This window comes from Euprymna scolopes, chromosome 10 (genome assembly GCF_053919585.1).
Source record: "Euprymna scolopes isolate OS-2025 chromosome 10, ASM5391958v1, whole genome shotgun sequence".
Lineage (NCBI taxonomy): Eukaryota > Metazoa > Mollusca > Cephalopoda > Sepiida > Sepiolidae > Euprymna > Euprymna scolopes.
In genome coordinates this window covers 133,975,514-134,047,602 of record NC_136491.1, presented here as the reverse complement: position 1 = coordinate 134,047,602, position 72,089 = coordinate 133,975,514, and the positions used below count along the sequence as shown (strand labels likewise).

The 72,089-nt window shown below is 34.1% G+C and overlaps 1 pseudogene; it reads left to right on the top strand.

The window, feature by feature from the left end:
- The first annotated feature begins 20,990 nt into the window (after positions 1-20,990).
- Positions 20,991-58,800, top strand: LOC145286549 (histone-lysine N-methyltransferase SETMAR-like; annotated as a pseudogene).
- The last annotated feature ends 13,289 nt before the right edge of the window (positions 58,801-72,089 follow it).

Sequence of the window (72,089 nt, the reverse complement as noted above, 5' to 3'; positions counted from 1 at the left end):
GCCTGTAACCGTTTTGGATATTTATCAACAAGGTTTTTACAATCATCAACACTGATTTTTGACCATTCTTCAATGCAGTAGTTCTCTTAACCCTCAAATTTCTAGGTTTCCGCTTTTTAACCTCAGTTTTCAATATGTGCCAGAGGATTTCGATAGGGTTCAGGTCAGGACTCTGGCTAGGCCATTCCAAAACATTAATGTGATTATCCTCAAACCATTTCTTGACTATTTTGGCAGTATGGTTTGGATCATTATCCTGTTGAAGGACCCAGTTTGGTCCTAAATGGAGCTTCTCCGCATCCTGTCTAATGTTTTTCTGGAGTATCTCCAAATATTGCTCCTTCTTCATGGTTCCATCTATCTTGACCAAACTACCTGGACAACTAGCCGAAAAGGAGCCCCAAAACATTAGGCTACCACCACCATGTTTCACCGTGGGTATGGTGTTCTTTGGGTTGTAAGCTTCTCCTTTCTTCCTCCAAACGTAAGAAGCATCCATATGGCCAAACAATTCAATTTTTGTTTCGTCAGTCCACAAAATACTTGAGAAAACGGACTCTGGAGAATTCACATGGGTCCTAGCAAACTTTAGACGTGCTGCAAGGCGTTTTCCGGTGTGCAATGGAGTCCTTCTTGGTCTTCTTCCTTTCAGACCATTTTCATGCAGAGTCCTTTGCAATGTTTGCCTTGATATTTTAATGCCAGAAGACTCCAGATTTTCTAAAATGTCCTTAGTAGTGATGGTTGGATTTGCATTAACACTTCTTACAATATTCCTGGTGGCTCTAGCAGACAGTTTCCTTTTCCTTCCTCTACCAATCAAGTTGTTTGTTGTGTGGTGGCTCTGGAATTTTTTGATGATGCTCTGTACTGTTGCTGTAGGGACCTCAAATTTCTTGGAAATTGACTTGTAACCTAAACCATCCTTATGTGAATTCACAATTTTAGTCATAAGATCATTACTAAGCTCTTTTTTCTTCCCCATTCTAATAATTTTTATTCTTTTTTTGGTTTTCAGTTGATATCATTTTAATTTCTGAAAAATGCAAAAAACGAAATGAAATTAATCAAAGGTTGTATAAAAGCATTCAAAATAAGAATCAAACAGGAAACAAACAGTCAGAAACTCGATTAATACTGAAAAAGTAAGGGGGTATGATTATTTTTGAACATTGCAGATTTTATAAATAGCTGTATATTTCTTTTATTACAAGTATCCCGAGATTTTAAAATGACGAAAATGATCAGAAGAGGTTTATTAAGAATATGTATCAATATGGACGTAAACAATAAATTCTTACAAAGTTACACCTAATAAACTCAATTTTCAAGAGGGGGTATGAATAATATCGGGCACAAGTGTATATATATATATATATATATATATATATATATATATATATATATATATATATATATACACCGTGTCTCAACAATGTACACACACTTTGTGTGTTCTATTTTTTTTATTGGCAGAATTTCACTGTGCATGTATGATTCGGGAATGGTTCTGAATTCTTGCACCGAGCCACCATGTCGTTCTACAATGTATATTTCTATTTTTATTTGGTAGTTACTGCTTATCAAGTGTCGGACGTTCATCTTGAATAAGCGTTAATGAATTTTAGGTAGATAGTGAGAAACACCATGATGATCAGTAATGGTGGATCTTCGGTATGCTTTTATTATTTAAAAGGATGGTTCAATGAGAAATTATTTACATTAGACTACAAAACGAATGTTATAGTCAACTGTGAATCAGCTCCACGATATTGTTTTCCAAGGACGGCCAGTTCTAGAAAACAAACTCTGCTCATTGAATTTTCATTTAGTTTTAGGCACAGAAATGAGGGAATTTTTGACAGTTGTTGTAGCTAAATGAGTACTTTTTGCGAAGGTTTTACAATGGCGGATGATGATAGCCTGTTCGCAAAATAAATCTTCTCCCACAAAGAAATGTTTATTTATTTATTATTTATTTATTTTTTTTTGCTGAAAATTTCATAAAATGTACCTTTTATCTATTTGACTATAATGATGTTGTATTGACATGAAGGAAACCAGCGTGCCAATGCAAATATGCCGAAATTAAGCAACGTTAATCCTGGTCAGTACTAAAATGGGTAACCATTCTGGAATTCTACGTACTGCATTTACTCCCCGCTTATCTCGGTGTTATTTCCATTCGTCTCGAACCTTTTCTTGTTATGGAATCAAGCAGCGCAGATTCAGAAGAGGTGCGGTTAGTGATTGCGCAAGCTTACTTCACAATTACATGCACAACTACCCTTACGGGAAGTATCCGTTGTCTCTTGAGTCTAAGCGCATTCATCAATGTTATATTAGCAATAATATTGATATTGCACCACTCAAACTACGCGTGTTGAACTGGCTTCCTCTAAAGGAGGAAGTTTCATGGGAGTACAAAATTCAATAGCGATCCTCAGGGGGAGATAACGACGTTAGGTTTTTGCAGCTCTTGCAAGGAGTTGTCAACGTTCTACACACACTATCTACTTTCCTAAATGGTTATACATGTGGTACTGGCCAGGCTCAACGTTGCTTAACGTCGATGGCCCAACGTGATTGTGACGTATATATAATATTGATATAATATATACTTATTGCGTACGTTCGTTATCGATCTTGTGAAGCACATATTTCTGTATTATGATGACGGTGCGGGGGAAATAAGTCAGATGCTAAAGTCTTTAAAAATTTTTCAAAAGCACGTTCATAAGAGTAGGTTCATTTGGTATCTTTCTTAAGTATTTTGTTAGGTGGAGGTTGTAAGGTTAATATTTTGAGAATAAAACTGTTGTAGCGATTTGAAAATCCCCCGAAAAATTTTTAATCTCGAAAAACTTGTTCTGGTAGGACATCTTTGCTGCTGAAGACGTGGTTGACTTTGGCTTAAGAGTTTTTTTTGTTTCCCCCATCAATTGTGTTTAATTATTGCTGTATATATCATGCATCGACAAATTCACATTTGTCGATACGTGATTTTAGGTAATTTACTACTTCTTTATTGAATACTAAGATCTTATATTATCCATGTTTTTTTTGCAATTGATTCCCCTTCATTTAAAATATCTTCGATAAGCGATAGGCGAGTGAAGAAGATGAGTCAGCTCCTAGTAATAGTCATGTTAAATTGTGTTTATTTGAAATGAGCCATTCTATAATTTAACATCTATCTATCTATCTATCTATATCTATATATATATATATATATATATATATATATATATATGTGTGTAACTACTTCATTTACTCACATAAAATTAATATACAAAAGTATGAATTTATGCGTAAACTTTAAGTATTTACTTCAAAAGTGCTCAATATGTAGGTAGAGCTAGTTAGTAATTTATAAAATATATATGGCGATTAAGCCACACTGAATATTCCGCGTTTCATCCACTATAGGATTCTTCAGGCTTATGCGCATAAGTGGATGAAACGCGGAATATTCAGTGTAGCTTAATCGCCATATATATTTCATAAATTACTAATATATATATATATATATATATATATATATATATATATATATATATATATATATATATATATAGTGGCCCCCTACACCAAAGTGGCAATTTGCCTTGTTCGGGGTGAAAATGTAATAATATATATATATATATATATATATATATATATATATATATATATATTCTGTCTATCTATCCATCTACTAGGAATATTGTCTGTGAGTTCGTTCTCTATAGACTCTAAAACGACGGCCGATTTTTATGAAATTCCACTCAAATGTACTTTATGTGTCTAGCAGGGTTTGTAAATAGGTTTTATATCAGAGAGTCTTAAATAAAGATCGATAATCGAAATAATCTCAGGAAAGAATGAACAGACGATTTTGACTAAAGTTAACATCTTATACAGCCTAAGATCACTCGTGCATTTGAGAAGTTTTATTATGACAGAAGCAGAAAGGTCCGGCAGATAAAATCAACAGTAGGTTCTTATATATGACAGGGGCACGTTTGAAATGAATGTTTCTGTTTAGAGCACAATAAACTTTATGTGACTTTTGTATTTTAAACTTTAATTCAATCCATTACAACCACACAGGTATAAAAGCCCGGCATATAAAATCAATAGTAGAGTCTTTGGTATGACAAGGGTGCGTTAGGAATGAATGTCTCTGATTAGAGCACAATAAAACCATAGTGCTTGACTTTATATTTTAAACTTTAATTCAAGCCCTTATATGTAATAATATTTTTATAACATCAACAGTAGGTTCTCTATATTGCGATGTAGACTATACGGTATTTTGAACTAAGTGACTTGCGAAGCATGTGAAGCTTCTTCTCGATGCAATTCAGTGAGTCCCAACACAGAGCGGGCAATCAATTGATTTAATTGAAAACGAGCGATTTCATCGATGTCGATTACAATAAAATATGGGAGTGTGAAACATTCGTTGATCATCATTAAATCTCATGGCAACGTCGGGTCTCACTGCAATTACTGCTAATAAATAAAGAGATAATATATATATATATATATATATATATATATATAATTTATGTTACCATTTATTTTTTTATATAAATTTCTACCTCTGTACATGTTCTTTAATTTTCTACTGTCTATCTTTAGTTTTTACTATCTATTCAGTTTCGTATAGATGCCTCCGTTCAGTCTCAAGAGACAATAGATACCCCCTGTAGTTGCACGTGTAATTGTGAGGCATGGGTTGCGTAATCTCCAACTACGCATCTTCTCAATCGGCACTACTTTAGTTCAATGTAAAGGAGAGGTCCAGGACAACTGAAAATAATGCCAAGATAAGCGGAGAGCACATGCTGCACCTGGAATTCCCAAATGGTCACTCATTTTAGTTTAGGTTCAACGTTGCTTAACTGCGGTGATCTAACGGGAACCGATTTGCCAAAGTGATTATGCCGTACCAGTAATCGTATACTTTCAGTATATTTTAAAAAAAATTAGTAATATTCACACCACAGGGTTTTTTGGGTTTTTTTTTTTTGCATCATTGCTGTTCGTTTTCTTCTGATGCAAAGCATTAAACGATGATCTAACGAGTTTTCTTTACATGTTTATGTTTTTTCTTTATTGATTTGAGTGTTAATTTAAGTTTATTTAAATTTGAATTGTCATCAATTATTTTCTCATAGTTAACGATTCTTTACACCTAAGTCCAATTGTAAAGTTAAAAGAATATTTTTTCGCATTTAATTTTGAAAATGTATCTTCACGTATAGATAATAGGTAATTGTCAGATTTTAAGACATCGTTTTCTCCAGACACAAACCTCAAATGTGTTAGTTTTAACATGAACTATCGAATTTCCTGTGTTACTTATAACAACAATTTTTAAATTTATGTTATTTTTCAATTATTTCCTGATCTACAAAAGTACATGATTTCTTCTTTAAAAAAAATGACTACATAAAAGAGGTGTTTTTTTGGGGCTATGACCATGCAGTTTTGTGTGGGAACACTGTGAACACAAGCAAATAAAATAATGACAATATTAAATGAATTTTAATAATTTTAAATTATAAAATGTTTTTATCAACATAATGTGTTACACAAGATGGTTATAAAATTTTAAAATTTTCGAGATAAATCTATTTGTCAAGGGAGAAAAAGTAATAGAATTGTGTTACAAATTCAGCATCATCATCATGTAGCCCGTCAGTGCTTTATCCTTCGGTGCTGGTATAGTATTCTTTCTGTGTGAAACATCCGGTCACAGGCACTGCATATGTGGGTGCCAGGGTTGTGTCGTCTATAGTGTCTCAGCTCTAAGGCTTCTCCAATCTTTCTCTCTATTTCTTTCTTTCCTTTGTGGAAACTGTTCCGCCAGATACTCCTTTCTTTGGTTTGTTCCTCCCAACTCTCAACATTGATGTTCATTGCCTTCAGGTGCCGCTTTGTTACATCTTTGTAGAGAAGCTTCTGACCTTGCGGATTCTATTTTCCAGTTCCCCGTAGAAGATCATCTTTTGAATTCGATTGTCTTCCATTCTAGTCTGCGAACAGTAGTTCTGTTATCAGCCCCTTCATTGTCTTGGATTTAGCCCTCAGTCTTGCAAGGTTGAACAATTTCCCCATTTATTTGTTTGTCCCTTTATCCACTTCTATGAACTTTACTCCCCTATCTTTATTCTTTGCCTTATATTCCGCACGCACCTCTTTACACCTAACTACAACGCATCCCCAGGATTATCATTACATATCATCCACCATATGTTATCCTCTGAAAATTATCAGTATACTCTTACAAATTCCCACCCAGACCCACCTCATGACTTACCCCTTTAATTCACTTTTGGACCTTCCCCTTCCCTACTAAATTAAAACCCTCGGACACTCCCCATGTAATCCACAATCTAACGTACATCAATCTCATAACATCACGATACAGACATATTGCCATTATAAGAAATGTTATGATATAACTAACTTTGATTAATCCTGCTTATACACCACCGCATTAATTCTTCATCATAATATTACGCCTAAAATCATACACCGTCTCTACATATTGTTAGTGTCTCGGTTACTGCTGTCGATAAAAAAACCTTTAGCGTAAATCCCATGCATAGACACTATACATCTTGCATAGGGACAAAATAGAACCACAACCCAACTACCCCTACACCTCCCCCCGAATCTTAAACACATAAACTACTTACATTATTTAAAACTATCATAGAAACCCTGTACTCCTTTTTACACTAGACTTTATATAATACGCGCCTCTTTTACCTTAGAATTCAATATACTTCCCCCTAACAAAATCAATAATTTTATTAATTTATTTCGTTCCTGATGATTTCCTCGCTAGACGTGGTATAAAGAGTCCCCTTTATCCCCAAACTAAATGTATGTATATCCTTATTAAATAAATGACTCATTCAATATTTTCCAATGTATAGTATTTGTGAATTCATTTTCCACTCCCATTGTCTCCTATATAAGCTCCATTGAAATTTGTTGAGCTTTATATTATCCCGATAAGTCTTCTTTTATAGAAGTGAATTTACACTCATTCTACCTTCGTTATATATCTATATATCTTTAAAAGTGAAAGTGTCTGTCTGTCTGTGTGTGTACATTTCCCTACGAAATAACTCTGTCAATTTTTAGTCTACAGACTCGAAATTTGATATACAGAGTACTGAGATTTTGAAAAATCGATGTGATCGGTTTTTAGCCAGAAATTTGGCGATTAAGGGGTCAGAGTTCAACGATTTGACCTTTAAGAATTTTACCAAACTCCTCCGACAATTTTGGGTCTAAAACCTTGAAATTTTAGATATAGGTTCCTTGGACATGGATCTAACTTAATAACTTGATTTGAGCTAAAAACAATAAATTTTAAGCGGTCATAATAAGGGTCAAATTTTAAACAAATGTTCCGTTTTTTTTTTCGTTTTTTTTTTTTTTTTTTTGCTCAACATACACCTCTAAATATTCGGGCAACGCCCGGCACAAATGCTAGTATATATATATATATATATATATATATATATATATATATATATATATATATATATATATATTTAGAGAGAGAGAGAGATGGATAGATAGATAGATATATAGATAGATATTAATTTTATAGTAATTTATTTATATTTAGAATGACCCATTTATTTCAAGAATGACCCATTTATTTCAGGAATTACCTATTTATTTCAGGAATTACCTATTTATTTCAAGAATTACCCATCTATTTTTAGAATGACCCATATATATAGATTACTATAGATGTATAGAATTACTCATTTTTTAGAATTAAACGTTTATTTTCATAATTACCCATATATTTATAGAATTATCCATTTACTTTTAGAATTACCCATTAATTTTTAGGATTACCTATTAATTTTTAGAATTACCCATTCATTTTTAGAATTACCCATTCATTTTTAGAATTACCCATTCATTTTTAGAATTACCCATTCATTTTTAGAATTACCTATTTTTAGAATTTCTTATTCATATTTATAGTTAACCATTCACTTTTAGAATTATTCATTTATTTTTAATTACCAATTTATTTTTTAGAATTATCCATTTATTTTTAGAATTACCTATTTATTTTTATAATTACCCATTTATTTTTTAATTACCAATTTATTTTAAAATTACTTATTTATTTTATAATAACCCATTTATTTTTATAATCACTATTTATTTTTATAATTACACATTTATTTTTATAGTTATCCATTTATTTTTATAGTTACACATTTATTTTTAGAATTATTAATTTATTCTTCTAATCACCTAGTTGTTTTTTTTTGTTTTTTTTTACATTTTCACCCCAAACAAGGTACATTGCCATTTTGGTGTAGGGGGCTACTATCAGGGGAAACAACTACTGGGGTACTATGTAGGGATTTGGGCAGCAAGATGTCTGTTCACGTTGCACTTGAACTTCTGCACGTCAGTACAGTTGGGGAAGCAGGGACCTGGAATGGAATTCCAAAGTCTAGCGGTTCTGGGGAAGAAACTACTGTAGTAGAAAGATCTTTTACATTTAGGGATCTCTACAGTGTGGGGGTGGGATTTTGCAGCCTGTCAGGTATGTCGATGGTGTTCACGTCGTGGGGGCACGAGTGCTTACAGTTCGTTAGAGCATTCACCATTAAAATACTTGTAGAACAGGCAGAGGGATGCAACATTTCGTCGATGGGACAGTGGCTGAAGCTTAGATGCCAGTCCAGGGCCTATCAGATTTGCGACTCTCTTTTGAACCTTGTCAAGGAGCGAGAGACTAGTAGCCGATGCACGAGCCCAAATATGACAGCAATACTCCATACATGGGCGAATGGTTGCCTTATAGAGGTACATGATACTTTCTGGTGTTAGTAGTTTTCTAGCACGGTAGTGAGAGCCTACATTCTTTGCAGCAGCCTTGGTAATGCCTTCAATGTAATTGTTCCAACTCATGTTTCCTGTGAACGTTAGGCCAAGTAGCTTGAAAGACGTACTCTCAGATAAAGAGTCGTTGGCCATTGCTATAGGTGGTAGAGAGGTTTCTTGTAACTATTGAATGAAACTAGTTTAGTCTTGGTGGCATTGAACGTTGGTCAGTCAGAAGTTTAGCATCTGTAAGGTGATTGACTAGAGCATTGTTAATTAAGGTCTCAAATATTTTGGCAAAATGTGGGAATAATGGGGCGATAATTTAATGGGTCAGTTCTTTCGCCAGAATTTTTGAATACTGGTACCACAGAAGCAGTTTACCAACAGCTCGGAAAGCAAGCTTCATTATGGCATTTGTTGTAGAGTTTGGAGAGAACTGGAGCTACTTCGGCTGAGCACTTTTTAATAGCACAGCTGGGATGAGATCGGGCCCACATGCCTTTGAAGCGTCAAGGTTTTTTTATTTTATTAATTTTGGAATTACTCTTTTATTTTTATAATTACCCAATTTTGTTCTATTGCAGGAGATATGTCTTCTGGTCTTGTGGAGTTGACCGTATTTTTAATTTTAATATTCCTGGTGTTATTATTATATAAACCGATGCTTTCTGTATTTTTATTTGTTTTTCTCTCGGGTCTGCAAATTATGCCTGCTAATGCCACAATTATGACAGGTTTTATTTATAAATGAAGAGTTAGTATCTAAATCTATTCAGAACAAAGATTGTAATATTTTATTTATATTTTTCTTTCTGAAATATCAATATGTGTAATGTAATGGCGAAGATTTATTATTAATTTATATTCGTCTTCTATATTTTGTAACGTTTATGCAAAAGATTTTCTAGTATTAAAAGTTGACTTGATACATTTTTGCGTTAATCGGAGAAACAAGATCCTGTATAATTATTACATATTTAAATATATTTTAATATTTTGCTTAGTTATTTTACTTTATTTATTTATCCCCCAACAAAATGAGGGTGAACCTGTAAATTCACCCTTGTCCGTTCGTCCGTTTGTCCGTTCGTCCATTCATCAGTTCGTCTATCCGCACTTTTCTCAATAACTACGTCTTGGAATTTTTTGGAAATTTTGCACAAACATTTATAATAATAATAATAATAATAATAATAATAATAATAATAATAATAATAATAATAATAATAATAATAAAGCACTAACCAGACCTTAACTGGATAAGTGCGAAGAGAACTGGGACCTTGGGTAAGCTGATTGACTCCCAAATTCTAGTGAAGACCAATGGTCACTATCAACGACAAATCAATAATGAACTGCTGTTGCGATAACACAAACGTATTTACAAAGGATATCGAAAGAGGTGGAGAGTACTGGAAATCTTAGGAAACTTGTGGTCACTCATACTCCAGAGAATATCACAGGTTGTTCTTAAAAAGAAATATTTGATGGCCTGAGTGGAAACTCCCAGTGAATAATAATAATAATAATAATAATAATAATAATAATAATAATAATAATAATAATAGAGAATAACAACTTGAAATGATAAGTCAGCAGCGTGATTTATAAAAACATGTGACTTTCTTCCTTTAATATAGAAATAAATAAAAAAAAACATAACGCGATTGCCCCTTTCCCCCATTAAAATGTACTAACAAATCACATATACATTATCCAAGCACTTGCATTAGCACACACACACCTACACACTCACATAATAGCCCCAAGCAAACATACGTACACTCATACGCTAAGCCATATATATATATATATATATATATATATGGTTGTGTGTCTGCGTGTTTGTTGGTGTGTTTCTATACATATCTACATGTGTCAATCGAGACACGTATTTGTATAAAGGAATTATCGTCGGTCGACATAGAAAAGAAAAGGCAAATACAGAAATGAAAATTACTGACATTATTATTCGGCTTTAACAATGAGAAACAAAACAATGACAAAAACTCATGGTACAAGAAAAAGAAAAAATAGAAAAGTAAAAGAAAAAAACATCAAGAAAAAAAGGTAAGCAAAAAAGAAAATAAACCGAACTGAGTCGCCTTTGCGTCTTTATATAAAAAAAAAAAACCTGTGGATTTGTGCAGCTTGTCTGTCGGTGTCAACCGGAACAACCCAATCCTTCACCCTCTGGACAAACCTTGATTGAGCTTCAGTTTTGATCTATTCGTTTCGGGACCTCTAAGGGATTTCTATCTTTCTCTCTCTACAACTAATAAGATTAGCATTTCTGAAATGGTTCTTCTTCTTCTTCTTCTTCTTCTCTTATTTCCGAGTATATATATATATATATATATATATATATATATATATATATATATATATATATATATATATACTAGCAAAAGTACCCGTCGTTGACTGGGTTCAAAAACAGCCTACAGAAATTGGACTCTGATTTATGAAAGTATGAAACGTTATAAGGAAGGGTTGTAAAGAGATAGCTTCGAATTTGGGGGTATCAAAAACAAATCAAAATATGATGAAAGTAAAAATAAAATAGATAAACCCTACAATTTATTATACCATACCTGTTCACACTGAAACACTTATCACAATATTCTGTGGATCTATATTAAAAATCCTTGTTAAACTTTGTGACATATTTCCATTCTATGGAGGTCAGGTGCGAACGAACACCCCATAATTTTAATATACCATATTTCTTCAAACTGAAACATAATTATCAAAGTATACTTACGCAGATAGATATGAAAAGTCTTTATTAAAGTCTGTGCCTATTTCCATTCTATGGAGGCCAGGCGCGAACGCAGACCCCACAATTTTATTATACCATCCGTATTTAAGTTAAAACATACTTATCAAAGTATTCTTATGTACATCTATATCAAAAACACCTGTAAACGTTTTTTTTTTAATTTTTAATTTTTTTATTTCCATACTTTCTGGACCAGGCGTGAACGCAGATCCCACAATTTTAATGAACCACCGTTCTGCAGGATCAAACATACCAATTCCTGTGTCTCAATACATCTTCTATCATTATATGTAATCAGTTTTTTTTTTAAATAGTCAACCATATAGGAGCCTATTCGTGACCACACACACGTTCAGCTTTATATTATAGATATGCATATATATATATATAAAAATATGTATGAATAAAAAATCAATACGAAAAACATATAAATGTTTATATCTTTTCTGTATATATTTCCTGTGTGTTGACGTGTAGGAAATGTTTCCTTCAAAAGCACATTATTTTCGACCGATGGTTCGATCTTCCTCAGTGTAAATCATATCCATCTATCTATCTATCTATCTATCTATCTCCCTCTCTCTCTCTCTCTCTCTCTCTCTCTCTCTCTCTCTATATATATATATATATATATATATATATATATATATATATATATATATATATATAGCGTATCTTTTCTGTTATTCCTTACGGACAGTTAAATAAAAATTATTTTGTAACTATGCCACACACACGCGCGCGCACACACACACACATATATATATATTTATATATATATATGTGCGTGTGTGTGTGTGTGTGTGTGTGTGTGTGTGTGTGTGTGTGTGTGTGTGTGTGTGTGTGTGATATTGTTCGTTTTCTCCTGACAATATTTGGGGGAAAATCAGCGTTAGAAGACATTATGAACTTGTATAGTGAAACTATGCGCTGAAAAAAAAAGACGAATTTTTTGGCTTATCCTGAAGAAGACACTGTGCAAACGATACATGAACATACATGTTATTCATGACACATCATTATTGCTGCATATTAGGAAACTGCGCATATCATTGTAGTTAGTACGCCAAGTTAACTGATGCTGGGACTGTATTATATTTCCATCGTAATGTGCTGACAATCTATATCGTTACCCTGTTAAATCTCTACCTGTTTTTCCAGTTTTGACAATATTATATCCCGAGAAATGTATTATATATCTATTAGAAATGTCCCTCAGTTTATATGTTTGCTGCATTTTTTAAAGACCAATTCTGATTGTAATTCATTACAGTAGTTAATTATGACAATTTCTCCTATTTATTCATCCTTGGGTTTTAAAAGCCCCCTCTTGAAACTTCCGTATATAGGAAAGCGGCCTTCACAGAAAACTAGAAATGTGGCATTTCATTTGGATTTCTCTTGGTACAAGATGAGAAAAATACCTTATTGATTCGTTGAAGTAATAAACTCGATGCTTAACTTGGTAAAAATTGCTGATATTTTTTTTATTTAAAATGGCGATCAGATCAATAATATAAACAACAAATACTGAATGAGGTCATGGTCAATTTCAAGTGCGCTAAATTTAAGTGTCGTAACTCTGGCTTTTATTGTTGCATCTTTCCGTTATCGTTAACAAATTATTTTTATAGTGACGTATAGAAATTGTATCTTTTTTCTCTCTTTCCTAAACAGATGTTCCAGCTAGGATTTAAAATATTTGTTTTTTTTTTTTTTTTTTTTTACATATGAATCACCACATTATCAAGGCCAAGAGGCCACTCAAGGATAAGGGTTAAAGAGTGTACAGTAGAAATTGGACAATATAGTAATCATTAGAAACGAAAATTTGGTAAATTTGATAACTTATATGGAACGGCTCATCAAGAACTTATTTACTTTAGACTTGAAGACAACCATATTGTAGTCAGCCGGAAAGCAGGAAAACGGAAGACAATTCCACAGGCGTGCAGTTCTAAGAAAGAAGCTTTGTTCATGGAATCTACGTTTAGGTTTAGGCACAGATAAAGAGTGGGGGGAATTATTGATAGTGTTTACAGCTAGACGAGTGTTTCTTGATGAAGTTTGGCGAGGGGGGACCAAAGATTGAAGCTCAGTCGAACACTTTCCATGAAAATAACGATACATCAGAGACAAACTCGCAACATCTCTTCTGTGAGATAGAGGTTGCAAGGAAGAGAAAAGGACATCTCCTACGAGGCTACGAAGTCTATTTTGTAACTCTATCAAGGCAGGCCAAGTCCTTTCTAGCAGCTCCTGCCCAGATGTGGCAACAGTATTCCATCCTTGGACGTACCTGGCTCTTATATAGATAGAGAATAGCATCAGCAGTGAGATATCTACCGGATCGATAGAAAGATCCCACCATTTTTCCAGCGGCCTTGGCAACAGATTTGATGTACGTGTTTCATTTAAGATCAGGAGTAATGGTCAAGCCCAGAAGCTTGTCAAAACTAGAAGCCTCCTGAAGACGAGAGCCATTCATTTCAATTGATGTCAGATGTGGATCAGAATGTTGATGATGTAAAGAGAGAAGCTTGGTTTTAGATGCATTAAAAGTAACCAGCCACTCCTTACCCCATTGTACTACATGCTCAAGATCAGAGGAGAGAGAATTGGAGAGAACTTGGTCGTTTACTGTCTTAGATGTGCTACCATAAATGGTAGTGTCGTCAGCATAAATGTCTACAAATGATGTAAGGATGTGATTTGGAAGATCATTAATGTAGATCAGGAAAAGAGTTGGGCCTAGGATGGACCCCTGAGGGACACCGGCATTAATACTGTGAGCTTCTGATTTTTGCCCCTCAACTACTAATCTTATGAACCTATCAGAAAGAAATGATTTAATAATTGAGAAGACATTTCCAGCAATACCATAGCTAGAGATCTTATAAAGTAAACCTTTATGCCATACCCTATCAAAGGCCTTAGATATGTCAAGAGCAATTGCCCTAGAAAGGTTGCCTCCATCGAGAGATTTGCTAATCCTATGAGATAACTGTAAGTACATCTGCTGTAGATCTAGCAGAACGGGAACCATATTGAGTGTCACTAAGAAGGTTATTTTTGTTGAGATGGTTGATTACTTCTGTATTTAACACAGATTATTTACAAATTCCCTTGCCAGCGTACACGTATGATGTATATAAGACTATAAAACGTTTAGAGAAAAGGATATTATCCAAAAACAATCTACATGCTTTTATCACGCACAAGGTATCGAGGATATTCGAAAAACGACAATCAGCTGTGGAGAATAATGCTGTCCAGTAATTTATGTATTCGATCAGTATGACACCCTATAAAAATAGTGGTATGAGTTGGCCAGTTTAATGAACAACCTGGACTTTATTTGAGGCTGAAAATAGCGTGTGGGTTTCCACTACTTTGAATCCTCCTTGGTTTCGGTTTGGTAGTTATGAACCCAGCATTCATCAATAGTGATGAAAGGAGCAAGAAAATCATCTCCATCAACTTCAAGAGTGCTCTTGGACATAGTGCGTTTTTTTTTTTTTGTTCAGGTTTCACAATACAAGAAACCCACCTGACAGAATCCCAGTTTTTGTTTGTTAAAATACTTAATAGATATTCCAAAGGTCATTGATATCTGACGACATAATATTCGACGATCTTGCAATACATCTGCAACACAAGGCGTTTTTTGTTTTTTACATGGAAGTCACCACTTATCAAGGCCCTGAGGCAACTCGGGAATAAGGGTTATTGCGTGTACAGTAATCAATGGGGCGTAATAATCGTAAGTAATGGAGATCTGACTTAAGGGGTGGTTCATAAGGAACTTGTTTATGTTGGACATGAAGACATCCAAGTTGTAGTCAGGTGGGAAACAGGCAAACGGAAGAGAGTTCCACAGGCGTGCACATTAAAGAAAGAAGCTTTTTTCATGGAATCTACGTTTTGATTTAGGCACAAATAAAGAGTGGGGAAAATTACTGAGAGTGGTTTCAGCTAGACGGGTGTTTTTCGTGAAAGATTGGCGAGGAGGGACCAGAGATTGGAGCTCAGACGAATGGAAATAAGGATAAAACAATGACAGGCTCGTAACGTCCCTTCTGTGCGAGAGAGGTTTTAGGGAAGAGAAAAGGGCATCCCCCAATAGGCTACGAAATCTACTTTGTGCTCTGTTAAAGCAAGATAGGCTGTTTTAAGCCGCTCCTGTCCAGATATGGCAGCAGTACTCCATCCTTGTACGTACTTGCCTTTTATATAGATAGCGAATTGCATCAGCAGTGAGATATCTTCTGGAGCGGTAGAAGGATCCCACCATTTTTCCAGCGACCTTGGCAACAGATTTGATGTACGTGTTCCATTTCAGATCATGAGTAAAGGTCAATCACAGAAGCTTGTCAAAACACATGGAGCCTCCTCAAGACGAGAGCCATCCATTTCAGTTGATGCCAGATGGGGATCAGAGTGTTGATGATGTAAAGATAGAAGGTTGGTTTCAGATGAATTAAAAGTAACCAGCCATCTCTTCCCCCATTGTACCACGCGCGCAAGATCAGAGGAGAGAGAATCAGAGAAAACTTTGTCATTTACGGCCTTTGATATGTTGCCATAAATGGTCGTATCATCAGCATAGATGTTAACGAATGATTTAAGTATGTGTTTTGGGAGATCATTGATGTAGATCAGGAAGAGAATTGAGCCCAGGGTAGACCATTGAGGACACAAGCATTACTGTTGTGGGCTTCTGATTACTGCCCATCAACCACTACTCTTATGAGCCTATCAGAGAGAAATGATTTAACAATTGAGAAATCATTTCCAGTTATACCGTAGCTTGCAATCTTGTGAAGTAGGCCTTTATGTCATACCTTATCGAAGGCCTTTGGTATGTCAAGAGCAATTGCCCTAGAAAGGAAGCCTTTGTCGAGAGATTCACTAATCCTATGAAATATAACCGTTAGCACATCTGCTGTAGATCTAGCAGAACGGACTCTAAAACGGCTCGGCCGATCTTTTTAAAATTTCACACAAATATACTTTATGTGCCTGGCAGTGTTTTTCAATAGGGTTGTATTGGAATGGTTATTAAAATCGATAATCGAAAATATTTCATTAAAGAAGGAACAGTCCTATTCGGGTCAAAGTTAACACCGTTATGCCGCCTAACAGCACAAGTGCATTTAAGAAGTTTTATCACAGCACAAGCAGAAGGACATGGCATACAAAATTTAATGTAGGTGATTTAATAAGACAGTTCGAAATGAATGTTTCTGGTTGGAGCACAATTGACGAGGATACTATAATTCAAGCAATTATATACGATTAATTTTACAAAATCAACCGTAGACTCTGTCTAGTGCGATGTAGATTATACTGTAGTGTGGACTAATTCGCATCAGGAAAGCACGTGAAGCTTTTTCCCCGTGCATCATGGTGTGCTCTCGACTAGAGCAGACAATCAATCGATTTGATTAAAAAATGGTCAATTTCATCAATTTCGATGACACGAAAAGTATTGGAAGTTTTGCATGTTCGTTGATCCTAATTTTATCCTGGGCAACATCGAGTCCCTTGCTAGTAAATTTGTATTTATCATTTTATTTTTACCAAGTTCGAGGTATTTACGTTGAGAAAACACCAGGGCAGAAATTCCATTAAAGTGTATGTAACATAAGTACAGGGATGTAACATTGCGGCGATGAGACAGAGATTGGAGCTTAGAAGACAGTGTAGGAGATATTGGATGAGAAACAGACTTTTGGAGCGTGTGTGATAGATTAAGTGAGACGAGCTGGAATAGAATAAAATGCATTATAATGAATTGGATTATTAAAGCGTAAGTTATAAGTCATTTGACAACTGCCCATGTTGTTGTTGAGTATATACGTGTCTTCATATATAACAGTATTTTGTATTTTGGTTTTCATCTAACGCTTAAATCGTTCTTGTTTCCAACAGAATTTAATGTTAGTTGTATACAAAGCCAAACGATTGACCACATTCCTTGTCGATCTAGTTATTATTAGAAGCAAATTGATTGTTAGTCTACTTATACAACAGGAACAATGCCAAATATATAATAATTTCCGACAAGAACTCTCCGGACAATTAAACTCGTTCGTTGTGTGACTGACTTCTTTGTTATTTAGTGCATAATTTTATTTTGCTCAATTTGAAAACACGATTCTTTTCCATTTATAAAACAATGTTGAATGTATACCAGTGCGCAATCTCGTCTCACTATCCACGAGTGTCTAAGATCTCTCGGTACAAAGGTTTCTCATGACAATGTGGCACCAGGATACTTTTCCCTACAAGTAAACCCTGACTAAATATTCAAAAGAGCATAATGTTCGAAGCCAAAAAATAATTATTTCAGTATGCCTACCTTGCACTGATTTACACAAGAATTAGTGTATTTTCGTTATGTTGTCTATGGTAATATAACTAAGCTAGATACTCAAGCAGACTAGATACCTTTTATTCTAGAATCCAGTGTGTGCTTGTGTATACTTATATATATATATATATATATATATATATATATATATATATATATATATATATAGAGAGAGAGAGAGAGAGAGAGAGAGAGAGAAAGTCCAAAAAGCCAATGAAGACCTTTAGACGAATTAGGCTATAATTTCCCTTCTAAAACAAAAAGTCATCCCACCGAACCCAGTCAACACCGGGTAATTATTAAAACATTATAACTATATTGCACTGACACACTTATTAACTGGATAAAACACTCATACACACACCACTACATTTACACTTCACTATTCAAAAATAATAAATAATTTTTCTGGATGTAATTCAGGCTTTGAGTGTCTAAATGTGTTTTATCAAATTAGAAATAGTTTTTTTTTCTGATTTGTTAGTCTGTCAACAAACGAAGCATCCGCACTAGTATTAAATAATATAAAAAAGGCAGGAAGATAGAATCCAAAAACGCCCCCCCCCTGAAAACAAAGAAAAATAAAACCCAAAAAGAAAATATGATCGTGTAAGGATTTAGAAGACGCTCCAAAATCGAAAATTAATTATTTATTTTTACCTAATCACCCCAATCTAGGTGCCACTTTGATGTAGGGGCTTGTACAACTGTCTTTCATTAAGAGATCCGTTCACATTTTCATCTCATACAGTTGGACGCTCGATCGAACTATACTTTTTATTAAATGAAAACATTAAAGGCATAAAGCTGTTACTATTTTTTTATGTTAAGGACAAATGTTTTAAAACGTTACCATAACATGTACCGTTTAATTCAAGAAAAAAAAATAGCTTCAACAGCTTATTTTGAAAATGTTTTCATATAAAAAATATTGTCCTTTCGTAATTTTTTAGAACCGTACCACATCACTTACTATTTAATCAAAAGAAAAGGTGCCGCCTCTAGTGTAAATGTTTTCATGCATGGTTTTCTGTTAATCCTCGAGTAAAAACAACAGCGTGTATTCATTTACTTAGAGAGCAGTCGATTTTATTATCGCATAATTTAGGGCGCTGAAACCGTACATACTATAAAGAAGGTGGCAATTATTTTTTTATTGTGCCAATATGTAAATGATGTTAATCTAAATAATGCCAAATTGCATAATTTACACGCTGAAACCAACGAAGCAATGGTATTTGCAATAGATGTAAATGTTAATTGATTTGTACCAACGTTACAACTATTTATTTGTGCAAGTTAAATGTAAATGTTATGGCAATTTGTTGTAAATATTAGTCTGTAGCATCGCGGGAAAGCGACGATAAGAAATTGTAATTTATTTAAAACAATCCGTGTCCATAATATGTGTAGTATACACACACACACACACACACACACACGCACACACACACACACACACACACACATATATATATATATATATATATATATATATATATATATATATATATATATATACCCTGTGAGGAGCATTGATGGCAGTGTGCTCCATACGGAGAAAAACACGATAATGGAGAGATGGAAGGAACACTTCGAACTTCTGTTGAACCCAGAAACACGTGCTAAAGATGAAGCTGATAATATACCTCAACTGCTTATTAGACACCAAATAGATGTTTTACCAACAGCAGATGAACTTGAAATAGCCATAAAGACGACAAAGAATGGAAAGGCTGCAGGACCAGACAACATACCACCATTAGAAGCACGGTGGAGCAGCCCTGAGAAGTCAGTTACTACAACTTTTCCACAACATCTGGACATCAACAACAGAAGTTCCTCAGGATTTCAAAGATGCCAACATTGTGACAGTGTATAAGAGAAAAGAGGACATGGCGGAATGCAGAAACCACAGAGGAATCTCCCTTCTGTCTTTTGCTGAGAAGATTATGGCCAAAATCCTACAGTATCGAATACAGACCTTGGCTGAAGACATTCTGCCGGAGAGCCAATGTTGGTTCAGGGCCAACAGATCCACACAAGATAAGATCTTTGCCCTCCGACAGTTACAGAAAAAGTCCATTGAACAACGCCAACCTCTCATTGCCATCTTTGTAGATTTTACCAAGGCCTTCGACACAGTTGATAGAGAATGCTTTGGAAGTTACTGAAACGTTATGGTTGCCCATAGATCTTCACAAGAGTACTGCGCAATTTCCATGATGGCATGACTGCTCGCGTTTGCAGGGGCGACGGATGCTCAGACTCTTTAGCGTTGGACACGGCGTCAAGCAAGGCTGTGTCCTCGCGCCAACTCTGTTTACAACCTTCTTTGCTGCTGTCCTGAAAAGCATGCCTGAAGAACTCGGTGATCTCTACATCCGAACCAGAAGTGATGATGACCTTTTTAATCTCAGACGCCTGAGAGCAAAAACCAGGATACATGAGTTATCAAGGAACTACTCTTTGCTTATGATTCAGCACTTGTGACCCACAGCCTCCAAGCAATGCAAGATTTAGTGATAGCATTTGTCGAGGCATCCAAGAAATTTGGACTGACAATCAACATCAAGAAAACCGAACTTTTGATTCAAGACACCCGTGACACAAAGATTAACCCCAGAGAAGTACTCCTGAACGGTACCCCATTGGTGGAAGTTGAACAGTTCATCTACCTGGACAGTACCATTACGAACACTAGAAAAATCGATAAAGAACTGTCAAAACGGATCCAAACGGCTGCATCAGCCTTCGGAAAATTGAAAGACCGTCTGCGGAATCACAGAGGAATCAGATTAAAGATCAATGTGAAAGGGTACAGAGCTATTGCCCTACCATCAGCTCAGAAACCTGAACTCTCTACAGACGTCACTTCAAGAGATTAAATCTGATACAACAAAGGCACCTCCGTCATCTAATGAGTATCTCTTTGAATTTGAAGTACTAAAAAAGGCTAAAATGCTAGTTGCTAAAGAAATAAGTGTAAGAAACCAACTGAGATGGGCAGGACATGTTACGCGCATGTCAGACAACAGACTACCAAAAGCAGTTTTCTTTGATGGGCTCAAAGAAGGTACACGACTCCTTGACGCATCGAAACTGTGCTATAAAGACGTGTTCAAGAGACATTTGAAAAACACAAACCAACTACACGACTGGAGAAGAAAAGCTGAAGATCGGATAGTTTGGAGAAGTGTGGTATCAGGCGCATCCTATGCCATTAGAGATCAAAGCATTGTTGCTTAGGAACCAAAAAGAGCGCGACTACGGGCGCCACTACCCGGATTTCCTGCCATCATGTGTCACATCGTCGGCCGGGGTTTCAGAGCTCCGATCGGACTCACATAGCACCTTCGACACGGACACTAACCGACCTCCGCGTCATCGTCGAAATCGACTGACTGCCCGATATATATATATAACTGCCCGATATATATATATATATATATATATATATATATATATATATATATATATATATATATATATATATGGGGGAGTTAAAAGATAAAATCGATTCTTTAAGAGGAGACCTATCGGTATAATTCAACGCTCAACAAATTGCTTTGGAGCTTATATAAACTCTGTGTATCGCTTTATTGCAGGTCAATATCTTTTTTTTATTTTGAAATTGCTATAAAACGTAGAGCAGTGGAATTTGGTTCACTGGAAGAGCATACTAAGGGGCCTTATTTCTTTGCTTTTTGTAGAATTTAAACACATATTTTGAAAGTTGTACTATTTTTTATATTTTCTGGTAATTTTAAGTGTGTATCACTTTATTGCAAGTGTCTATAAATGTATATTTTCGTTAATAAAACAATATTCTTACTTCATATTTCTTTTTATAAAGAACATATCCAGTAATAATATTAACCAAAAACAAGAATGAATTTTACATTATTCATCAACATAACTTCCATGCGTCAAAATCACTTTGAATAGCCTTTTATCAACAGATGATGTAAATCGGCGGATTTTAGATAATGTGATGCTATAGGAAACTTCCTCCAAAATTCATCCTTGATGAAAATTGAAAACCTGCTTCATAAACTTTCATCTTTATTATTGACCAGAGCTGCTCAATTGGGTTTTTATCTGGAGAACAAGGTGGTCGTGTCATCAAATTTTCTCCATTAATGCCTAATGACTTAAGGTAGGATGTCGTAGCCTTGGTTTAGTGGGATGGTGAATTGTCGTGCATAAAAATCAATTTAATTATAAAATAAAAAATATTAAGATCGAGGATAAACAAGGAGATAAAAAAATGTATAAAAGAGTATAAAACAATTTTTAAAAAAACAATAAAGGTATAAGAAGTACAAAGTTATCTAATATATAAAACGCTATATATCTCACTGTCTGTCTGTCTGTCTGTCTCCATATTTTCAAACTCTACCTCTACCAGAACTAAAAGTCGCAGAGCGGCGTTAGGGGCCTCAAATGTTTAGACTTCTACAGACCGTTCTTTTATTGGTCTTTAGTCGCTTAAAATAGTCCTTAAGGGGTCAAAATGGTTCAAAATTGAAAAATCGTTATACATTATCTGCATTTATCCTACTTTATTTTTTATTCTTAATCAGTTAATATGCGTGTCACGTCGGTACAATGGCAACGTCACCAACTTTGAATGCTACAGTTTCGGTTTCGGTTCTAGCTGATGACACCTTAATAAGTTTTATTCACTTTTGAAATCACAACTCCATTGTTTTATGCACAAAATCGTGACAAATCAAAATATCATATTTAAGCGTACTTTGCGACCGGGGAAAGCCGGACGCCCCCCCCCCCATATTTGAATATAAAAGAATAAAAAATAAATGAAAAAATAAGTATAAAAATGTCAAGTAAAAATACGAAATGTTTTTTATTCCTAATATTCTATATAAGCTCCAAAGCAATTGGTTGAGCTTAGCATTATTATTCTTTTAACTTTCCCATGAATATATATGTGTGCGTGTTTGTGTATAAAGTAAAATTTAAGATAAAATAAAGTAAATATAGGTATACGTGAATGTATTTACTAGCCCAATAAGGAAATATATCAAATAGAAATAGAGGTTATAATTGGTTTCATACTTAATCATTGCGAAGCATAATATGTTGCGCTTCTTATATTCATAAGCCTCTATTTAAATAATCTATGCTTATATTTCAAATACATTATATATATATATATAGATATATAGATAGATAGATACATTTAATTTAAAATATGAGAAAAAAGTTACATACAATTTATTGTATTATCAAATTAATAAGGACGAAAATTAGAAGAGAGTGGGAAAGAATTTCTTTAGGCCATGACATTTCGAAGCTAAATGCTTCTCATTAAAGGGGAAGAAAAGCCGACATTATACAAAAATAAAGGGTACACAAATAAAACCAACTTAAGAATATTTAGATTAGAAATGAAAAGAAATAAGGAATGACATATTGGGATCTAATACAGAAGATTAAAATATAAAAAATAAGAAAGAGTGGTTTATATACATGCATATGAATAGACTAATAGTTAATACATTTGTATATACCAAGTAGAAGACTGTTAGACATCTAATATATAAAAGGCTATATGTCTGTCTGTCTGTCTCAATATTTTGAAACTGTATCTCCTCCGAAACAAAAAGTCGCAGAGCGGTGCTAGGGGCCGTAAATTATTGTATTTTATAATTCTGTTTGTTTTTTGAAGAAGAAATCATTTGCTACAATTTTAATAACTCGCTTACCTGTGTATCGTAAAAAAATCCCCTATGAAAATTCTTCTTTTTTATCTATCAGAAAAGAAACTATTTTTAGGATGAATTTTTTTCGATTATTGATACTTATCGGATGAATTTCTGTACAAACCATATCTAAGAACACTGCCAGGCATATAAATTACCTTTGTGTGAAAGTTGCAAAAGATCAGCTCAGCCAGTTAGGAACCTATGCGGAAGGAATTCACATACACATAACTTATATATATATATATATATATATATATATATATATATATATATATATATATATATATATATATATATATATAGTGGAAACTCGAGTCTTAGACTTCCGGTTTGTTGGCTGTCATGAGTCTTGTGAGCTGTTACGTTGTTTGGCTGTGGAAATAATTATATAACTTCTCACATTCTTAAAATTATATATATGTATATATATATATGTATATACACACATTTATTTATATATGTATGCATATATATATGTATATATATATATAGAGAGAGAGATAGAGAGAGAGAGAGTCACACAGAGAGTCACACAGAGGTAGAACGGACATGGTCTGAATTAAGAGCTAGAGAATGACAAAGGGTAAATAAACTTATAGATATCATTTATGGATCAGAGTGGTTTATATAAATTTAACACCAGTCGCTATGAATACTGCAGATATAAGATCAGTTCATTAGATGTGAACCCACTATTGATTTTATATGTCCGGTCTTTCAGCTTTTGTGGTTATAAATTTTCTCAAATGCGCTTGGGATGTTAGGAAGTGTATGGTCTACATTTTGGTCCAAATCACCCGTTTCTTCTTTCATCGAGTTATTTCGATTATATATACTTATCGACGACATTTCGATCCAAAACTTTTCTAAAAACACTGCCATGCACATATAGTAGCTTAGTATCAAATTTCATAATAATCAATCCAGCTTTTTTCGTTTCTATAAGGATCGAACTTCCAAATACAGACATACACACAGACAAAGCCATTTTATATAATAGTAGAAACAGATATAGAGATATATAATCCGAAGATTTAACCACCGTAAGTTAAGTTTAAATAGATAAGAGTATAGAAACTATAAATAATTATCAGAGTTAAGTAGCTGTAGCCAAGAGTAGGCTTAGTAAAATCACCAGAACACGCTTTGTGTTCCAGAAATTAGGAACTAACGATGTATGTAAAACTGTTTTATATTGAAGGAGACAGCTTCCGGTAATTAGAGAAACGAAGTGATTATGGTCGAATATAATTATTATTAAAGAAGAATGCTGGAATCGAACTCAAGGATCACAAGTTAAAAATGAATACATATTGCTATTTAGATGCGATTCCAGGAAAGTAGTAAATTGTCCATTATAGTAGAAATAACTATACAACAAGTTAGGTCAGAATAGGTAGAATAGGGCAATGGAAATTGTCGCGAGAAACGTGTTGGAAGCAGATGCAATAATCTACGTGAAAAACATTCACATGTTTTGCTACGTTCTGACGTAACAAAGAAATATAAATCCAATACATACATATATCGTCACGTCCTCGCACATCCCTGCTGTAAAACAAAACTTATGACAGTGTAGTAAATAATGGACAACTAAGAATTCATCCACTATCTAAAAACGTTTGCGCAGAAACTAAGAAGGCTTATCTGCTTGCGGGGTGGTTCGCCCTTAGCGTCATATTAGACCTAACAAACTAATCCCATCCAAATTTATCTTTCCGGAAAGAAGCCACACTCAATGATCTTAAAGTCAACCTTTCTTGTGATATCACAGAAAAATCAGACATATCGAAGGCGTTTGGGTCTACTGTCATCACGGCTATACTATTAAGAAAATTTCTACAGTTCTCTTCAAACTCTAATCGCTAAAACCCTTGAATCCGTAATCAATTAGTACTAGTCCACCACTTCATAGATGCTAAAATTCTTTACGACCGACGATATGGATTTAGGCAAGCTGATTCTACAGCAAATATCTTAGCTGTAATCGATGTCCGTTGTCGATGCAATTGCTCGATTCCATCTAATTCTGGGTTCTAGCTTTATCATAAACATGTGTATGGAAACGGGTAATTATATATCTATCTATAATCTCCTCTTAATGTCTAATATATGTAGAAAAAGCGGTTCATCCTTCGTAGAGATGTGATGTCCCTCAACAAATAGGTTGTTCCGTAATCGTGCCTGGGGAGTCGGCTAATTTCAGTTAATGTTGTAGATGTGATGTCTACCGTCGTCATACCAGCAGTAACTATCTTAGTTGTATGGACGCGTGACTTGTCACATAGTAGAATGTAGTACTAGATAAAAAATATAAAAATTAAAATCGAGGCATAGCCAATAGATTGCACCGTGGCCCATATGGTTAGGCCGTCAGTGTTGCACACTTCATGCGTGCGACGACCTGGGTTCGGGCCTATGTCGGAGCACGTCACTGATCAGATGCAGTACATCGAAACCCGCTTTAGGTCTGGCGTTGTCCGTTGTCGATGCAATTGTTCGATTTCATCAAATTCTGGGTTCTAGCTTTATCATGAAAAGTGTATGTGGACGGGTATTTTTATATGTATGGACTTTTTTTGTTGGTAATTTTTAATGATAATGCGTTGCTGTTGATCCTTACAACCATGAAACACGTGTTTGTAAATTACTGTTTGAAAAAAATAATAATTTATGTTAATTTGTTTACGGTCACAAAATAGGGCTAAGTTTGGAGACGTTAATAACCATATTATCGTTTTAAAATCAACAAGAAAAATCGACATAATAAGCGATAAAAATAACACGTAAAGTAATTTTGGACTTCGTAGCGTAATGGATAACGCACTCGACTATAGTACTATGGTAGTACACGAAAACCACGCTGATTTATATATATATATATATATATATATATATATATATATATATATATATATATATATATATATATATATATATATAAAGATTATTAATACATCGAGCATTGTTTATAATGTCTTTTTTTTCACCTGTGGACAAGTGATTACCTATCTCATTATTCGCCCCTGTCGTTCACCTCCACTCTGTCTTATCACCAACCAACCCAGGTTTACACACGCGCGTCACCAATTACACAGTTCATCTCTCTACCGGATGAAACAAGGTTAGGGTGAACTCCCCCATTCCTCAACCTCCAGTTCGATTGGAGCCGCTTGTGTCATCTGTCAACGGGTATCCGCCCACAATACCGACGAACACTCCGAAATAAATATATGATACACTGTTACTGAGTCATACGATTAGACACTATTGTAAAAAAAGAGATTTTTTTTTCTGGAGGCAAAAAAAAAAGTATCTATGCTCTAAAAAACCAACTCTGAATCGGTTTTTACGATACATATGTAAAGAAATGGGAGAACTGGCAGCAGATTATCGTATATTTTTAGGGGTTTATTCGTAAGGTGTTTTTGATGTAATCCTGACATGTGTCAAACGTTCCAAAATATGGCCGAAGGGATGATATACTGTAAGGGTTAGGTTATGGTGATAAGGTGCTGATAAATTTCCCCACTACCTATCTCCTTTCAAAAAACAAATTTCATTCCGTCGTTTACTTTTTTATTTTTATTTTTATTTCTAGGTGTCAGAGTACGTTTAAGTGCATTTTTTAATCTGTCAAGCACCCCCTCCCGAAAGAAAGAAAAAACAATGGATGTTAAAAGTAAATAAAAAAAGAAACGAAAAGAAACGTATTTCTACCTATGTTTTGGATTTTTATAGGTAAGGATTGATAATTTGTATTGTTTGCAATATTTGGACTACTATTCTCATATTGAGTGTTATTCTCGCAAAGTTTTAATTAATGTAATCTCAAACATTCTTCATAATCCTGTTGAAATCGAGAATTTTTTACCGAATTTTGAACTGGATTCTTTATTTAATCTTGTAAGCTATCACCGGGTAGATATTTAAATGTTGCCCACCATAGAATTATGTGACACAAGGTAAAGAAAGTGAGGTGTCAAGCAATCCCTCCTAATAGAGAGACACGCTTTCCTAACAAAAATTGCCTAAGCATCCCCATTGACATTCCCCGTTCTGGGCGCCTCAGGCAGTATAAATAAATTTACACAACCCGTAGGCTTAATCCTAATGTTCACTAAAAATAATGAATTAAAAAAAGATTTTTCATGAATGCAAACTTTATAAAATGTCTTTTTGTTTCTTTTTCTTGTACAAATGTTGTGTAATATCTATTAGCTAAAACTTATGTGATTAAATTAACTTACAAAAATTGGGAGAATTAACCGCCCTTGATTTATAGCACGTTTAAGGAGCATCTTAGTTGTCTTCAATTATAGAATGCCCGATCACTGTTGTTTCCTTCAATAATTGCAAGAAACCTGCTCTACCACCAATAGCTATGGCTAAAGATACATTACCTGAAAGTACTTCGTTCAAACTCCTCGATTTAACGTTCACAAGAAACATGAGTTGGAACAATTACATTGAGAGCATTGCCAGGACCGCTACGGGGAAGGTGGGCTCTCTCTTCCGTGCTAGAAAGTTGCTTACTCCTGAAAGTATCCTGTACCTCTACAAGGATATCATTCTCCTAAGTATGGAGTATTGCTGTCACATCTGGGTTGATGCATCCGCAACTAGTCTAACTCCTTAAAAAATTAAAAAAAATTTTTTTTCGTTTCTTCAAACTAAACCTTACCTGTAACTCAAAATCCTAATGGAGATCTACTGTTGTTTGTAAATAAATAACCCCTTTTCTCTTGAACGCTAACAATCTGCTCCTTCCCACCAAGCCGCCACTAAACTCCTACATTGCACCACATTTGTAGTGGAATCTCTAACTTCCAGCCCCTAACTCTCACATGCAAACTGTTTAATAGCCATCACTAAACATCTATACATTTCTACCTCTAAGGCATGCATTAGAGCTCATTCCTATCCAGTAAGGTATTTAACAGCCACAGTATCTACTCAGAAGCAAAGCGATCTGCATTACATAACTGTCTCCTCCTAGAGAGTTTTGCAACGATTAATACGAAACTGAACCGATACTCCTTGTTATGGAAAATGTCCCATGACTCTTACTTGAATCCTGAAATTATCTTCTCAATAATAGAAAAACACTTTATACCTACAATCTTCAACTCTATTCGCATCTACTGAAAACCTGCCCATATATCTATTCACCTAATTACACATGACTCAAAACTTGCTGTTTTATCAATACTATATTGCACTTTCATCTTAACCCTAACTCTAACCTTCTATAATCTAAAATAGTTTGGGCACAACTTGTAGTTCAATTCTTAATACCTACTCATACTGTAACATTATCCTAGACCTAAGCTAACACAAATAAAATAAATAAAAGGGGAAAGACTCAAACCATATTTTCTCCTCTCTAACAAGCCTTCTTACAATCATAGTTGCTTGTAAGCATGAGCTCCACTCACCCCCTTTATCCAGTAACAATGAAATACCAATGTCCCTAAATCACTTGGAGGAGTGTAACTAATCAGCAGAGATATAACCTCCACAAACTAACCTAGTAACACTAACTAACCACGCGGGGTCGCAGAAATACCTATATTAGAACCTAGGCGCGGAGCAAACCCTCTCAGTGCTGATGGACCCAGTAGATCTTCCCAGATTATCCGTCTAGGAGAAGGAAAACTCTGAAACTAAACCGAAGGGGAGGGAGGCCTCTTCAGTCTTGAATGACAACCTTCCTAGAGCTGGTGACTCAAACAAATTACCGGTTTGCAAACCTAAACTGCTTAAGTTATAGATAGGCTCTGTCTATCGCCCGGCTTCCATACTCCTTCTTTGCCTATTAGTCAGGCGCAGAGACACTATCTCAGTGATTCGACAGAAACACCCAGCGGTAGATCTTGTTTCTTGGCTAGGGCAACGAACGCCGTTTTCCCAATTCCCAGCACACCCCACCCCTAAAACTGGACATTTTGGAGTGCTTGAGTACAATATATGCCTGAACAATTATATTGGGTTGACCTTCTTCTAATGGGTTGAGGGTACTGGATTGAGAGTTCCTGGCTGCTGTTCCCGACTGGTAGTACAGGATCCCTAACTCTTTGGTAGCGCTTAGAGCGGCTGCTCCATCAACAGTTGAATAATATTGGGATGTTTTGTAGTACCATGTTGCGCATGGAAAGGGACCCTTCACTCATCCCCGGTGGGCTTTCCTGAGGCCACAATCCTAATAGGAGAAAGGTCAGCTGATGGTCTACTTGTGATGCATGTCTGATGCTCTGCATAACCTCTTGTTTAGCTCCCCCTTATCTAAACCGAAACTCTGTAAAAAATATGACGAGAGTACCATCTAAAAAATAAGCTTAAACCAGGCTTACGGTCAAACAAACTCAACTTGCCCCCTCCCTTGAGGCTTGCATTCACAAATATCCGTGGGCTTAGAACTAATTTAGCTGATGTTGAAGCATTTCTCTTAACTAATACCCCGGATATCTTAGCACTAAGTGAGACTAACCTACACTCCTCCATCCCCTCTAACAACTTTAACATGCCTGGATATCTCCTACTCTGCCGTAAGGACTCTGACAGACACATGCACGGACTTGGAGTTTACATTCGTAATACCCTTCCCTTGACTAGAGAAACAAACCTAGAATCGGATGATCAAGCCTTTATGTGCTTTAGACTAAACATGCAACACAACATTAGCTACTTTTATTTTCTCTACCGCTCTCCCTCGACCCAGGACTGCACCATAATAAACAAAGTCTCTGACAGCATAGACACGGCACTCTCCCTCGACACTAGCGCACAAGTACATGTATTTGGTGATTTTAATGTCCACCACAAAAACTGGCTTGGATTCTCTACTTACACAGATGCAGCGGGCAGCACAACTTATATATTAACTATATCTCACTCCTTATCATTATTGGTTACGTGTCCAACCCGTTTCCCTGACCAGGAAGAACAACACGCATCACTACTAGATCTGTTTTTGACCACAGTCTCCGATGATTGCATAACGAAGGCTGACAGCCCACTCTGGGAACGCTAATCATGCAGAGATAATGGTTGAAATCACCTTAAACTCTGAGGCCAAAACTGAAGAGCCAGTGCTCAAAACAACGAGGTATTATAAAAAGGCTGACTGGGAAGCCATCAGGAAACTAATCAGAGATGCCCCAGCAGGAAGTATTTTTTCTCTCTCTGCTGAACAGTGTGACTGGTTAAAAACTGCAATCGAAGCGCATGTTCCCATAGTAAACCCCACTCGCCCCAATGGTTTAGTTCGACTTGCGCAACTGCCATTGCTCAAATTTTCTGACCCATTAAATTACCGCCCCATTAGCCCCTTCCACTTTTTGCCAACATATTTGAGACCTTAATTAACCATGCTCTAGTCCATCACCTTACAGATGCTAAACTTCTGACTGACAAACAATATGGATTTAGACAAGCCCGTTCCACAGCAGACATCCTAACTGTAATCTCTGAACGTATATACCATTCACTGGACAAAGCGGGGGAGGGCATAGCAGTAGCTCTAGATATATCTAAGGCTTTTGACAGAGTATCGCATGAGGGTCTCCTCAGGAAAATTAGATCATACGATATCACTGGTAGAATACCTAACATAATTAAATCCTTCTTAGATAAGAGAAAAATACAGGTTGTCCTCGACGGTCGTACATCTAAACAATATGATATAAATGCGGGAGTGCCCCAGGGGTCTATCATTGGACCTCTATTATTCCTAATATTCATAAATGACATCTCCGACAAAATTGCCTCTGAGTTGGGTATATATGCTGAAGACACTACACTCTATAACAGGCACGACAGGAAGAAAAAATGAACACATTTCTAAATTTTGCTGCCCAAATCCCTACATATTACCCCGGTAGTTGTTGCCCCTGATAGTAGCCACCTACACCAAAGTGGCAATTTGCCTTGTTTGGGGTGTAATAAAAAAATAAAAAATAAACTCCTGGACAGGGTTCAAAGAGAGTCGCCAACTTGACAGGTCCTGAACTATCATCTTAAGGCTCTGTCCCATCGACGAAATCTTGCATCCCTCTGCCTGTTTTACAAGTATTTTGATGATGGATGCTCAGACGCACTACAGGCACTTGTGCCCCCTCGACGTAAAACCCCCAACAAACCCAAGAAGCAGAAAAATCCCCTCACAGTAGAAATCTTTGATATAAAAAGGTCTTCTACTCTAATGGTTTATTTCCCAGAACTGCTAGATTTTGGGAACTCCCTTCCAGGTTCCTGCTTTCCCAGTTGTTACAATGTAATGTGAACAGATATCTTGCTGCTCAACTCCCTACATACCAACTTTGCAACTTATGCCCTTGATAGTAGCCCCCAAAGTGGCATTTTGCCTTGTTTGGGGTGAAAATAGAATTAAAAACAAAAAAACATCTCATACAAAAACTAGCATGGAGACACGACGTTGTCCGGGATTGAATGATGATGAACGAATGTTTCACACATTCAAGCTTTTATTGTCATCAAAATCTGTGAAATTGACCATTTTTCAATCAAATCGATTGATTGCCTGCTCTAGATCCAACTGCTGCCCATCGCGATAAACTGTGAGCAAGCTTCACATGCCTTACCACAGTGACTTCCCACAATACATTGTAATCTACATTGCACTGTAGAGAACCTACTGTTCATTTTTTAAAAATTATTTATAAAGGAATGAATTAAAGATTTAAATGTGTCTCGATGCTAGTCTTTGTATAAGATGTTTTTTTTTTGTTTTTAATTCTATTTTCACCCCAAACAAGGCAAAATGCCACTTTGGGGGCTACTATCAAGGGCATAAGTTGCAAAGTTGGTATGTAGGGAATTGAGCAGCAAGATATCTGTTCACATTACACTTTAACAGCTTGGAAAGCAGGAACCTGGAAGGGAGTTCCAAAATCTAGCAGTTCTGGGAAAGAAACCATTAGAGTAGAATACCTTTTTATGTGATGTAAAGCTGTTAACTTTGGTCAAAATCACCTGTTCCCTCTTTTATCGGATTATTACGATTATTGAAGGCATTCTCATTTAAAACATACTTAAGAACACTGCCAGATAAAGAAACTAAATTTGTGTGAAATTTCATAGAAATTGAGCCAGCCATTGTAGAGTCTATAAGTAACGAATTTACACATGCAGAAAAGTCATTTTATATAATAGTGAAGTACAAAAACGCGTTCCGATTATAGCATTATTTTAGCAGAATAACCCAACAGTTCAGATTTTGTATCTAATATAGTTCATTTAATAAAATTCGGCCAATAAATGTAGTCGAGCATTTACTATATATATCCTAATAGGAATGTAGATACAGAAGACATATATGTAAATACTGAAAGTGGTAATAATATAGAATAAGTTGTTTGAATAACCGCCCTATAGGTTTTCATGCGTGTTTAGCGTCAGACCCTATTGATTCGATAGCTGTAATCACTGACTTACATCTACATACGTTCTACTTGCGTTATTGGGCAGTCTGTTCATATAGATATAGCAGCTAACGTTGAATTCTCTCCCGATCAGGTATATTGTTCCTGTCTAAATTGCCGCTGTATCAAAAGAGATTTTTGTGGCAAAGTAATGTTTAGCCGCAGCTGTGTAGTATCGCGTCCAGTTGGATCTATGTTGGTGTCGACAAAGATCAGCCAGACATTCCGTTTACATTATCTAAAAATTACGGAAAATTATGAAACTCAACTTTGGGATAAAAACAATATATGACGCTTTTTGACCACCATGCGTGAGTTGTGATACAACGCAACAGGACTGTATGTTGATGACTACAAATATATGTGTATATATATATATATATATATATATATATATATATATATATATATATATATATATATATAAGTTGGTGCAAAGCACATATTATATTTTATATATAATTTCTGCATTAATTCATTAATATATATATATATAGCCATGTTATATATTTTGAAGCGCGTTTTTCGCTCTATCAAATCGTGTTATTTGTTACCACTCTTAATCTCTTCATTTTTTTTTTATTTGAAGGCTTTTCGACAACACGGACAAAATTCAAATCCGCACGATTTTCTTGTTCGAATTCAAACTTGGCCGAAAAGCTGCCGTGACAGTTTGTGATATTAACGATACGTTTGTCTCAGGAACCACTTACGAACGTGTAGCACAACGGTGGTTCAAGAAATTTTGCATTGGTGACGAGAGCCCCGAAGATGAAGACAGTCGCAGCTGGCTGATTGCGGTTGATGACGAATATTTGAAAGCCTTAATTGAAGCTGATCCTCGCAAAACCAACGATGCTGTTGAACTCGAGGTTAACCACTGAACAATAGTTCGCCATTTAAAGCAAATCGGGAAGTCAAAAAAGTTGAATAAATGGGTGCCGCATGAATTGAACGAAATATCTTCGTTTTGAGGTGTATTCTACGGTACTTCTGCGCAACAAAAACAACCCACTTCTCGAGCGGATTCAGATATGTGATGAGAAGGTGAACCTCGACGACAATCGGTGACGTTCGGCACAGTTGTTGGATACCGGAGAAGCTTCACAACATTTCCCGAAATTGCACAAAGAAAAGATGACTGTTTGGTAGTCTGCAACCGATCCCATCCATCACAGTTGCTTGGATCCGCGCAAAACGATTACAGTGAAGTACTGCCGACGAATTGATGAAATGCACCAGAACCCCCAACGGATATGCCCGAGATTGGTCCACATGAAGGGACTAATTCTCCTACCTGACAACTCTCGCCCGTATGTTACTAAACTACAGAAGCTGAACGAATTGAGCTACGAAAAATTGCCTCATCCGCCATATTCACCGGATCTCTCGCACATCGATTTTCACTTTTTCAAGCATCTCGACAAATTCCTGCGCGAAAAATGTTTCAAAAGCCGAGAAGATACCAAATCAGCGTTCAATGACTTCATCGCATTCAGAACCCCGGATTTCTATGCTAATGGGATAAATAAACTTGTTTCTCGTTGGCAAAAATGTGTCGATTCTAATGGTTTTTATTCAGATTGATAAAGTTTATTATGATGAAAGGAGTTATGATCTTTTAAAGTTGAACGTCCAAAAACGACATTATTTTTGCAGCAACCTAATATTTATATATGATAGGAAGGGCGCAGTGGATATTAGAAAGCTGATTGGCTAACTAAAATCTCAATAGAGGAGGAGCATATAAAAACGATAAACAAGCACAGAATTCGCGCATGAGCCTGAAGAGTCCTAGAGTGGATGAAACGTGGAATATTCAGTGTAGCTTAATTGCCATATATATTTTATAAATTACTAACTAGCTCTACCTACGTATTGAGCACTTTTTGAAGTAAATACTTCAAGTTTACGCATAAATCTATACTTTCGTATATTAATTTCATGTGAGTAAATGGAGTAGTTATACTTAGCTCCTGAAACAGTCGAGCACTCTCAAAAGAATTTATAAATACATGCTCATTGGCTGATAGGAAGCGCGCGGTGGCTACTAGAAAGCTGATTGACTAACTAAAATCTCAATAGAAGAGGAACATATAAAAACGATAAACAAGCAAGGAATTCGCGCATAAGCCTGAAGAGTCCTAGAGTGGATGAAACGCGGAATATTCAGTGAAGCTTAATCGCCATATATATTTTATAAATTACTATATATATATATATATATATATGTGTGTGTGTGTGTGTGTGTGTGTGTGTGTGTGTGCGTGTGTGTATGTATTAAATTGTGCAGGTTGAACGATAAAAGTGCCGCTCTAAAAAAACAACACTGTAGTTGTATTTTCAAACTTTCATTGAAAATATTAATTTAGGTAACTTGATTATGTAGTGGAGCTGACATCTATTAATGTAGCCGCCTTCAGCTTCAATCACCGCCTCGATAGGGATCCGGAATTCAGAGCATGCTATTTCTTCAAGCACAGACAGGAGCTTGGCAAACACTCGGCGGATCGCGGTGATCAAGCTGGCTTTGGTGTTGTGGGAGGTCATGTTGGTGATGTTTGCGACGCATAACAAAACGAAGTAGTCGTACGAGTTCAGGTCGAGGATGGAGGGTACAAGTTGTAGCACTCTCTTCTGAAGTCAAGCCTGGGTCTCTTTGAACTTGTGAATTCTGCTACCATACCCAGGTTCTGCCAGCGGCACCACGGGATCATCACACTCTTTAGCACATTCAGATACACTTTGGTGTTGACTTGCAAGCCGATTTAGAAGATGTGAGGTGACATGGTGTAGCCCTTACTTGACACCACACCAAAGACCATAACCGTGTCCGGAAACTTTGTTTTCATCACCCTGTGCACGTCTTTTGATTCGTGGCAATCCAGCAATACATTTTGAAAATGCTGTTGATATAACTTGAATCGGTAGAGAGCATTAGTTGTACAATCGCGCATCTCTGATCTCGCTAGTTGGACATTATGTCTCGTTCAGACATAACAGAAGGCTCCTATCGCTCTTTGGATTTGCACACAACTGGCCAACTAGTAGATGGTCTTCAGCAAATAAATATAAACCGGTTTTCATCAAAGGGAAATGGGATCAAGTCGTTTTTCCTAGAGTGACAATTTTATTGTTCCATCTTGTAATTACATTATATGTATATACGAACTGCCTTCAATAAGTTACCAAACTTTCTTGTACACGCCTTTAAAATTGTCGTTAACTCTTGAAAATTAAATATGTTATTGCTATACATTTTATGAAATGGCAGATTAATTTTTATGATTTTAGGTTCAAATACCCAACTACAATTGGGATTGAAATACAACCTACTATAGCTTAATTGTCACAGCTGCTGAATTTCCAAAATGTAATCTGGATGTGAAGACACTTTAAAGGAACGATATGGAATAAAATTCTCTTTAAACGTGGAAAAATGCCACAGGAACGTATTGAATACTTCAGATTGCTTTTGGACCATCTTGCATACATTGAGCATCAGTTTTTGAGTTGCATAAAAGATTAAAGGAATGCAGGGAATCTGTGAAGTATGATGAGAGGTGTGAAAAGACTAAGGAGTTCAAAACACTAGAGTTGATTGGATAAAGAATTTCATGGATAATGATCATCGTGTGTCGATAGAAACAATACGTGCACAGTTTAATGTCAGTGTGAGGACTGTACAGACTATTATTTGCGAGGAACTGTACAGACTATTATTTGCGAGGAACTGAAGATCCGGAAGATTTGCGCAAATTTGTCCCAAGAGTACTCAGTAAAGATCAGAACAAAACGGCGTCATGTGCATCACGACAGTTTTTGTCTCTCCCCATAGTCCCGACCTTGCGCTCTTTGACTTTTGGTTATTCGTTGAGCTTAAAGAAAACCTTAGAGTCGGTCCTTATGAAATAAATTGAAAAAAATGAATGTAGTTGTGACGAGGACCATTGACACGCTTACGAAAAAAGACTTCCATGGGGCCTTCCAAATGTTGCTGGAACGGCATAACAAGTGCATTGCAGCCGGAGAAGATTACTTCGAATGGTACTAAAATTCGATATGTGATATATCAATAACAGTACTTATAGAGAAAAGTTTGGGAACTTATTGAAGGCACCTCGCATGCATATATATATATATATATATATATATATATATATATATATATATATATATATATATATACCAGCAGAAGTACCCGTCGTTGAATGGGTTCAAAAACAACCTACAGAAAATGGACTGTGATTGATGAAAGTATGATAGGTTATGAAAAGAAGGGGGGTTATAAAGAGATAGGTTTTGATACTCAAAAATTTTACCCCAAGCAATATATGATGAAAGTAAAGATAATTTTCGCGAAAATATATTTTTTTATATCAACTTTGTTTCCATTCGTAGTCAAGAGTGACCAACAAAATGATGTTTCCTTACAAACAGAAAATGTTATATATAAATATATATATATATATATATATATATATATATATATAATATAAATATACAGGAAATAAATGTTACTATAGTCAATAAAAGTTACTTTTATGGTAGAAAAGGTTTGTATTTTTAAGTAGTTTGTAAATTTTAATTCACGAACCGGTTTAAAAAAAATCAAAATGGCAGCGAGTTTGAAATGGAGCGACCCGTTTTCAATTTGAAGGAGGAGCACCTGAGCATTCTATGTTAACAATTTAAGAAAGTTCCGTCAACGTAAAGAATATTTATAAGCATATTTTAATTTTTTCCGTTATTTTGTGCTTGAGGAATATTCGATAATGGCATGTGTAGTTTATATAAAAAATATTTTAAGTAGTTATCGCCTCAAATTTCGTTTTAATTAAAATAAAAAGGCTATGTAAATGTTTTTAAAAAGACACGTAATCACGTGAGCAGGATTTTTTCCTTCTTTTGACACGGTAACAAGTAAGGTTCTTTTTTTTTTATTAGTTATCCATTATCTTTTTTCGAAAGAGTGCCACGTGCATGTGGAGAAGGAAAAAACAGAGTTATGCAAAATTTGTGTCGAGAATTGTCTAAAGTTCTGACTTTTTTTTTTGCTTTCACTTTAATAAGAACGTGAATTTATGAGGTGAATTTATTCGACACAATATGATTCAACTCAAAAAAAAAATAATAGCTAATGTTAATTAAGATTAAAGTTAAGGTGTTATTGTGAAACATCACCCCTTTTAAAAAACCTTGTTAAACTTTGTGACATATTTACATTCTATGGAGGGCAGGCGCGAACGAACACTTAATAATTTTATTATACCATATTTCTTCAAACTGAAACATAATTATCAAAGTATACTTACGCAAATAGATATGAAAAGTCTTTGTTAAAGTTTGTGCCCTATTTCCGTGGAGTACAGGCGCGAACACAGACCCCACAATTTTATTATACCATCCCTATTTTAGTTGAAACATACTTATCAAAGTATTCTTATGTGCATCTATATCAAAAACCTTGTAAACGTTTTTTTTTTCATTTTTTATTTCCATACTTTCGGGGCCAGGTGCGAACGCAGACCCCACAATTTTTATGAACCACCGTTCTGCAAGATCCAACATATCCATTCCTGATCCTCGATACATCTTTCATCATTATATGAAATCATTTTTTTTTAAATAGTCAACCATATAGGGGCCTATTCGTGACCAGACACATACACACACACACACGCACACACACAGACGTTCAGCGTTATATTATATATATATATATATATATATATATATATATATATATATATATATATATATATATACTAGCAGAAGTACCCGTCGTTGACTGGGTTCAAAAACAGCCTACAGAAAATGGACTGCGATTGTGATTATATATTTATACACTTAAGGATAGGAACTGTCTGCGAAATTATAGCTAAGGCAGTCAACCATCTAATGTTCACGACATCCGATAATGCGAATTCTCTAGATTTTCATTGTTTTCGGTGTAAACCAGCGTCTAATTATTCTTAATTCCCTTAATTCACGTGGCAGTTATTTGGTGTCACTGATATAGAGACTCAGCAAATGTAGCAAAAGGTGGATTTGTGGCTGCGTTCGAATCTCATGACTGGTAGGAATTGTTAGCCTACCCGATGATAGCGTAAGCGTGAAACAGAAACACTAGTGTACGTAATGTAAATGAATATATATATATATATATATATATATATATATATATATATATATATATATTCCCTCTCACAAACCCTACATACTGTAGTACCCTTCTCTGAAAATAAATGGGATTTTTATTATTATTATTATTATTATTATTATTATCATTATTGCTATTATTATTATTATTGCTATTATTATTATTATTATTATTATTATTGCTATTATTATTATTATTATTATTATTGCTGTTGTTGCTGTTGTTTACTATTATTTAACTCATTGTTTAAGCATTGCAATATATATAACTTTCTCTAATTTCTCTAACCGACATATTGAGCTTCCGATTTTTGTGATGGCTTCTCATTTAAAAACAACGCTTTTCAAATATATCTGTCATTTTATGTATGTATGTATATATGTATGCATGCATGCATGCATGCATGCATGTATGTATGTATCTACTAGTGTGCTCGTGTGTGGGAGAAGAAAGGGAGGGACATATGGACACACAAACGGATAGAGAAACGTTATACATAAAATATACCGACATCCAAGAGTTTTACACTGATATTTTAATATGTTTGAACCAAAGTAGAAAGAAATTAAGTACATTATAATGAACATAAAGAAGAATATTCTCCATTTATTTCTAAAACATTATATGTGTGTGTGTATATCAATTAATGAAAGACACTAGAATCTACAATAAGCGGTTGAAAAAAATGTGTGTGCGCGCGTACGTGTATGTGCAATCCAGACAAGCAGTCTGTCCTTTAACCCCGTCTCGTACCTAGAACCATAATAAATTTACGATTCCAGGCTTTTGGTGAGAAATTTCCTCCTATCTCTTCAGTCTACATCTGTTTATATGTCTCTATATCTGTAAACGTGTATGTGCGTATTCTGTATGTGTGTACGAGAACGTGTAGAAGCATATGTGGTAGTGTGCGGGCGTAGACGAATGTATGTTTATATATGCGAGTGTACCCGTGGGATGCGTGGGTGCCCTATTCAGTGTTTTATGAAAGACTTGGTTTTGAATTGAGGCAACACAAGTTGCTGACCATTTCAAGTAAAAAATATTGGAAGGTCATATTCAGATATACCTGTGCTCCCCATCCTGCTGCTAACCCTGCCCGCCCTGCACTCATGTTGCCATCATTCACACTGAAGAAGACCGAAGGATCAGTCGAAAATGGTGTGCGTTTGAAGAAACATTTTTGTTTTCTTTCGAAAGACTTTTTTGTATTTCTACACGTCAATACATAGGAAATAAATACAGTAAAGATATAAACATTTACATATTTTTCGTATTTACTTTTTATTTACACACACACACACACACACACACACACACACACACACACACACACACACACATATATATATATATATATATATATATATATATATATATATATATATATATGTGCCAGGGCAAAATAAATATATTTTACAGTCGCTATACGATCATGACAAATGACTGACCGAAATATTAGCATAGCGAATTTGAAAAATGTTTATTGGAATATAAAAAAAATATTAGTATACCCTGGGGGAAATCTGGGTTTCAAAATATCGTTCACTGATTTTAATTTAAGGATTGCTTCGTACTTACATGTAAAATATTGACTTTTTTTTCAAAGGTAATTCTCTTTAATTTTCATTTGTTTTCTCAAATCAGCCGATTATTCTGTCACTTTTCACATTTAACACGCGCGTGTACTTCATACATATATATATATATATATATATATATATATATATATATATATATATATATATATATATACATACATATATACATACATATATATATATGTATGTGTGTGCGTTTATATTACGGTGTTATTTTTACTATCATCTCCTTTACATTCACTTTCCCCATTCACCATTTCTACAAAGAACCAATGCATTAAAATTGCAAGCAAGCAAGAAAGTTCATGTATTTCCTTGTATTAGGTTGATAAGGGATGCTTTTTTTAATATAATTTCTGGATATATCTGTGCTTTCGTACCAAATATGATCAATAACTTGTGATTAAATGATTTTATTTGTGACTATCCTCTTCTTTCGGCAGCCTATAAGATCTCGAGAAGTGAAGAGAAAAAAACGAACGGCCGCTTTTTATATCCTTGTTTAATATGCAAATTAGACGTTTCCAGTTAGATATAAGATAAGAGCTTGATTTTTCAGAATAGGTGGGATTTTTGGATTTGACTATTGAAGTGGCAAGTTGTGTCAGCAGTGCGTCGTGTGTTGCATGCGGATTCTGGACTTGATTATTCTAGTGGCGAGTTGTGGCAGCTGTGTGTCGTGTTGTTTAGTTGGAAAGTTCTTGATAACAGAACGTATAGTGTTGGAAGTGTGGCATTGTTGCTTCTAGATTTTTTTGATCACATAACTAACCAGAAAGCGTGAAATGATTTTAAACAAAACTGCCTTCTTTTATTATAATAGAATAACGTAGAGTTTCTTTTTACACAAGCAAATAAAACGAAACTGCACACATGTCAACTTTGTATAATTCCGAAAGAATAAACGATCAAGTCGCCATATTATTCACTAACAAAAGCTTGGGCGGCAGCTGAGATGACATTTCATACAGAATCCATCATTTTTCTTGTTGAGATTTTTCGGCTTGATAATCTTTATTCTTTGCTGTAGTCACTTTCTGTTCTAAATCATATTAGCGTGTGTGTCATGAACGTGTCAAACCCGACCCAGAAATTATTCGTTTTCAACATCATCTTTTTCGCGTAACAGATAAAGACGTAATAAATTACTCGACTCTACGTCCGCCGTCCTGCGCTTCATAATTTTAATGATGAATGAAAACGCTTTCGACTCTTGCCTTGGATCAAAGGTGAACAGGCGATGATGAAGCTATCAATTGTGTAAAATATGTCAAATGCGCCCATTTATTCTGCGCGGAGAGCAATAGAAATAACGTTTCATATTTCAAACGAACTATGAAAAACTATGGACAAAACATCTTTAAATTATTATCAGATTGAAATTAAAATACTATTTGAAACAAATGCCGTTTTAAAAAAGGTTCACAAACAAACTGGCATCCGGAGGTACACACAGCTCTAAAGTGTAATTATTCAGACGAGACTCAATAATCATAAATTACAAATGACATCTTTAAGAAACACTGCAGGTTTTATAGAATTAATTAATATATATAACGGCTTGAATTAAAAGTTTAACATGCACATTTCAAGTATCATGGTTCGAGTGTGATCTAATCACAAACATTCATTTCGAGTGCGCCTCTGCCATTTTAAAGCACCTACTGTGAATTTTATGCACCGGGCATTTCTTTTGTGCGGTGAAATGTAAATTTTGGTCAAAATTGGAGTGTTCTTCTTTAATCAGATTGTTTCGACCGTCGATTTCCGACACTTATTGGAGACATTCCGACAAAAAAGACTCACAGATACATAAAGAGCATTGGTGTGAAATTTGAAAAGAATCGGTCCAACCGTTTTAGAGTCCATAAGGCAGTAACTCACACACATACACAAAAAAGTGCCGTTTATTTATAAGTAGAGATAAACACACACACATATATATATTCGCTACTACTACTACTACTACTACTACTAATAATAATAATAATAATAAACACAATAATAACAAAAATGATAATCATAATTATAATAATCATTAATTAATAAATACATATAAAATGGAACAAAAAATACTGTAGGGCAAAATAGGCACGAGCGTTTGTGTATGTCCAGTTAGATTCCGCGAGAAGTTTTCGCATACTTCCCAGATCGTAACATCTCAGATTCGCAAACAGACATTGTCTCTATCTTTTTTTTTTATCGAGTTTAACAAAATTCCAACCGTCCGTCGTCTCGGCTGTCTTTTTCGTATAAATAAAGCGAAACTATTCGAACGCAAACGCCTGGCCTTCGTGCCGAGTAGTGTCTGTTCAATGTAGGGCAAACCCTTCATACTGAGACAATTATTATTTATTTAGATACAGTCAGAGTGTCCCCTGTTTGAGGGAGCTAGTTTTCCCCCACATGAACCACGGCCTTTTGTCTAATCGTGGAGGGTTTAAAAGCAATGCCATTTCTGCAAGTCATCTTTTGTTTTTAATTGACTACGTTAAATTTAAAAGCTTTAGACTTCCGTGTCACGTCATGGAGTAGCTGTAAGAAGGCAGATTTTCTTTCACTTTCTTTTCCCCCTTCGCGTCACGGGTTCGAGCCTACCTGCCCACCACCACTTTTTTTCTTTTTTGGTCAACACACACCTCCAAATACTCGGACAACGCCGGACACCCAGGCTAGTATAACAGAAAATATGAATTAAAGGCCGTAAACAACCAAGTTCTTTCTGATTCTCTCTCCTCTGATCTTGAGCAGTGGTACAATGCGGGAAGAGGTAGCTGCTTACTTTTAATGCATCTAAAACCGAGCTTCTATTTTTACACCATAAACGCTCTAATCCCCATCTGGCATCAATTGAAATGAATGGCTCTCGTCTTGTGGAGGCTCCATGTTTGGACCAGCTTCTGGGCTTGACCTTTACTTCTGGTAAGAAATGAAACTCGTACATCGAATCTGTTTCCTAGGTCGCTGGAGAGATGGTGGAATCCTTCTACCGCCCCAGTAGATATCTCACTACTGATGAAATTTTCTACCTATATAAAAACGAGGTACGTCTAATGATGGAGTACTGTTGCGATATTTGGGCAGGACTGCTAGAAGCAGCTTATCCTGCCTTGACAGAGTTCAAAATAAACTTCGTAGCCTAGGGGAGAATGCCCTTTCTTTTTCCCTACAACTTCTCTCCGATAGAAGAGACGTTGCGAGCTTGTCTCTGCCTTATCGTAATTTTCATGGCAAGTCTTTGTTTCTGTTTCAATCTATGGCCCCTCTCTCCAAACTTTCACGAAAAACAGTTATCTAGCTGAAAACATTATCAATAATTTCCCCCACTTTTTATTTTTGCCTTAACCTAAATTTAGATTCCATAAACAAAGCTTCTTTCTTAGAACTGCACGCCGGTGGAGCTTTCTTTCGTTTGCCTGCTTTCCAGCTGACGTCTTTTCAAATTCTTGTTGGACCGTCCCCTTGTAATCTAATATACCAAATTTTCACTATTAACGATCACTACGATATCATACATTGGCTAGTGTGCACTCATTAACTCTTATCCTCAAGTGGCCTCCGGGCGTTGATATGTGATGATTTCTTTGCGAAAATTAAAGTCATCTCCGATTACAAAAGAAACGAAAAAAGTCCTCGCTAAAACAACAAATAAACAGGTGCGCGCACTCATTGATATAATAACTGGATTTGTGAATAACTAAGAATCTGATTAGCTGACTAGCGACCCCCGTACAACGAGTGTATATAAAAACACGAAGCAACATAAAGTCTATACAATAGCCTGACGAATCCTCACGTGGACGAAACACGGAACATTCTGTATAGCTTAATTGCAATATAGATTTACAAAATTTACTACCTTATATATACATATATATACAGAGGTAAATATACACACACATATATATATGCATATATATATATATATATATATATATATATATATATATATATATATATATAGAAGAAACTTGTTTCTTATCGTTGAGTACTTCCAATTGTAATAAAGTCGGTCAACTTTGCACATATGCGCAGATCGTCATATAATGATTACATCACTCTGTCTGATGTCAAAAGTATTTAATAAGAATAAATGTTTAAATTTCAACTGTATCTCTCACTGTTGACGGTAGCCGAATGGTTCGGGCCCTTGCTAATGAAACCGGACATGACTTTTGTTGCCGGGGTTCGAATCTCTCGACTGTCGTTAATCGTGACACCCTGCAGTGATGATTCCCAGAAGAATGAAACACTAGTGTCTGTAAGTATTTAATAATTATCAATAATTATTATAGTAAATAATAATTATAATATCTATCTACCTATATATATATATATATATATATATATATATATATAGTCATCCACATACAGTACTGTTTCGCCGTTTCACAGTTCATCAGTGCGGCTATATATATATATATATATATATATATATATATATATATATATATATATCAAAATAGCATCACAGACAAACCCACGGGCTATTTACTTACGTTTTTGAATTTATTATCAGGATGATGGAAAAAAACAATGTATAAAATTATAAGGATGGCGTTTATCGTCGAAATTTTAATTTTAAACAAATAAGCATTTGTTTCTTTTTAAAATATTGCGTTATTATTTGGCTTATAGACATATTTCATACGTATATTATTTTAATATATATATGTGGGAGTGTATATAAGCGTGAAATGTTTTGAATTCATAAAAGCACCGTTTAGTCATGTAAATTTAATAATTAGTAATAATGCATAATTTTCTATTTTAGCTTTAAAGATACCACGTTCAAAGCAATATGCGCACAAGTGTTAACTATTTTTCCAAATGATAGTATTTTATTATGTTCAATTGATTCAGTCCCAAATGTTAGCATAAAAGTATGTAATTGTTCATCAATTATATAATTTTGCATATCACGTAAAGAACAATTTATCAAAAGTTTCAAAGCCCATGAATTAGGACCTTCTTTCATCAGGTATTAATATTTTAATCCATAATATATATATATATATATATATATATATATATATATATATATATATATTATGGATTAAAATACCATAAATAATCCATAATATATATATATATATATATATATATATATATATATATATATATATATATATATATATATATATATATTATGGATTAAAATACCCGTCTACTGTTGTTTTTTTTTTTTTCTTTACTTCCATTTTTCCGGTCTTTCTTCGCATTGTCTTTGGCTTTAAAACTTCCATATATTACTTTAACAAAAATGCCTCAAGAAAACTACGACCTACTCTTATATATATATATATATATATATATATATATATATATATATATATATATATATATATAAACGTCGCAGCTCACAAGGGTCATGACAGTCAACGTCGGCTGCAACGTTATTTGACTATGGAATTTATCTCACATTCTGAAACATCATATATATATGTATATATACATATATATATATATATATGTATATATATATAACAAGTTATAAAATATATATGGCGATTAAGCTACACTGAATATTCCGCGTTTCATCCACTCTAGGATTCTTCAGGCTTGATAAGCCTAGATAAGCCTGAAGACTCCTAGAGTAGATGAAACGCGGAATATTCAGTGTAGCTTAATCGCCATATATATTTTATAACTTAAGCTCTACCTACTTATTGAGTACTTTTGGAGTAAATACTTAAAGTTTACGCATAAATTTATACTTTCGTATATTAATATATATATATATATATATATATATATATATATATATAACATGCCTAGATATCTCCCACTCTGCCGTAAGGACACTGATAGACATATGAACGAACTTGGAGTCTATATTCGGAACACTCTCTCATTGACTAGAGAAATAAACCTAGAATCGGACGATCAAGCCTTGGTGTGCTTTAGACTTAGCATGCAACATATCAGTAGTTTTTTCAACCGCTCTACCCCGACCCAGGACTGCACCCTATTAAACAAAGTCTCTGACAGCGTAGATACAGCACTTTCCCTCGACACTAGCGCATAACTACATGTATTTGGTGTCTTCAATGTCCACCACAGCAACTGGCTTGGATTCTCTACTTACACAGACGCAGCTGGTAGCACAACACATAGCTTCTCTATATCTCACTCCCTATTACAGATGGTTACGTTCCCAACGCGTTTCCCAGACCAGAAAGAGCAACACGCATCACTTCTAGATCTGTTTCTGATCACAGTTTCCGATGATTGTATAACGAATGCTTACAGCCCACTTGGGAACGCTGATCATTCAGTGATAATGGTCGAAATCGCTGTAAACTCTAGAGGCAAAACTGAAGAACCATTGCTCAAAACAACGAGGTATTATAAAAAGGCTGACTGGGAAGCTATCAGGGATCACATCAGAGATGTTCATAGGGAAATATATTTTCTCTTCTTGCTGAACAGTGCGCAAATGAGACCATTGAATGGTTCAAAACGGCAATTGAGGCGCATGTTCCTACGCGCTAATTTTATAGTAAGACCCACTCTCCCCAATGGTTTACTTCTACTTGTACAACTGCCATTGCTCAAAGGCAGCATGCGTACGGCAGATTTAACTGACATAAGTCCAGTTCAAGCAGACAGAAGTATATAGAATCTTGGAGTAACTGTGAGACAGAAATAGCAACAGCTAAGACAGAATTTACTGAAACCACAAAAAAATAAAAATAAAAAGGCATGGAAGCACAAAAATTGGAAAATCTACAACAGTGTTGTAAATAATGTGCAATCAACACTCATGAGGTTGTTTTCTCAGGAACCGAGAAAGTTAACATGCTCGCCAGTCGGTTTGCCTCAAACTCCACACTGGACCCTACTAACCACCCCCTCCTTGACTTTCTTTTGCGGACAGACGCCATGTTACAGATGCTAATCTTCTGACCGACAAAAAATATTGATGTAGGCAAGCACCTTCGACAGGAGTTATCTTAACTGTAATCTCTGAACATATATACAATTCACTGGACAAATAAGGGGAGGGTAGAGCGGTAGCTCTAGATATTTCTAAGGCTTTTGACAAGGTATGGCATGAAGGTCTTCTCGGGAAAATCAGATCATACGGTATCACTGGACGAATATTTAACATAATTAAATCCTTCTTAGATAAAAGAAAAATCTGGGTTGTGTTCGACGGTCGTACATCTAAACAATATGATATAAATGCGGGAGTGCCTCAGGGGTCCATCTTTGGACCTTTATTATTCCTAATATTCATAAATGAACTCGCTGACAAAATTGCCTCTGAGACGGGTATATATGCTGATAAAACCATGCTCTATAACAGGCACGACACGAAAACAAATGAAGACATATCTAAGGAAAAGGCATAAATACTAGAGGATGACCTCCAATCTGTAGTGGAATGGGGACAGAAATTGATTGTCACAACCAATGCTGCCAAGACTAAACTTGTTTCCTTCAATAATTACAAGAAATTAAACCTGATTAAACTGATAAACCTGACAAGCAGCTAAACCCCACTTAAACATAGTAGAGATCCCTAGATGTAAAAGAGCTTTCTTCTCCAGTAGTTTCTTCCCCAGAACCGCTAGACTTTGGAATTCAGTTACGGGTCCCTGCTTCTCCAACTGACATACAGAAGTTTAAGTGTAACGTTAACCGACATCTTGCTGCCGAACTCCCTATATAGCACCTCAGTAAGGTTATGTCCCTGATAGTAGCCCCCTACACCAAAGTGGCAATGTGCCTTGTTTTGCGTGAAAATGTAATATATATATATATATATATATATATATATATATATATATATATATATATATATATATATAGTTTGTTTTTGAAATATCGTTACTTTCAATGTATACTGTTTTCGTTTAACGGGTCTAGATTGTTTTTTTTAAACCAGTCCCCGTTAATTTGGAGTTAAGCTTAATGTATCTATTTAAATAAATAAATAAACGAAGGTTATAAAAAAGAAAACGTGAGTCTTTGAATTTTCCACAAAATTTTACACACACACACACACACACACACACATATATATATATATATATATATACATATATATATACATCTAATGTATCAAACACTCTTTACATTTATAAAATATGTTGTAGAAAAACGTATATCCTGTGTTAATAAAAAAGGTCCTATTTAATATGATTATTATGTCAATTTCGAATATTTACCACACTATATATATATATATATATATATATATATATATATATATATACACGTAAAGAGAGACATACAGACCGAGAAAGAGAGAGGGAAAGGGGATGAAACATGTAGACACAAAGATCCCTAGAGAGAGAATATGTGCATACAGAAAACCCTTAATACAACAGATTTAAAAATCATGTGATATATAGAATTACATTCGCCGCTTATATTACTTGTATTGATCGGACTCTTGTTCTCATCATGAGTTTTATTTGTGCAAAGTTTCTGTCGGTTGGGCCTTCGACCGTCTTTAGGCACGTTGGTTATGTACGTATCAGACATTTGTATCTCCCATACATCTCACGGGACAGTACCTGAATTTCAACTTCCTACATCCATATAACGTAAAAAAAAGGAATCTTCCAGTGCTCGCAATACCGTGGTAGAACAATATGCAGCAACGGAAACCAGGATCAGTTAAACAACCCAAGAATAACCCTTCACCAAAATGACTACCAAGAGAGCGTTACGTCGGCTCCGGAATATCTAAAGCAAAGTACAATACCCGAAAACTTCTCACAGTGTGTACACCATACATAAAGGTCTTGTCCAAAAAAGTTTTAAAAACATGGAGTCCATATGACATCAGAAGAATATTGAAGAGTTATTCGCCTATCAAAAATACCTAGTATAAGTCAAGCCCCGATCGAATGTCTCATAAAAAACTGTGTATATGAAATTTAAGTCAGATACGGAATACTATACAAAGGTAAGACTAATCGCACCCTAAAAGTAAGACTAGAAGAACAACATAAAGTCAGGATTAACTGATCACGTATAGAAAGAAAAAGGAACACACTTCCCTATATGGAACGAGGTCAAAATAATTGACAGGGATGCAAGATGGAGAGTCAGTTATATGCTAAAAAATGGAAATTTACTAACCAGACCAATCTTAGAAATTAATAGCATTAATTGTAGAAAGACATAAATTATACACATTTAAAATTTCCGCGAGAGAAGGGAGATAATTTTTCAATCTTATTACAGTTGCATCCTCTTTGTCAACCAATGTTTTCGCAGATGCAAAGCTACAGCCATAAAATAGAGATTAACTCTAAGAATACGAAAATATTGACGAATCGAGTAAAGAAATTGATAAGCTGTTTATATATATATATATATATATATATATATATATAAATGAAATGATTGGTTCGTTTGGTTTAAATAAACTAGAAAACTACAAGCCCGTCTTCCGTCATATCGTGCAACAATGATTGTATCTAATCCATATTTGTTATTAAATATTAAAAAGTAAAAAATATTACTATTTTAAAAAAAAACTTTTATTCGACATCGTTTCTTTTCGGTCAAAAAACAATACACAAAAAAGTTTGTTTCACTTTTTCTAAGCTATAAAAAATAATTTGCTGGTTAATTTTTGCGAGTTGCCTCAGTTATTATAAAGTATTATAAACACCCTAACCTCCCTATGTTAAAAACGGCTTTCAGATTAAACACCCCCAATCATCGAAAACAGTTCTTAACATAGGGAGGTTGGAGGTGTTTTATCCGGAAGCCATTTTTAGCATGGGGAGGCTGGGGTGTTTATAATACGCTGGGATAATTAGTAAAAATTAACGAAATTGCTATTATTTATTGCAAAAATTGCTTAAAATGTATTTCTTTGAAAAAAAAAAGTGACATTTTCTACAAACATTTTATAAGAAATAAAAATGAACAGTAGAATTTTTTTGTTTGTTTTTTTGTGTTTTTTCTGTTTCTACATTTAAAATTTTACTTCACTTCTTCATTCACATAGCGTTGTTATTATTTCATCGCCAACGCTCGGCTTCATTCGACTATTGACGTCATGCGCCGGTGAAAGCCGAGCCGAACGCTGAGAAAATAATTACACAGCAATTAAAATTTAATTCACTGTGGATTTATTCAAACAGTCTTTTGGAAAATGGATGTTTAAAATAAAGTGACGCTTATGCACTTATGTTACTGTGCTATTTTTAAATAGTATTTTCACGTTAAATTCAAGTTTTACATTATCTTTTTGTTTAATAAATTGTTAGGTGAAAGTACAGATAATCCGGTCGGTTTCTAATGTGTGGAAAATCTAATATCCGAAAAAGGGGTACTCTGGATAGTGACAAAAATAAAAATTGCCTCAGTCTCGAAGGATTTCTCCTCTACTGATCAAGTTCACTCTCTGTTTTTCTCCCCCTTTCTCTCTTCCTCTCAATATCTCTCTCCCTCCATCTCCCTCCCCCCTCTCTCTTTCAATCTATCTTTCTGTCTCTTTCAGCCCCTTTCTCTCTCTAACTCCCTCTATCTCTCTCCTCTCTTTTCCTCTGTCTTGCTCCCTCACTTTTTCTAACTATCTCCTTTCTCTGTCTATCTCTCAATCCCTCTATCTCTCTCTATCTCTTTCTCTATTTCCCTCTTACTTTCTCTTTTCTATCTATATATCTTCCTCTCTATCTGCCCATCTCTACTCCCTCATCCTATTTTAGTCTTCTAAATTAATTACAGTGAATAAGGCATTGTCAAAACATGGATAAATCCTATTTTAGTCACCTAATTTACTTACTGGGCGAATAGAAGTTATTTGGAAGTTACTGCTACCGTGAACAGTACCAGGAGTAACTGGTAAAACCCTTTTAATTAAACTGATTTTAGCACCCATTCGGTGACAAAATGACATAGCCTTAGCCCTTGCTGCATGTGGGATACCTGCGACATTGCTACCAAGTAGAAGAACTACTTATTCTACTTTAAAACTACTATTAAACATTCCATTTTTTAAAAATCTCATGTTAAACATCTCCAAAACATCAAGTATGGGGAAAAATATTGCAGAAATGCAAACTTATTGTTTGGGATGAATGCACAATGGCACGCAAAAAAATCACTTGAGGCTCTTGGTCGATCCTTGCAAGATTTGCGTAGCAATGTCAGACGATTTGGGAATGCAGTAATATTGCTTGCAGAAGATTTCAGACAAATGTTATCTGTAATTCCTCGATCAGTTAAGGGCGAAATTCTTTGCCTCTTAATCTCTGTAATTTTATTACATCAAAAGAAGAGTGGGTTAAAAAGGGTTTTCCAGATATTCAAATTAATTATTCGAATTCCACTTTACTGAGCGAACAAGCTATTCTTGCAGCCCAATACAAAGACATCCATGAAGTTAACGCTATTATTCAACGTAAAATTCCAAGTAAGGTAGTAAAGTAGCCCCCCTTAAAATCATGAAATATATATATATATATACATACACTTATATATATATGCATATATATATATATTAATATATGTCTATGAGAGTTTCTGCTTGTATTTAAATGTGCACATGTATACAAATACGCATATATACTTGTATATATATATATATATATATATATATATATATATATATGTGTGTGTGTGTGTGCAATTGTAAAATAGATATGCATGTGTGTATGGATGTTTATATATATATATATATATATATATATATATATATATATATATATATATATATATATATATATAGGCTGTATGCATATATTGTATACGCACGCCAAACAGTAACTACGTTATTCCGTTCACTAATTACAACCTGCCAATATAGACGATGTCCTTTCCTCATTGTTGCCTTTCCGATGTTAAATACATCAAGTGACGCATCGGGCGCTTTACGACGACATTATTACCGCCATTTATCCCCCCTATACTATCACCCACTCTCGAACACTATTTTTCCTCTTCTTCCTGTTTCTGTATATTATTTCTCTCTACCTTCACTTTACTTTTCTATCTCCATTCCCCAATTTCTCGCTTGTTTTTCTTTTTCCCCTTTTTTCTGGAAACTATTACCCCCACCTGCAACCTCTGGCGAATGCCTCGCGCTTACTATTCTTGTCTGAACCCTTCCACCACCACATGCCCAAAAGTTTCTTTCCGAAACGACAAACGACCTCATCAAGACTCCATCGAATTGTCTGGATGTCAAAGAGGAGCACGCGCATAAAGCTCTGCACATTGCAACTATTTTCCATTGCCCCTTTATCTTATGCGACGGAATTACTTTAAGTCGAGATTTTTAAAATAATTTTGTTTGTTTGTTCTCACTATTTATATTCTTTTTTGTTCTAGTTGGGCATGGGGTATCGTACCGGATGCTAGACATTTACTCGCTATTCCATACATCTTAACTGAGAGATCTTTTTTAAGATTATCACTATTCCTTTTGTGCAATTTTTGTATCCCTCTTTATATTTTCTTCACAGAGATTATTTGTAAAATTAGTTTTGTTTTAACCTTAGTTAAAGAGTTACAAGGAAAAAAGCACATAGCAATAGAGTAAAAATACTTTATTAACAAGAACAAAATTAACAAAAGAGTGAGTGTGTTCAAAGAAGCTCTGTTGCCTCTCCGGATCTAAACTCCGCATCAGTGCCTTGTATTCCAGTATTTATGTAATGATTTTACATCCAAACATCGCCCTCTTTACATATATAATTCACAATAAGCAAATGTTAGATCGAAGTGAATATAGAAAATAAGCTGAAAATCAATTCAATCGTAGATAACTTAGCACAAGACTCTCCCATAGAAACGGCGCTAACTTTATGCGGGTTTAACCAGCTTCCTTCAATAAAGGAAGCTCCATAGAAGTATGACATTTTCAAGAGTTCCCTAGTCGCATGTATATCCTCGCTAGATGAGATGACGACGTTAGGTTTTTGCAACTCTTGCAGAAAAATGCCGACGTCCTCCTACATACAGTGCTTGGAATTCCATAATTAGTCACCCATCAGGTACTTATCAGGATCAACGTTGATTAACGTCAGTGATCTAACGAGGACCGGTGTGTCAACGTGATTATGCAGTACAAACACATCCATATATTGCTGATTATTCCGAAAGGTTGTATTAGTATTTCTTTCTCTTTGGTTAGACCATGGGTGCGTGTGTAAACGTCCCTTTTCCTGTCGAAACGGCGCGGTTCTAGTGCAGTTTGGGAAGACTCAATATAATATGTGTACAATGCGCTTTCAGTTGCCTCTACATCGACGCAAAACATAACTATACCATGAGATAAAATGATTAAGAATAAAAAGTGCGAAACCTAATCCAAATATAATAATCTTGAAATCGAAATGAAAGAGGAACTTGGCAATTCCCGAAGCAAATTAACGCACGCACACATCGTAAATTATGATCTTTGTAAAGTTCTAATCTGCATTTGTTCTCTGGAATTCATATATGCGCATATATTTGCCTGCATTTACATTTATACATATGCATGTATATACCGGCTTACATGCAAAGTAAGATTTGTAGAAATTTATCAAATTTCCTCTTTAAGCGAAACAACCGACTAATGTAATGAATTTACATCCAAACATCGCCCGTTTCATACATATATATATATATAATGCACAATAAGAAAATGTTAGATCGGAGTGAATACATAAAAGAAACTGAAAATTAATACAACAGCAGACATTACAGCGTGAAGATGGCCTTCTAAACTCTGAAGTTATCTGTCTTCATCATATAAAGAGAGGGATCACGGTTTAAAAAGTGGGATTGGAAAAGCTAGTGCAATGGCGAAAGTGAACTCTGGCCTGCAAAAATGCCTGTGCAACCCCGACTGGTATTGATTTTCAGGTAATTATAAACTGAATAGACCCCTTTTTAAAGGGAGAAGGAAAAGAACGGGAGGATGCACAGGACCATAAACATTATCTAGACACTACAACTATAAAAGCCTCAGCAATTTTAACATACAAACCAATGTTAAAAAGGCGAAATAACATGTGCTTCCTCTATCGCCAATAGCCTCTTACATTTCGATAGTTGTTCCTCACATTTCGATAATAGTATTATACACTTGAAAATCATATTTTGCCTTTTGACAATCGTTTCTTACTTTTCAACAATCGTTTCTTACATTTTGACAATCGTCTTTTACATTTTGACAATCGTCTTTTACATTTCGCCAGTCGTCTCTTACACTTTGACAGTTATTTCTTACATTTCTATAATCGTCTTTTACATTTTGAGAGTCGTGTCTTACATTTCGATAATCGTCTTTTACATTTCGCCAGTCGATCGATTAGTGCATTTCAACATTCGCCTCTTACATTTGGATAATCGTTTATTTCATTTAGACAGTCGTTTCTTGCATTTCGATAATCGTTTTTTTTTTTTTACATTTCGAAAGTTGTTTCTTACATCCCGACAGTCGTTTCATACATTCTGACAGTCGTTTGATACATTTTCGACAATCGTCTCTTACATTTCGGTAATCGTCTCTTACATTTCGACAAATGTCTATTACATTTCAACAAGTCTTTTACATTTCGATAATCACATTGTTCATTACGACAATCGTTTATTACATTTCGACAATCGCTTTTTACATTTCGACAGTTTTTCTTTCATTTCGACAATCGTCTCTTACATTTTTATAGCCGTTACTCGCTTTTTGACAATTGTTTCTTACATTTCCACAATCGCTTCTACTATTGCATTTTCACACTTTTTTATTACATTTCGACTGTCGTTTTTTACATTTTCAATAAGGTTATATAGATTTTAACATTTGTCTATTACATATCAACAGTCCTTTAAATATTTCGACATTTTTTTCTTACATTTCGAAAATAGTCCATTTTATTTCCACGGCTGTTTCTTGTATTTCGTCACTCGTTTTTTTACATTTCGAAAGTCGCTTATCACATTTCGACAGTCGCTTCTTGGATTTCGACAATCTTTCCTTACTTTTCTACAATCGACTTTTACATTTCGATATTCATTTCTTATATTTCGACTATCGCTTCTACCACTTCTACAGTAGTTTGTTGCATATCAGCAGTCGTTTTTTACATTACGACAATTGCCTATTAGATTTCGACAGACATTTCTTACATTTCGACAATCGTTTTTACATGTTCACAGTCGTTTCTTACATTTCGACGGTTGTTTCTTACATTTCGACAAACGTCACTTACATTTCGATGATCGTCTTTTACATTTCGATGTTAGTATCTTTACATTTTGACACTCGTTTCCTACATTTCGAGGGTCGTTTCTTACATTTTGACAATCGTCTTTTTCAATTCGACATTTAGCCAATCGTTTCTTACATTTCGTGGATCGTTTCTTACATTTTGACAGTTGTCTTTTACATTTCGACAGTTGTCTTTTACATTTCGACAGTCCTTTCTTATATTTCGACAATCGTTTCTTTCATTCGTTATTTACATTGCGTTCTTTCTCTTTTTTTTCATTCATTTGTTACCTTTCGACAATCGTATTTTACATTTTGACATTGTTTCTTACATTTCGACAATCGTGCCTTTTTATTTCGACTTATGTATTTTACACTTAAGCAGTCCTTTCTCGGTAGTCATCTCTTACATTCTGACAGTCGTTTCTTACAGTTCGAAAATCGGCTGTTACATTTTTACAGTTTTTCCTTGCATATTTTAACAATTGTCTTTTACATTTCGACAATCGCTTCTTACAGTTCGACGTTGGTCAATTACATTTCGACAATCATCTCTTATATTCGACACTCGTTACTTTCATTCCGACAATCGTTACTTACATTTAGACACTCGTTACTTACAGTTCGACAATCGTCTCTTATTTAAACACGCGTTTTTTACATTTTGAGCATAGTTAATTACATGTCGACAATTCGTTTCTTGTATTTTTATAGTCGTTTCCTATATTTTCACAATATCTTACATTTCGATACTAGTTTTAATTACATTTCCACAATCGTCTCAAACATTTCAACATTCGTTTCTTTAATTTCTAGAGTTGTAACTTACATTTCGACAATCGATCCTTATTTTCGACTGTCGTTTACATTTTGACAGTCGTTTTCTGCGCAGTCGCCTCTTACATCTCGATAATCATCTCTAACATTTTGATAATTGTATTTTACATTTTGACAGCCATTTCTTATATTTTAACAGTCGTTTCTTACATTTCGACAATCGTCTTTTACATTTTAACAATCGCTATTTACATTTCGACAGTCGTTTCTTACATTCTGATAATCGTCTCTTAGATTCCGACAACTGTCTTTTACATTTCAACAGTCGTTCCTTAAATTTTGATAATCGTTTCTTGCATTTCGATAGTCGTTTCTTACATTTAGATAATCGTCTTTTTATACTGCGACAATCGTCTTTTACATTTCGGCAGACGTTTCTTACATTACGACAATCGACTTTTTACTTTCGACCATCGTCGATTGAATTTCGACAGTTGTCTCTTACATTTTGACAGTCGTCTTTTACATTCCGACAGTCGTTTCTTACATTTTGGCAATAGCTTATTACATTCTTGGTCATCTTTTATATTTCGACAATCGAATTTTTCATTTCGACAGTAGTTTCGTACATTTCGACTGTAGTTTCTTACATTTCGACACCCGTTTCTAATATTTCGATAGTTGTTAATAGGTTCGTGCAAAAGCAACATAGTTTTCTCACATATGTTACTTTATTGTTGATTTCTGAATTAATTCATTGATATATATATATATATATATATATATATTATATAGAAGCGCATTTTTCTCTTTATCGAATCGCGTTATTCGTTACTGTTCTCAATCTCTTTATTTATTTATTTTTGCAGGCTTTACAACAGCATGGATAAAATTCAAATCCGCACAATTTCCTTGTTCCTGTTCAAACTAGGCCGAAAAGCTGCCGAGACAACCCGTGAAATCAATGATGCGTTTGGCCCAGGGACCACTAACAGACGTGTGTCACAGCGGTGGTTAAAGAAAATTTGCAATGGTGACGAGAGCCCCGAAGATGAAGACGGTCCGGCCGACTGCACTTGATAACGAACATTTGAAAGCCTTAATTAAAGCTGATCCTCGCAAAATCACACAGGAAGTTGCTGTTGAACTCGAGCTCGACCACTTAATAGTCGTTCGCTATTTAAAGCAAACAAGGGAGTTTAAAATATTCAATAAATGGGTGCCGCATGAATTGAATGATAATCAAAAATATTGCCGTTTGGTGTCTTCTACGCTCTTTCTGCGCAACAAAAACGACCCATTTCTCGGGCGGATTGTTACTTGTTATAAAAAGTGGATCCTCTACGACAACCGGCGACGTTCCGCATAGTGGTTGGATGCCGGAGAAGCTTCACAACACTTCCCGAAGCCAAAATTGAATCAAAATAAGGTTATTGTAACTGTTTGGTTGTCTGCGGCCGGTCTCATCCATCACAGTTTTTTGAACGGTTATAGCGGAGAATTACTACCGAAAAATTGACGAAATGCATCAGAAGCTCCAACGCATGTGCCCGAAATTGTTCAATATGAAGAGACCAATTCTCCTCCATGACAACACTCTCCCACATGTTGCTCAACTGATCTTGCAGAAGCTGAACGAATTGGGCTACGAGACTCTGCCTCATCCGCCATATTCACCGGACCTCTCGCACACCGATTATCATTTTTTCAAGCGTTTCGACAATTTCCTGCGTGAAAAATGCTTCAAAAGCCGAGATGGTGCTGAATCAGCCTTCAAGGACTTCCTCGCTTCCAGAACTTCGGATTTCTATGCTAATGGGATAAATAAACTTGTTTTTCATTGGCAAAAATGTGGCGATACTAATGGTTCAAATTTCGATTAATAAAGTTTATAATAAAAGGAGTTATGATATTTTGACGCTGAACGTCAAGAGCGACATTATTTTTGCGCCAACCTAATATTTATATTTTGACAATCATCTCTTACAAGCATTTTTACAAGCGTCTTTTACATTTCGACAATCGTTTTTTTTATGTTTTCACGGTCGTCTCTCACATTTAGATAGTCGTTTCTCACATTTCGGAAATTGTCACTTACATTTCAACAATCCTCTTTCCTTTATTATATTTCGACCATCGTTTCTTACATTTCGACAATCGTCTCTAAGATTTAAACAATTGTCTTTTACATTTCGGCAGTAATTTCTACATTTCACCAGTCGTTTCTTACATTACGACAGTCGTCTCTTACATATAAACAGTCGTCTCTTATATTTCGTTAGTAATCCTTTATACTTTGTCATTTTCTTCTTACATTTCGACAGCCATCTTTTACATTTCGACAGTCGTCTCTTACATTGCAAAAGTTGCCGCTTATATTTCAACAGTTGTCTCTTACATTTCGAAAGGAGTCTCTTAAAAACATCGCTTTATCTATTTCGACAATTGCTTTTTTATATTTTGACAGTCGTCTCTTGCATTATAAAAATCGCCTCTGTTATTTTGACAGTTGTTTTTACATCTCGGTAGTCGTCTCTTTCAATGGCGATGTCTGAGCAGGCGAAAATTAATTTTATAGTATAAAAAAACAACGTAAACCTAGAAAATAAACACAACTATTGTGGTTTGAGTGTGTGTTATAAATAGTCTATTACTTTTTGTCTGTTTATTTTCATGGATCATTTCTAACTATTTTTCTTTAGTCATTTATTTCCAACTTTATATATATTGTTCTTAATAAATCACTTCTTAATGCTCCGCATGTGATACACATAAGAGCACACAGACACGAACCGGAACCAGCATTGAATAATAAAAATCATAAAAGCTTAAATAACATAAAAGTTCAAACGGACAAACTCATCAAAATATGGATACCGAATTTGATGAAAACAAGATTGAAAAAAAAAATCCAACTATTTGTAGGTTTAAAATCACCGGAACAGTAAACAAAAAAAAACGAACCATATGTATGAAAATTTCCAGATAATTAAAATTATATAAAGAAAATTATTTTAATAATAATAATCGTGCGAGCATTAAAAACAGCTCTAAAAATAACACGTGGAAAGGGCTGCGTGAAATTGGAATCAGAGGCGAGATTGACACTATATAATGCACAGTACTAAATAAAAAAACGAAAATATTAAGGAAAATCTAGGATTGTGAAACCCTACACACATAAATAATCACAGATAACTTGAAGTAAAAATTAAAAATATATATATATATATTGGGATCAATACTTACAACAAAATAAGGAAAACGATAACAAAAACAAGTCTTGCTCCGAATTTATAATAACTTAATTATATTTTGCACAAATATTTGTTTTTATTTCTATTATTAATATTCCTATTAATATGTAAAGTTTCATAGGATATGAACATTTTTATTTAAACACGTGCCACCAAGCACAACATATCCTTCGGACGTAACTTATAACCTGCAGCATATTTTCGATCTCAACGGGACACTGGTCCATACTTCTTGAGATTAATACCCACAAACTTAGGAATATCTAAAAAACAAAAAAAAAATAGTATTTCTTCAAAAAAGATATTTTGTGCATTGAAAGTCTCAGCATATTAAAATGATAATAACTAGCGGGACTTGTGAAAATTCCACAGCGGCATTTTTCATATGTAATATATTGTTGCTGGGCATTCTGTGGGCGTTTGTTCAGTATGAAGGAAGGCACAATAATATTATTCTAGTCCTTGTATTAAAACTGTATCGCCCCCTTACTAAAATAATAACTTTGATATATTTCCTGTAATGATTATTTCATTACAAACACACCGGTCAATTAACTCACATTTCATCATTTCTTATAATTATTGAATATGTTATTATGTTCGACAATAATTCATCATAATTTTAACCCACGTTATCGCCTCTCCCTTTACTAAAATAAAAAAATGTGATATATTGTATGGGCTGATTATTTCATACAAAATGCAAATATCAGTTAACTCAGATTTCATCATTTTTCATAATTCTTGGATATGACAATAATTTCGACAATAAGTATTCTTCATTTAAACTGACCATATCGCACATATTACTAAAATAATAACTGCGATATATTGTCTTGGCAGATTATTTCATTACAAACACACAAATCAACTCACCTTTCATCATTTTTCATGTTAGTAATTTCGACAATCATTTTTTTATAAGTAAAACACACCTTATAGATTCCCCCTTACTAAAATAATAATTTTCATATATTGTCTGGGCTGATATTTTCATTACACACCCCAATCAATTAACTCACATTTCATCATTTTTCATAATTCTTGGATATGTTAATAATTTCGGCAATCAATTTCATCATTTTAACCCACATCATCGCCCCCTCACTAAAATAATAACTTTGATATATTGTCTGGTCTGATTATTGCATTGCAAACACACTAATGCATTAAATCACATATTATCATTTTCCATACGTCTTGGATATGTTACTAATTTCGGCAATCATTTTTCATGATTTAAACCATCCTTATCAGCATCTCTTACTAACATAAGACCTTGAATATATTGTATGGGCTGATTATTTTATTATAAACACACCAATTAATTAATTGGGGTCGTAACTTTTTCGATTTTCGTTCATTTTAGTTCTCTATGAGCGTATTCAATTTTATTTTATTTCCATTGCGAGCTGTTGGTTAGTTTCGTAGTTTATGTGGGATGTTTTCAGCATTCTAGGATTTTCCTTGAGATTTCGATCGTTTTCATTATTGCTATCCATAATATATTCTCGGTCTCCCCCGATTCCAATTTCTCGCATTCTTTTTTCGAAGTTTTCGGGATTGTTACTAGTGATCCTATGATTATTGGCGCCATTTTTACTTTCTTCATGTTTCATATCGTCTCTTTTTTGCTTCGTTCCTCAGTCTCCTTGATGTTCACCAATTCATGACTTGGTCGGATATCTTGTTCTTTTTAGTAATTATTACACCAGATCCGTTCGCTTGGTTAGGCTTATCTGTTTGCACGTTCATTCCCCATAAAACTAATGATTTCCGTTTTCAAGTACTGCCCCGGATTTTGTTTATATCATTTGTCAGGGTATGCAAAATGCAGTTGTTTGTATAGTTCCCAGAGCACACCCTTCCTCGCCTATTAGTGTCTATTCTTATATTCTGTTTATGCTAGTTTGCTTCATTCACTTATGTGCTTATTGTTTCGTCTATTTGTCATCATAGTCTGCATTCTTGTCTTGTCGATTTTAGCTTTCATATATTTTGTTCTGATCGCGTTATCTTGTGCAGTTATTAATAGTGATTCAGTCTCTCAAAGGGTCGCATGGTGGTAATATACGATTATACCGTTTCAGTTTTCATGATTCCGTGTGAGGTTCCTTTGTGTTTTACATCTGTAGCCGTTTCTGTGTCCAGTCTGTGTCTGTAGTTCAAGTGTGGTGTTAATCTCTACATTCAAAGGTTTTCTTTAATATTTCTGCAGTTTTCATTATTGCTATCCGCTGTATATTCTCAGCCATCCCTCTTATTCAAATTTCTCACATTCTTTTTTCAGTTTTCGGTATTGTCCCAAGTGCTTCCACTATTAGTGGTGTTATCTGTACTTTCTTCATTTTCCTGATCCCTTTGAGTTCTCTGACCAGTTCTGGGTATTTGCTCCGCTTCGCCGCCCCATTGGTATTCACTCTGTGAACTGCTAGGACGGCAAAATCTACAATTTGGCAGGAGTTCTTGTTAACTATTATGACACATCCGGTCTCCTTGCTTGGATGGGTTTATTCGTTTGCACATCCGTGCCCCATAGAATCTTGCGACTTTCGTTTTCCAGTACTGCTGCCAGTTGGTTCTTGTACTATTTGTCTGAGTGTTCAAGATACAATTGTCTGCATAATGATAATATATATATATATATATATATATATATAATGGTATTAATATACAATTTTAAACCACTTATTCAATATTCAATGCGTTATCAGGCTTTGAGAACAAATGAAATAATTGCTATTACAGTAATTTTTATCTTCAGTTTTTGGAGACGAAAAAATGTCACGTGCATTACAAAAACCATTTAGACATCATTCGTTTGTTTCATTTTACATCAATCGAAGTTCTTAGAAATATACCTTTTGTCGAGTTAAAACTTAATCATGGCACGAAATACATCGATATTCGAATTTTCTTTACGTTCCAAATGTTGAGTGATAAAGTAAAAGAACATTATTTTGCTCTCACTTTATGATGAGGTGACTGTTTTATAATATATTAGCAGGGAAACCAGACGTTACCCGGGATTGAATGATGATTTACACATGTTTCAGACTACCATATTTCTATTGTCACCGAAATTGGAAAAATCACCCATGTTTCAATCAAATCGATTGAATGGCTGCTCTAGTTGGGGACCCATCGCGATGCATCGAAAGGAAGCTTCACATTCCTCCCCGCAGTTGCTTAGATCACAATACATTGTTGTCTACATTGCACTGTAGAGAATATATTGTTGATTTTATAAAATTATTTTTATATATAATGGCGTGATTTTAGTCAAGTATCATGCTTCAATTTTGCCATAAACAGAAACATTCATATTGAGGACGCCTCTGCTATATTAAAGAATCTACTGTTGATCTTATATACTTGATTTTACTGCTTGTGCAATGATAATGGCTTGAATTTAAGTTTAAAATGAAAAAATGGAGTATCCTGTCAAGAAAGTCATTTCGAAGGCCCGTCTGTTATATCAAAGAACCTGCTGTTGTTTTTTATGTCAAAACTTTCGGTTTGTCTCGTAAAGAAACTTCTCAAATGTACATGTGATGCTAGACTGTGTAAGGTATTAACTTTGGTCATCGATTATCGCTACATATAGATGGCATTCCCATACGAAATCTATATAAGAACAAAGACAGGCACATAAAGTACCTTCATGTGAAATTTCATAACAATCGGCCCAGACGTTTTCGAGTTCATAGGGAACGAAGTATCTCACTCACAATGTTCCTTTTATATAGTAATAGATATCTTTGCTGTGGTCTCTTAATCTTACTCTATTCCATAACAATAATTAATCGAGCCTGGTGGAGTATCCATCGTAGTCTTGTTACTATTTCCCTTTTTCAGTTGATTCATACTTGATCTATAAGGATTTTCATGAATAAGTCAAATTCAAATCATATATTTCAACATCTGTATTTAAAATATTAACATTTAGATATTTATATATCTATAAGGATTTTCATGGAGAAATCAAATTCAAATCATATATTTCAACATCTGTATTTAAAATATTAACATTGAGATATGTATATATCCATAAGGATTTTCATGAAGAAATCAAATTCAAATCATATATTTCAACATCTGTATTTAAAATATTAACATTGAGATATGTATATATCTATAAGGATTTTCATGAAGAAATCAAATTCAAATCATATATTTCAACATCTGTATTTAAAATATTAACATTGAGATATGTATATATCTATAAGGATTTTCATGAAGAAATCAAATTCAAATCCTATATTTCAACATCTGTATTTAAAATATTAACATTGAGATATGTATATATCTATAAGGATTTTCATGAAGAAATCAAATTCAAATCATATATTTCAACATCTGTATTTAAAATATTAACATTGAGATATGTATATATCTATAAGGATTTTCATGAATAAGTCAAATTCAAATCATATATTTCAACATCTGTATTTAAAATATTAACATTTAGATATTTATATATCTATAAGGATTTTCATGGAGAAATCAAATTCAAATCATATATTTCAACATCTGTATTTAAAATATTAACATTTAGATATGTATATATCTATAAGGATTTTCATGAAGAAATCAAATTCAAATCATATATTTCAACATCTGTATTTAAAATATTAACATTGAGATATGTATATATCTATAAGGATTTTCATGAAGAAATCAAATTCAAATCATATATTTCAACATCTGTATTTAAAATATTAACATTGAGATATGTATATATCTATAAGGATTTTCATGAAGAAATCAAATTCAAATCCTATATTTCAACATCTGTATTTAAAATATTAACATTGAGATATGTATATATCTATAAGGATTTTCATGAAGAAATCAAATTCAAATCATATATTTCAACATCTGTATTTAAAATATTAACATTGAGATATGTATATATCTATAAGGATTTTCATGAAGAAATCAAATTCAAATCATATATTTCAACATCTGTATTTAAAATATTAACATTGAGATATGTATATATCTATAAGGATTTTCATGAAGAAATCAAATTCAAATCATATATTTCAACATCTGTATTTAAAATATTAACATTGAGATATGTATATATCTATAAGGATTTTCATGAAGAAATCAAATTCAAATCCTATATTTCAACATCTGTATTTAAAATATTAACATTGAGATATGTATATATCTATAAGGATTTTCATGAAGAAATCAAATTCAAATCATATATTTCAACATCTGTATTTAAAATATTAACATTGAGATATGTATATATCTATAAGGATTTTCATGAAGAAATCAAATTCAAATCATATATTTCAACATCTGTATTTAAAATATTAACATTGAGATATGTATATATCTATAAGGATTTTCATGAAGAAATCAAATTCAAATCATATATTTCAACATCTGTATTTAAAATATTAACATTGAGATATGTATATATCTATAAGGATTTTCATGAAGAAATCAAATTCAAATCATATATTTCAACATCTGTATTTAAAATATTAACATTGAGATATGTATATATCTATAAGGATTTTCATGAAGAAATCAAATTCAAATCCTATATTTCAACATCTGTATTTAAAATATTAACATTGAGATATGTATATATCTATAAGGATTTTCATGAAGAAATCAAATTCAAATCATATATTTCAACATCTGTATTTAAAATATTAACATTGAGATATGTATATATCTATAAGGATTTTCATGAAGAAATCAAATTCAAATCCTATATTTCAACATCTGTATTTAAAATATTAACATTGAGATATGTATATATCTATAAGGATTTTCATGAAGAAATCAAATTCAAATCATATATTTCAACATCTGTATTTAAAATATTAACATTGAGATATGTATATATCTATAAGGATTTTCATGAAGAAATCAAATTCAAATCATATATTTCAACATCTGTATTTAAAATATTAACATTGAGATATGTATATATCTATAAGGATTTTCATGAAGAAATCAAATTCAAATCCTATATTTCAACATCTGTATTTAAAATATTAACATTGAGATATGTATATATCTATAAGGATTTTCATGAAGAAATCAAATTCAAATCATATATTTCAACATCTGTATTTAAAATATTAACATTGAGATATGTATATATCTATAAGGATTTTCATGAAGAAATCAAATTCAAATCATATATTTCAACATCTGTATTTAAAATATTAACATTGAGATATGTATATATCTATAAGGATTTTCATGAAGAAATCAAATTCAAATCATATATTTCAACATCTGTATTTAAAATATTAACATTGAGATATGTATATATCTATAAGGATTTTCATGAAGAAATCAAATTCAAATCATATATTTCAACATCTGTATTTAAAATATTAACATTGAGATATGTATATATCCATAAGGATTTTCATGAAGAAATCAAATTCAAATCATATATTTCAACATCTGTATTTAAAATATTAACATTGAGATATGTATATATCTATAAGGATTTTCATGAAGAAATCAAATTCAAATCATATATTTCAACATCTGTATTTAAAATATTAACATTTAGATATGTATATATCTATAAAAGTGAGAATATGTGTGAGAGGACGCTTCTCGCTTTATATACTCAACGAATTGTTTATCTACACACTTGGAATTTTGTATATCGGGTATTCAGACACGTGGAAAACTTTTTAATCGGATTTCATCCAAAGAAAGGGGTGTCAAGAGGTAAAATAGAAAGATTGGTACGTGCGAGTCATCATACTTTTAATTGTTTATCAACTGTTTCACGAATACGCATGCGCGAATGGTTCACATGACAAATTCTTTGTTAAGAATAAGTAGATTTGAAAACACTTTTTACAGAACGTTTTTATCTGGCCCAATGGTTATCGTATTTGACTCACTGTCTTTAGGTTTTGATTTCGGTCTCAGCCCGAGTATATATGTTTTTGTTTAAAAGAAGTGAACTGTTCAGAAAAAAAAAAAAACATAATACTCGCATGCACGTTTAAGTTTCTGTATGAATTAAACTATAATATTTATGCGTATTTTACAACCGAGCAACGCCGGCTGGCATGCTAATTAACATTTAGAAAACGGTTGTGAGTATGACAGTTAAACAGTTAATCCAAGAGAAAAAAAACGCATAATTTTAATTATGTTTTTATATCAGAATTTATTGGATTTAAAAATGTCGTTTTAAAAATTTTAGTGCGTAAACATGCCGTAATAAACAAATATTTCGATATGTTCTTTTTTTACATAGGCATCACCACGTATCAATGCCAAGAGGCCACTCGAGGATAAGGGTTAAAGAGTGTACAGTAGACAATTGGACAATATAGTAATCGTTAGTAATGGAAATTCGGTAAATTTGTTAATAAGTGGAACGGCTCATCAAAAACTTGTTTACGTTAGACTTGAAGACGACTATATTGTAGTCAGCTGGAAAGCAGGAAAACGGAAGACAATTTCATAGGCGTGCAGGTCTAAGAAAGAAGCTTTGCTAATGGAATCTACGTTTAGGTTTAGGCCCAGATAAAGAGTGGGGGGATTATTGATAGTGTTTTCAGCTATACGAGTGTTTCTTGTGAAAGTTTGGGGAGAGGGGACATAGATTAAAGCTCAGTCGAACACTTTCCATGAAAATAACGATACAGCAGAGACAAACTCGCAACATCTTTTCTGTGAGATAGAGGTTGCAGGGAAGAGAAAAGGACATCTCCTACAAGGCTACGAAGTCTATTTTGAACTCTATCAAGGCAGGACAAGTCCTTTTTAACAGCTCCTGCCCAGATGTGGCAACAACAACATATTAAATAATATTTGCATTAATTTTTGTTTTCGGTAATATTATTTTATTAGCGTTTCCTTTGAAGTTTGTATATAGCAACATTTTCAACCATTCATAAACTACATTTAACATCCGAATGAATGCATTGATGATGATACTTACGGGCTTTAAAGGCAGATGAATAAAAGTTATATATATTTTTATTAGAAATATTAAAGATATCCTTTCTTTACCTTACTTTTCTACCCAATTTTATTTTATTTTATTTTATCTTACTTTGTTTATCAACATCAAAATAAGTAACTGTTTTTCTTTATATTTTATATATCTGCCTTACTTAAAAAATGCTAGTTTTATTTTTGGTGTCTTTATACCCCCACCCACTCTTTTTGCTGATCAGGAGACTCTGTTGTATAAAATCAAATGTTAAAATTATTGTCCAAAACGTATTGTCTGTCTCAATAAAAACATCGTTTCCGAAACGATCGTACATTTTATTGATTTTTGTTATTCTTTCTTTGTGAAACCGATTTTTAATTTTAATTATAAATTATCAATCATTTTACTTGATATTAAAATAGCTCTAGGATATCTATGCCTATCGAGCTCATTATATATCTACATTACAACGAGCACTGTTTTCTTTTAATTATATTAATGCACTTATTAAGAGATTTAACTAAACTCTGCTCTTTAGACTCTTGTTCTAATCCCTATACACACACACACACACACACACACACATATATATATATATATATATATATATATATATATATAAAGCTGAATGTGTGTGTATGTGTGTGTCTCGTCACAAATAGGCTCCTATGTGGTTGACTATTTTAAAAAACTGATTACATATAATGATAGAAGATGTATCGAGATACAGGAATGGATATGTTTGATCTGGCAGAACGGTGGTTCATTAAAATGGTGGGGTCTGTGTTCGCGCCTGGTCCACAAAGTATGGAAATAAAAAAATTAAAAATTGAAAAAAAAACGTTTACAAGTGGTTTTGATATAGATGTACATAAGAATACTTTGATAAGTATGTTTTAACTTAAATAGGGATGGTATAATAAAATTGTGGGGTCTGTGTTCGCATCTAACCTCCATAGAATGGAAATAGGCACAAACTTTTATAAAAACTTTTCATATCTATCTGCGTAAGTATACTTTGATAACTATGTTTCAGTTTGAAGAAATGTGGTATAATAAAATTATGGGGTGTTCGTTCGCACCTGACCTCCATAGAATGGAAATATGTCACAAAGATTCACAAGGTTTTTTTTAATATAGATCCACAGAATATTGTGATAAGTGTTTCAGTGTAAACAGGTATGGTATAATAAATTATGGGGGTTATCTATTTTATTTTTACTTTCATCATATTTTGCTTTGATTTTGATACCCCCAAATTCAACCCAAATTTACAACCCTTCCTTTTCATAACCTATCATACTTTCATAAATCAGAGTTCAATTTCTGTAGGCTGTTTTTGAACCCAGTCAACGACGGGTACTTTTGCTAGTATATATATATATATATATATATATATATATATATATATATATATATAGAGAGAGAGAGAGAGAGAGAGAGAGAGATGGAACGATTTCGATAATTTTCCCTATTCCGATACAATTACAGATTCTCTTCTAAATTTATCATAATGATTCTTTGGATTTTACTAAATTTCTACCCGCCAAAACTAGCAAAACTGTTAATTTTTAAAATGAAAAACTCTTATTAAGACTAGTGATGGGACGAGTATAATGATTCCGATATAATTACCGATTCGGTTTTCAATACTAAAGTTGCCTAAAAATATAAAATATCATTTTCTTGAAGAATATCATATTCTAGTTTGTTAGGAAGTATTCTCAATCTATTTTGCCTTGTAGATGGAAATTTTTAGGACAGAATTGTTTTCATAAAAAAAAGTTTTGTTTCATTTGTATTGAGAGAGGAAGGCGAATGCCCATGTTAGTGTGAAATCTGGATAAACCAGATGTAGTTTACCCAATCTGCATGATATTTTGCTTGTTCATTTTTTTCTAATTTAGTTAGTTCGTATGTTACTCTTTAAAAAAAAGGTCAAATACAATTTTTGAAGGGCAAACTGCTTCATTAAATGCCACATTAGCGACATTTGACTTTAAAAAGACTAATCTATCAACCCTGAGCAAGAATATGAGAATAATTTTTCTTTGGTGTAGCCTCATTCTCGAATATCATTATGATAATATATGATAATTGTTGTTATATTGTGAGGCAGAGAGGCGTAGTAATTTCAACGTGCAGCGGTTCCTCACCGAAAGAAAGAAATAATGAAATGTTACATAAAAAAGGAACATTCGAGGAAAACAGAACAAAAAAGAGCATTGGTTGCCAAAAGGTACTGGCGTGAGGAGAAAATTAACAACTGTATCTTACAATGTGAATTTATTATTTGTATTGAACTATGTAGCACAATATTACTTTCCGAGTATTAGTATTTATTAATTTATCTTATTTGAATCAGTTCTATATTTAAGAGACAATGGACACTATTTTCATACAAATGGTAATAATCTCATATTTGATGCGTGTTATTCGTTTTTCTGTCCACAAAGCTATGTTTTGAGCTCTCCAGAATATAATATCAGCTTTATCAAAACATGTGTTGATTAAATATGTCTCATTTCGTGGAGTTTCCACTCGTCCTGCTTGTAAATAATGAACGTTTAAAAGGGATTATTTGCGCCTTGGATTCGAGTTCAACCCAGGATACTTTATCATTTTAAGTAAAAACATGAATCGATACCTCATACCTACGCTGCTGTTTAATAGTGTAGAAGACTAGAATCTCAAGTCTTGCAACTACTCTAGGAGAAGGAAAACTCTGAGATCACACCGGCATTTCTCTGCTTATCTTGGCATTGTTCTATGCATCCTGAACTTATTCCGACAAGACACATGCAATGCTCTTTGGAGTGGGTTAAAATTTTACAAGCCGGACTTCCTTACTGATTCCCAGCACTTGCACCGATGCAGTTGATATCCATTGTCTCTAAATACTGAAAGGATTGTTCTGTATATAACATGCATCGTTAAATAGATTCTTTAAATATTTATTTTGTTTAATTTTTATAATACCTGAGATTATGGCTGCAATTATGTATTTTACCTCTTATTTTAATACGGTTTACTTACAAAATTATATCGATTTTATCTTTGAGAAAATTTATACGGCATTTGTGATAGTATGGTCGACCCTGGACGTTCAGTGCTAATAAATAGAAAAATAAAACACATCGGTAATAAAAGTAACGTAGAATCGGGGTTCTTAGATAACAGCCAGTAAGGTAAGAAACGACATGGGATTGTCGGTTAGGGTTTGACAAATGATTGTAAGAAAAAAGATTGAACATTGGATCCGTAGATATTTCTGGATTTTGTTTTTGGGTATTTAGGATTGACGATGAGTTTTATGACTTTGAGGAGTAACTATATATTTGCGACAATCAATGAGTATTTTTACAACAATAGAAACGATTGACATACAATTAAGTTGAATTTTGACGACAGTTCTTAATAGGACACTTTGGCGACAGTTCGGTTTATGACAGTCAGAATTGAGCCAGACGCTTGATCAGCTCAGAGAAGGACAACATTTGTTGACAAATCGTGGTTTGGGCCAGATCGAAAAAACTTTAAGAGATCGAGATTAACTGACGGCAATAGACAAACCCAGCCTCGATATGACGTAATTGCGAACCTTATAATGAAGAAACACACACCTAGAGTTAAATATATATGAAGAGGCATATATATGAAGCAGAGGCGTATATATATATATATATATATATATATATATATATATATATATATATATATCGGAGTTCGTGTTTTTATTCTGTGTTGTGTTTTATTTTTCACAATCGCCAGTGTGAACAAGACAACGGCACGGATAGAACTAGAACGATGAAAAATGGAGAACAAAGTCATAGCACACAATGGTGTCGGCGACTTGTCAGTGAAGGTTACGTAGTATCACACATGATGACATTGACACAAAATTCTTTGCTAGATCACCGAAATTAAGCAACGTTGAGTTTGGTCAGTACAAGACGGGTGATAA